General features: G+C 42.9%; 5 protein-coding genes across 7 annotated transcripts; 1 reads left to right on the top strand and 4 right to left on the bottom strand.

Annotated features, from left to right (window-relative positions):
• The first annotated feature begins 1780 nt into the window (after nt 1–1780).
• LOC311353288 (interferon-induced protein 44-like) lies at nt 1781–6415 on the top strand. Its single transcript, XM_084473144.1, has 9 exons — nt 1781–1957; nt 2179–2255; nt 2593–2714; nt 2944–3028; nt 3343–3532; nt 4028–4180; nt 4749–4920; nt 5513–5613; nt 5864–6415. The coding sequence occupies exons 1-9, from the start codon at nt 1937–1939 to the stop codon at nt 6047–6049; spliced, it is 1107 nt and encodes a 368-aa protein (XP_084329270.1). The 5' UTR covers nt 1781–1936; the 3' UTR covers nt 6050–6415.
• A 3923-nt stretch (nt 6416–10338) lies between these two features.
• On the bottom strand, nt 10339–20050 carry LOC311353287 (interleukin-12 receptor subunit beta-2-like). 3 transcript variants are annotated; one of them, XM_084473141.1, is made up of 15 exons: nt 19910–20050; nt 19279–19539; nt 19067–19178; nt 18638–18828; nt 18097–18251; nt 16909–17053; nt 16120–16193; nt 14747–14957; nt 14354–14536; nt 14121–14219; nt 13268–13414; nt 12419–12550; nt 12122–12215; nt 11867–11948; nt 10339–11487 (listed from the first exon to the last, which is right to left on the bottom strand). In XM_084473141.1, the coding sequence occupies exons 1-15, from the start codon at nt 19977–19979 to the stop codon at nt 11023–11025; spliced, it is 2421 nt and encodes an 806-aa protein (XP_084329267.1). In that variant the 5' UTR covers nt 19980–20050; the 3' UTR covers nt 10339–11022. The 3 variants fall into 3 exon arrangements, with proteins under 3 accessions (XP_084329267.1, XP_084329268.1, XP_084329269.1); XM_084473142.1 differs by having other exon boundaries at nt 19279–19536; XM_084473143.1 differs by lacking the exon at nt 14121–14219.
• Nucleotides 20051–24402: 4352 nt separating this feature from the next.
• Nucleotides 24403–34470, bottom strand: LOC311353127 (interleukin-12 receptor subunit beta-2-like). Its single transcript, XM_084472951.1, has 16 exons — nt 34317–34470; nt 34030–34165; nt 33616–33809; nt 33404–33527; nt 33063–33226; nt 31385–31521; nt 31057–31285; nt 30219–30361; nt 29810–30014; nt 28617–28814; nt 27966–28064; nt 27656–27811; nt 26300–26446; nt 25797–25896; nt 25423–25513; nt 24403–25135 (listed from the first exon to the last, which is right to left on the bottom strand). Exons 1-16 carry the CDS (start codon nt 34381–34383, stop codon nt 24593–24595), a joined length of 2733 nt encoding a protein of 910 aa, XP_084329077.1. The 5' UTR covers nt 34384–34470; the 3' UTR covers nt 24403–24592.
• A 1548-nt stretch (nt 34471–36018) lies between these two features.
• On the bottom strand, nt 36019–43616 carry LOC311353307 (cytochrome P450 2J4-like). Its single transcript, XM_084473175.1, has 9 exons — nt 43362–43616; nt 41432–41594; nt 40791–40940; nt 40390–40550; nt 40102–40278; nt 39399–39537; nt 38898–39085; nt 38659–38800; nt 36019–37464 (listed from the first exon to the last, which is right to left on the bottom strand). The coding sequence occupies exons 1-9, from the start codon at nt 43560–43562 to the stop codon at nt 37289–37291; spliced, it is 1497 nt and encodes a 498-aa protein (XP_084329301.1). The 5' UTR covers nt 43563–43616; the 3' UTR covers nt 36019–37288.
• Nucleotides 43617–45248: 1632 nt separating this feature from the next.
• On the bottom strand, nt 45249–51380 carry LOC311353306 (cytochrome P450 2J2-like). The gene is made up of 9 exons (XM_084473174.1): nt 51004–51380; nt 50088–50250; nt 48826–48975; nt 48483–48643; nt 47984–48160; nt 47574–47712; nt 46479–46666; nt 46241–46382; nt 45249–45855 (listed from the first exon to the last, which is right to left on the bottom strand). The coding sequence occupies exons 1-9, from the start codon at nt 51202–51204 to the stop codon at nt 45680–45682; spliced, it is 1497 nt and encodes a 498-aa protein (XP_084329300.1). The 5' UTR covers nt 51205–51380; the 3' UTR covers nt 45249–45679.
• Nucleotides 51381–55000: the final 3620 nt, after the last annotated feature.

Below are 55000 nucleotides of genomic sequence, written 5' to 3'. Positions count from 1 at the left end.
AGCTACTGGTCATAGAGCTCGTAAGTTTCATGCTTCCGTTTCCGGTACATGGGACCTTTAGATCAATTTCTCGTAATGCATTTGACGACCAGATGAAAAAGATTTTCTGGTCCCGTTTGAATTGTGCCATGGATCATTCATGTAACATATGTTGTCTGTGAATTTCTGATATAATTTTTCCTGCAAAGAATGCTACAATTTAGCGGGTAGAAATTTGATACGGTTAGGTTTTGCGTGAGAGCACTTTGTGGACTACAACTCTTCGCTGCTCTCGACGAGTATGATATGCGTCACCCCTCGCACACGGGTCCCGCTCGGAAACACATTCGGGTACAAAACACACAGGCATCTTCATCTGATGTTTCCCATGGATGGCTCCGCAGACCGTGGCAGAAGACGCAGCATCAGCACTGTGGGTCGAGAAGTGGAGGGAATGTGTTATGAGGTGGGTGACATGTAGTCTTTCTCGTTACGTCTTTTCCACAGCCGTTAGGCAAAGGATCATACAATATACTGTCAACACTCTTAACAGGAAAAAAATATTATTTAGACACACACAAAACATATGTGTAATGGAAGGCGTTTAATGACTGGGACCAGAAAATGATCAATTACTTTACATTGACTCCCATTCTAATTTTCCTAGCCTAGAGGTCCGATGGGGGTCTAGTGGAAGTGCCGGGACTTATGAGCTCTATACTAGGTAGGAAGCAGCCACTGGGCGTGCTCAGTAGCTACGGGAAAGACCCTCAGGGCAGCTGACACTTGGCTGACTATAGTGTCTGCCTTCATCTGAGCCTGTCTCAGTCTCTTTCTGTCTCTGGCTCACACACCCCCCCCACCCCCCCACCCTCACCCGCAAATAATCACACACACACCCCACCCACCCGCACACACACACACACACACACACACACACACACCCCACCCCCCCCCCCCCCCCACACACACACACACACACCCCACCCCACCCCCCCCCCCCCCCCCCCCCACACACACACACACACACACACACACACACACACACACACACAGCCCCTTGTAGAGTCCGTCCCGTATGAAGTATGCAGAGTGTTGTCTTCATGCATGATGTATGACACGTGCGTCATGGTTTTCCTCTATCCCCCCCCCCCCCCACCACCCCCAGCAGCAGATCTCCTTACCCTTCCTGGTACACCAGGAGACGGTTCCTGGTGACCATTGGCTCAACGTTGTCCAGCAGCGAGAGAAGCTGGTTCTGACTGGTTCTCACCCTTGCTTCCTGCCAACACCCCGCCCAACCTCCCCACCACTACTCTCCTCTCCTCTCCTCTCCTCTAGAGAGAGAGTAGAGTAAGAGAGTAGAGTAGAGGTCAGTATTTTAACCATCAACAACAACCCATTACCCTCCGTCATTCATATGGCTACATTTAATGTAGACATTTTGGTTGGTTGCACCAAAAAGGTATTAGTTACAATAAAAAATAATGTAGAACCGAATTTAAACTAGAGATAATCAGAGTTGAGTAAATCCACGTTTTTAAAAGACATTTAAGAATTGATCAAAAACGCGATAGCCGAGGTCATTTTATAATTGTAGATAGGCTAAGCTTTTCATTTAATTTATTATAAGATATGAATAAGTCTAAGTAAAATATTATTGATCATGATATTATCATGATATTATTTAGCAGTCGTATTTAATTGTACGCGTCTTACAACGGTTCAAACACACATTCCCACCCCGGCGGCGGGGTCAACCATGGTGGGCGACTGCCAGCTCTTTAGGGAGAAAGTCCGTTTTAAGCCACACGTCGACAGCGAAGAGGAGCAGGGGATCGAACTTGCAACCTTCCAATTTCAAGTCAACCCGCTCCTGAGTTGAGCCGATAATTGTATATTATGTGATGATAGAATATTTTGTAGTGGAGTCGAAGTAGACCTACAAATTCCACCTATGCTCAAGAAACAAAACGAGGTAGGTACAAATGTAGCCTACACCTATTATAACGATGAGTAGGCCTAATTATAAAACAAAAAACTTTTGCTGTCAAAGTAGGCCTACAGTCTATTGATTATTTATTGTAATCGGAACTAACTTATAACGATCTACATTAGTTTCCAAAGATAGCCTACAGTATCGTTTTGTGGCAATTAATGCAACTCAGTGAAACTGAAAAGATCACTTTCATTTCCCAGGAAGTCTGCGAGGATCCACGCAATCGCAGACAGTTATTCAGACCATACGCCTGTGTTGTTAGACGCTCAGACAACAGGTAGGTCAATGAAAAACACAAACTTTTACTGTTCATCAATATGCCTATTGTAGTATTCTCTTGAATGTTTGCGTGTTTTATCCCCGGATGTCATGCTTATGTTAATGTACGCTTAATACAGCATTGTCGGGCAGATGTTTTTTGGAAGACAATTCATTGTGGTTTCTGGATGCGCGGACGCAATAACGCGTCAGCAGGGAATGAAGATGGAGTAGGCCTAGTAGTAGCCTACATTAACATAAATGGAAGAACTAAGAACTTGAAGAACTACCTGAAAGGTTAGATGTAAATCAACGTGTGTCATCCAATCTGGAATAATCGTTTTTATTTTTTTCAGAATGGAATTCAATTTTAGCGGGGAAAAACTGGAAAATGGAATTGCTTTTCCCATAACTTCTAATTTAGCTGGTCTCTCTTTAGCTGGGCCTAGCCTGACTAAATCCACACCAACTAAGAAAGGTTAGTCTTACACGTCTACTATGTTTGTATGGATCATTCCAGATCGGTGTTGTCATTTTAGGAAAAAATGCATTACAATTTGTCACATTCCCTGGTTTACAAGGCTTTGATTTTAGCAAATCTGTCTTTTATACTTGTTGTGTGCCATGGCAGCAAAAAGGATGAGAACCATTCAGGAAATGTTCTGAGGTATTACGTTGAGTTGAGGCTTAGGTTTCCTCCATCTCAGGTTCCTCAGAATCTGGAGATAAACTGAAATCAACCTGGACGGAGAAGTTGGTGAGGTCTTTAAGAGATATTCAGTGGACGGATGAGTAAGTGAAAACATTAATTCATTATTTAGTTCAATCTACATTTTTACATAGGCTTTGGCTCTGCCCATTTATCATTAAGCCATTGAATAATAGTAATAATAATAATAATAACAATAATACATACGATAATTATACTAATAATATTAATAGTAAAAATACCAACAATAATGTTAATGATAATAATACAAATAATAATAATTGCCTATAAAAAATAAATAAAATATTTCTACATCGATACACCACATAAAACATGCTGAGATCTTTGCGGTTGCTTGGACATAGACACATGTTTGTCCTCAAACCTCCGTGTCCAGCCACAAGCAAGAGCTGATGTCGAAGATCAGTTCGTACAAACCGAGCCGCGGGGGGCCGGCCCGCGTGCTGCTCCTCGGGCCCGTGGGTTCTGGGAAGTCCAGCTTCATCAGCTCGGTCCAGTCCGTCTTCTGGGGACGGGTCCTCAACCACGCCATGGTGGGCTCGTCCACGGCCGGCTTCACCAAGAAGGTCGGACAGAACCAGAACAGCAACGTCCAACGTGACTGTAGAGACACTGTAGTACACTTTATGCTTTAGACTTTTTTATAATTGATACTGTTCATACCGTCTGTTTTGTTTGCCCTGTTTGTTGTTATTCGTTGTTGTTTGTTCTGTCTGTCTTGTCTTCTCCTTACTTCAGAATTTCGTTTAGCTTTTTCCCTTAGCGTCTACTTTTGTTTGTATTAGTACTTTGTATTCTTATTGTATTGTATATTATTGGTTATTATCCTGTGTTTTTCTACTGCTGCTGGGCTATTGCTATATAGCCCACGCTATAACAAATTTCTCCTAGAGGGGATTAATAATGTTGTATCGTATCGTATCGTAGTATAGTTTCATCCTATTTTGAGATCTATTGACATATATATCCAATATAAGATATATGTATGTTATATGTATTATTATATGATTGGCTGCCGTTGATGGATTACCGTGACAACAGGACTCTCTTTTCCTTTACAGCTTCAGACCTTCAACATCCAGGGTAAGAAAGGGGAGTGGCCTACTGCACTGACCATGTGTGATGTCATGGGAATGGGGGAGGGCGAAGGCACCGGAATCAGTTTCTACGACATCCTGGCTGTCATCAAAGGCCACGCCCCCGAAGGACACAAGGTGAGAGGGGACGCCTTGGTGGGGGTGAGGGGCTGGTTCAAAACAGAACCTCAACCAGGAACAACACCGAACGCATTGGTACATTTAACATACTAACATGAACCAACATCAAACACACTTAATTAACCAACATCGAACACACTAACATGAACCAACATCAAACACACTAACATGAACCAACATCAAACACACTAACATTAACCAACATCAAGCACACTAACATTAACCAACATCAAACACACTAACATTAACCAACATCAAACACACTAACATGAACCAACATCAAACACACTTAATTAACCAACATCGAACACACTAACATGAACCAACATCGAACACACTTACTTTAACCAACATCAAACACACTAACATTAACCAACATCAAGCACACTAACATTAACCAACATCAAACACACTAACATTAACCAACATCAAACACACTAACATTAACCAACATCAAACACACCAATAGTTGGGGTCCTAAGGTCCTACAGCCCTGAAGATGTCGTCACAGGCCAGTGTGTGACTCTCTGATCTGCACATGGGTGCTTCTGTTGCTGACCTGTAGTTCAGCCCCAGCCGTCCGCTGCACCCGGGCACCGCGGGCGACCTGGAGGGGCCCGGCCTGGCAGACAGGGTGCACTGCGTGGTGTTTGTGTTGGACGCCTCCCGGCTGCCCTCCTATTGCAGGGGCCTCAAGGGAACCTTCCAGCAGCTCCGCGAACACATCAGTGAACTGGGTGAGTTCCACCCACAGCCGACTCTTGGGGGCCGTAGCTTGGGGACCCCAAAACCCCAAACAATCCATATCATCTCCACACACACACACACACACACACACACACACACACACACACACACACACACACACACACACACACACAACTAGCCTGGCTATTGCCAGACCAAGCTCAATCGTAGATTGCACGTTGGTCTGGGGAGGCTGCTGTCATTCTCTTCAGCACAAGAGGCGTGATCAATGGGCGGAGTTAAATTGACTGTGTACGCAATTGGCTGCTTGCCGTCGCTTCCCTGTCGTCATTGTGTTAAACCAGCCAATAGCGCGCCAGGGGGGGAAAAGCCAGCTTGGTGATTGGCTCCCGCTAAAAAACGTATCGAAACTAGAAAGAAACGTGTTGCTCTTCTCCAGACCCTTCTGCAGGGCGAACTCAAAATCGCCGGCAGAACGGGCGGGGCCACCCAGTAGAACACACCACACCACACAACTGAATTCGGCTTCAACTGAATTTCCCTACTTGTAATTTAGATGGTTGCCGTTTCTTCCACCACGAAAAAATAGTCCTGTCTTGACGTGAGCTTGTGCTTCACCAGGGGTGCACCAGGTGACACTGCTAACGCACATCGACAAGGCGTGTGCTATGACGGCACGGGACCTGAAGGATGTATACAAGAGCCCAACCGTCCAGCAAATGGTGAGAGAGAGAGAGAGAGAGAGAGATGGAGAGAGAGAGAGAGAGAGAGAGAGAGAGAGAGAGAGAGAGAGAGAGAGAGAGAGAGAGAGATGGAGTGAGAGAGAGAGAGAGAGAGAGAGAGAGATGGAGTGAGAGAGAGAGAGAGCTTGAGAGAGAGAGAGCTTGAGAGAGAGAGAGAGATTGAGAGCGAGAGAGCGAGAGAGAGAGAATATATAGTGTGTATAATGTGTGTGTGTGTGCGTGTGTGTAGATGTCCAAGGCAGGGGAGATGCTCGGTATGCCCTCCTCCTCCATCATGCCGGTGAAGAACTACTCCAGTGAGCTGACGCTGGACAGCAACACGGACACCCTACTGCTGTCGGCCGTCGACCTAATCCTGGAGTACGCCGACCTGTACTTCCAGGCCCAGGCCGGTGAGGGCGGCAAGAAAATCTAAAATAAATTCAGAGCTCGAATACGGCTCCACTCGTGGATGATAATGATATCTTTATTTTTACAGCACTTATCAAAACAGCAAAACAAGTGCTTTAGAGTGGTGGTTCCAATTCATATATCATACAATTATTGTAAATGCAGACTACTTCCCCCCCGCCCCCTCGCCCTCCCTGAACACATTGTTTTAACCCAGGTATCAATCACTATCTGGCCCTAATATCAACGTCACACTGAAATAGTCCAAATAGTAATCCTCTAGTGGCTACAAAGTATATTAGGCAGGTGTGTTTTATTCCCGCAGTCCAATGTGCATTTCAGGTGATTTGTGGGCTGAACTCTGGGCTGAAAATAAAATGCCTTCCTTTAATCTTCAAGTGTAGAATAATCTTCCTAATCTCTTTAAAAAGGTTTTTGTAACTTTTTTTTTGTAATTTTTATATCAAATACCAGGAATTAATAAAGTGCATCTTATTTTACAAGTATGACAATAGTAAGAATAATGTTCATGCTTGGTGTGTTTTTGGTTTGAGCATTATGTAATAACCCTTAAATAATTCTAACCATACTACTTACATGCTGGTCAGTGGTGGACTTAGCCCTCCAGGCAAAGATGACCAGAATTGTTGAGGGGGGGGGGGGGGGGGGGGGGCGGGGGACAGTGTTGGATTGCGGGAGGACAGGATTGTTGACGGGGGGGGAGTGAGTAATTGGACATCCCGGCGCTGCTATTATGACGGGATTTTTATAAAAACAATATAGATGTGGGGAAGAAATATAAAGACGGCATTTTGGGGGCCCCAAAAGGCCTCTATGGGGCCTGGGGCTCCAGGCAAGTGCCTGGTTTGCCTTACAGTACGGTCCGCCCCTGATGTTGGTTCAGCTTCAACATTGTTTAAAAAAAAGTGTGCATTTTTAGTGTCTAATCAAGTCTAACAGCTAGGCTTGCTGAGATAGCGTGGCCAGCGAACTAGCCTCACCTCTCTTTCTATGTGAACGAACACACATCTACGAACGCTGATGCAGGAACCCTTGCTCAGCGCTCAATGAAAAATAACACTGTGTGGGTGAACTTAAAGGAACGAAAGGTATCGTTGGAAGTCTGTACAGGAATTACATGTTGATCAGGACTCGGTGGTGCTTCCCCCAACGTTCAAAATTCAAAATTCAACCTTGCACCACGCCGACCTTACCTGAATTTGTTACATCATTAATGGAAAAGAACAGAGTAAAACTTGGCAGCCGTCTTCAGTTAACAGAATGATCTCAGAATGATCTAAGAGAGAGTGTGTTTGTGTGTCTGTGTGCGTGTGTATGGCCACTCTCCACTGGCCTCTCTGTGCTTAAAGGTGTGTGTTTGATTTGCATCACTCTACCTACACCACACTTGTTGTGGTGTGTGTGTGTGTGTGTGTGTGTGTGTGTGTGTGTGTGTGTGTGTGTGTGTGTGGGTGTTCAGTGTGTTCGTGTTAATAAGGGCTCCTTGATAAACAAGACTGTATGTCTCACAAACATCAGTTAAGTTCTCCCCATTAACACCCAGCTCCACTTTCTGCCAGACTGGCAGAAAGTGACAGACAGACAGACAGAGGGAAAGACAGACTGGCAGAAAATGACAGACAGACAGACAGAGGGAAAGACAGACTGGCAGAAAGTGACAGACAGACAGACAGACAGACAGACAGACAGGAATGTGAGCGACAGACAGAGGGAAAGACCGAATGGATTTCATGTTCCAGAGATAAACATCTCTAGATAGAATCATGAACTGGCACGTGTGTAATTGCACACAGTCATGTCTGCACTAGACCTTTCCCCGTGCCGTCACAGTCTTTAAACGTCCCTGATGACACTTCCTGCTGGCCTCAAGGCTTTACCTGCAGGACAGAGTGTCGTCGCAGACTGAACACCACCACAACACCAAAACACTACTTCTTGATCCAAATCAATTGAAAACCATGACACAACACAAACACGAATAAATACAAAAACATGACACAACACAAACACGAATAAATAGAAAACCATGACACAACACATTATCAGAACACCACATAAAGCAAAAAAAAACACTACATGAACACAACACAGAACATTACTACATGATGCCACCACATCACAACTTAATGTCGCAATAGCTGGATAATAGTTTAATATACATCTATTGATGCACTTAGACACATCATCAGTGATGGAACCATACTGAACCATATGGAAGCATACAAGGGTCTGACTCTATAGCATCTTCCCTTGACGTCAAAACTGACACACACACACACACACACACACACACACACACACACACACACACACACACACACACACACAACGATCAAACTCACTGAGAAACGTCTTGGCATTAGGACGTACTGGAGTATCAAAAACGCCCCCCTGCGTTGGAATATAGATTCGACTGGAGAATATCGAGTAGCATGTTTTCGTCAGACATTGGGTAAATCAACCCCTGCAGTGGCCGGGAGGGTGAAGTCTATAGCGCCCTCCACTGACCCCAACAGTAATAACATCCATACTGCGGAGTAGGCAGTCCGGGATGGCAGCATTACTAAATCAATATTAAACACCGAAACATTTTTCTAAGGCATTAATTGTAATTTGATGTGTACAAATATAGGCTATAGGGTTATAATAGAGGTTTGTGCTTCTGTGGGATAGTGTACATAAAATAAGACGGTTAGGCACAGAGGTTTTTTTTTAAATTAAAAATATGTATTCATTTAATTGAAAGGTCTTTTGGTTGGTTGTGTAACAATTCTTTTGCGTTGTGTTTTATAAATGACTCGGTATCCATCATCGTCAAGTACAAATAACTGCAAATATTAACTATAGAGCCATCACATTCATAAGATGTTAAGTAGGCCTATAACTTATGTTTGACATGTCATTTAAATGGAACTATATCGATTCTGAACTGGGACAAACATTTGTTCCGCCCATGCACAGTCACCATGTCAGTGAACGCCCAACCCAACTAAAAGTGTACAGCTTAGGCCAACAGAAACATACACAAACAGCAACTATAAAGACAGGGGGAATATTTATAATAATCATTCCCTCCTATAACAAAAGAACAATGGCTGTACTCTCACTTAAACATCACCCCGATCTGAACAGAGAGAGCCATACCATAGCCAAACGGCTGGCGTGTTGGGAGACATGACAGTATTCACCCCCTGCTTTAGTGCTGCTAAGACTGGGCCCACCATAGTCGGACTTGAGAACCGTGGCTCTCTCTTCTAGATACAACTGACAGTCCAGGCAGGGCCAGTATAACTCCTAATGAACATGACTGAGTTGTTCACAGATTGGGTCCTCAACACTGTTGTCCTGTCTCCTCAAACAATCGTCAGAAACATCCATAGCCTTATGAAATATGAGCCAATAGTCTAATTGCTGTTCCCGGCCAAGGGCTAAAAGTCGCATGAAAGTCAATGAGATTTGAAAAAGCATGTTTCAATATGTTTCAAAAGAAATGTTTCAATATGTCCAAAACCACTCCTGGGCCATGAGATAAATCAAGTGAAGGATAGATAGATAAATACTTGATTGATCCCCAGGGGGGAATTTGAAGTCACAGTCGCTTTAACACGTCACACACAGCATACAACATAAGACGCTGACCCATAAGCCTCCCAAATACATCATCTGTCTGGTCCTCCAAAGACCAGACCCCTTTTTTGCATGCATGCATTGACATGTCCTCCAATTCATGCACAGTGCACTTCTCAGAGTCTTCCCCCCCCCCTAAATGTAAATCGCAGATAAATTAACCTGGTCCTTCGACACCACCTCCCTGGGGAAAAAAGGCACAGCAGCGCTTGCTGCGCCAGATGCTGCGCCAGAGTCTCCATCCCTCCTCCCATCCTGATCACCTTCTGCAGAGCCACCGTGGAGTCTGCTGACCAGCTGCATCTCCGTCTTGTTTGGGGCCTGCAAGGCGTCGGACTGGAAGTCTCTGCAGAGAGTGGTCTCCCTCCAGGAACTCCTGGGCGTAAGCGCTGCCTGACCAGAGCCCAACGCATCTCCTCTGACCCCACCATGGACTGTTCTCCATGCTGACCTCTGGCTGTTCTGCAGCATCCGCAGCAGGACGTCCAGATTCAGAGAGCGTTTCTTCCCCTTGGCTATAGTAGACTGTGGAACACCCACACATACAATAAATAACCCCTAGTTTAAGACTAGAGGTGAGAGTTTAGTGTCTCACACACACACACACACACACACACACACACACACACACACACACACACACACACACACACACACACACACACACACACACACACACACACACACACACACACACACACAAAATAATCGACAGCTTAATAATTAATGCATTTAATGAATAATGCATTTCAGTGAAAATAAGTGAACAAATTCATCACTTTAATTTACCAGGATGTCAGCGAGGAGCCACACCTATACCGGTCCTTCGGACAAAAGAAAGCCTACGTTGGTAGACACTCAACAGGTAACCTTAACCCGCAGCAGGTAGGTAAATGGAAAACCGAATTGACCTACTGCTGTACCTCTTTTCTTGTAGTCTGCGCCGTGAAGCAAAGCAACACAGATTTTTTTTTTTGAATTTCCTTCAAATTTGGTGATCCAGCTCCCTCAACCTTTTCACGAGGATAAACCGAGGATAACTACAAACGATTAGTCCAACACATCTACTACGTTTGTACAAACGAAATAGTTCCCTCACAGACCGCTAATGTCCTTAGGCAAACTATCTTTATTTTAAAAAAAATGTAAGGGTTAACTGCATAACTGCATAACCCTTAACAAAATAACCTTAATAATTTCCACAATGCCGGCCAAGAGGGCACTTGTGAGTCCAAACGTGTGTGGTGGTTTCAAGCCCCACCTGGTCTCAAATTACAACCATGCCTACAAGAATCAAGTGTGTTCATCACCTCAAAAAAAAAAAAAAAAAGTTTAGATAGGTTCCACCTTTCAGCAATCATTCTCCCACAAGTTCCTGCAGTCAATTCTCACTGCATCCAGAGTCAGCCCCCTCCCAAACACAATGGGTTCATCAAAGACATTGCTGGGGTAGAAGTCTATGCACTCCTCCTCCTCTTCCTCCTCCTCCTGCCCTTCCTCCAGGACAATCTGCTCCGCCGTCGAGGAGAAGTAGCCGGCGGCGGTGGTGCCCGTGTCCTGTGAGCTCTGTGTGTAGTGGGAGCCGTCTGAGGCCTGGGAAAAACTCTTGAGGTAGGGGGTCTGCGGCGCCGTCCCGGAATCCCAGTCGGACAGACGGACCGATTGGGAGGCGTCGGTGAGGCAGAGGTCTTCGTCGTCGTTCTCCTTCGGGTTCTCCAAGAACGTCACAATGTCTTCCTCCTCTTCTTCTTCTTCTTCTTCTTCTTCTTCTGAGGAGGAGAAGTCGCTGCGGTTCTCGTGGAGATCCATCTTGCTCTTCAAGGAGTCACAGTTTTGACACATCAAAATCCAAAAAAAAAAAAAAAGTATGTGTATTCCGTGTAGGGTTGCAATAATTAAATGTTATCGTCTTTGCATGGAATAAGGATATATACTTTGTGATACCCAGTTGTATTTTCTTAATGAATTATGATGAGAAGATATGCACTTAAAATGATAAAAATAGTTTAGTATAGTAGTTTTTGGATATTTAAGGGAAAGGAAATCTATAAGGTTAATTAGAAACATAGCACATCTGCTTCTATGGAATGACCCTCAATAAGACAATTAGATATTTATCAATATTGTGTACAATTTCATAATATAACAAAAAAAACGGATAAAATGTGATACATTTTTTAATTCAGTGACATACCTTGCTATCTGTAAAGGTCTTGGCACACTTGCTATTGCTGGGATCTGGTACATCTTTCAGTGATATTACAATCATCTTCAGCCTACAGAGGAGGATACAAATTGCACATGAGAGATGAGGCGCACATCATATGGCAACTCATGGTCCCATCAATGTGTTGATCTAAAAACTAGATCTACGAGACACCTGTAGGCTTTTCTTAAGGGCAATAACCAGCTGCTTCTATTGAATTGTCGTCTGGAATGCATTCATCACCTTTGCCATCGCACTAGTAACTTGAAGAGACACAGCAGGAAAGCTATGACGATCATGGTTGTCAATAACAGCCAAGGGATTATGTTGGTATCCTCTGAAAGAGTGAAAATTAGGAAAACACATGTTAACCCATGACAGGTAGACCCAGAGATACAAAGATAATTGGTTAAATGACATGCTCGGTTTACCCTCAGATTACACCAGGGGGGCGCTATGGTCAGTGCGGAACAAATCGAACCGCCAAAAAAAAAAACGAATCGAAAGGAGTTGACTATATAGCAACAGCATGGGTCTTACGTTGGATGATAAACTTGATTGTGTCACCACGGGGTCCTTCGCCTTGTTGTGTCCAGGCTGTCACCCAGACTACGTAGGTGTCTGGAGGCAGATGGGCGATGGTGTACTGACGCTCTGATGCAGGGACGCGGTCTGCAGCACACAACCATATACAACACACAATGTCCTACATTATAGATGGAAGGAGTATTCCCGAAAGTGCTGCAAACAAGGTTCAAGTGACAACGACTCCAGTATCCACTCTTTAAATCGGCCACATGCTGGTTTTTTTTAATACAATGGAGAAAGTCGGGGAAGGTCTCATTTTCTTAGTTAAATTAGAACCTGTTAATTTACATAATGTGAAATCCTATAAGTAGTCCCTTTAAAAGCCTTCTCAGATCTTTCTTGGCGTGTGGAGGGGGGTGGATGCTGGGTCATGGAGTGGGGTGGGGGGGGGGTCATGGCGCCAGTGGTTTGGGGGTGTATTCCACCACCGGTTGCCGAGGGGGTGAAGGTGCAGAGTTTTGGTGGACGGACTGGCATGTGAAGAGTGAAATGGTTGAGTGTAATGTCGCTCTGTGTGAGAGGTCAGGCCACTACCATGCGTGCACTAGGGCTGCAGCTAACCGTTATTTTCATTGTCGATTCATAATGATCATTCTTCGGATGATTGATTTAGTCCATTAAATGTCAATTAATAATTGTCAATGCCATCACACGATTCCAGAGACAAAATGATGCCTTGTATGTGCCGGGTTTTATCTGACACGCAGCCAAGAAGAACTAAACTCTGAACTAAAGTAGAACCAATAGGCTGCGTGCGTCACGTCGTGGCCTCGTCGCTCGGCCCCCGTGCGTTCTACTCACACACGCTTTCGGGGTCCTTGGTGTTGCCGACGTAGACGGTGTAGTTGCGGACACAGCCTCCGCGCTGACGCCGGGGAATCTGTGTCCAGGTCAAGGTCACCTGGCGGCCCTCGCCGTGCTTGGTGACCGACGGCGCGCCTGTTGGCACTGCGACGCATGGGGGAAATCTAACTTATAAAACCTCTGCACACGGAAAGGGTTCTACAAAAGCCAGACGTGTTGCTAGAACACCTGCTTACGATGGAGCATTTATTTATTTATTTTCCATTTGTAACGTGATCACTTCAAAATACGACTGTTTTATTTGTCATAAAAGTCATAAAACCGGAGGTTGGGGCAGGACAAAGCTCTTCAAAACGGGTTTGGGTTTTTGAAAATGGCTAGGGTGGAGCTTAGCGTGGATATTTGAATATGTCCAAAACAAAAGCTAGCCAAATATCACTGTGATATGAGTTACAGAAGATAACAGAGCAATGTAATTGATCAAAATACTAGTCAGTTTAACACCAGTGCCGGCATAAATACATTTAATGGATAAAATGACACATTTAATAAATGTAGTATTCTTTCTGGTCTATATCGGGACATTGAAGTAATTCAACCATAGGTTAAGACTTAAGAAAGCTATTTTTTCATTTTGTTGGAACTTTAACAAATCTGAGGTCTGTACTGTATTAGCAGTTAACAAAATGTATTAATTTATTCAAAGTGACAAGATTTTATACCTTAGGGATGATTTATTTATACAGTTTAATTTATTTAGTTTTACCAATCACAGCCTCAACCTTATGGAGGTGGATGGTGGCCTGCCATAGTGGCTGCAAGAGACTCCCGCTGAGAAGAGCGCTCTTACCTGACACTAGAGTGTTGACACCAGTGAAGCTGGCCTTGCCCAAAGCGTTTTCATAGAAGACATACACAGCTCCGTCATAGCACTCATATGGATCAATCTCTGCCAACAAAAGGAGAATCATTTATTGAATTATTAGGCTGAGAAAGACAAACGAGTCTTCAAACGTAAATTAATGAACAACATTTTTTTTGCAGCGAGCACGTAAGCATCTCCTCCTTGTCACTATGACATACCTGTGATGACTGCCTGGCTCTCTGCGCTGGGCAGTCGCATCCATTGGTGCTTTTCGAACTGCTGGTCTTGCAGATACCACTCCACCAGATAGCCAGTGGATTGCAATGTAGGGTCGGCTTTCCTCCAGTGGAGGGAGACATTGTCCTTGCTTTCAGTGACATGCAACTCTTGAGGGGGCTGTGCTGAAGATCGGAGGAGTTGGTAGTTGAGATGACGGTTCATTGAACATGAGTCTATGACGTAAGAGTTGACACTGACCGATTCATTTTACTCCACACTACCGGTACAGTGATATCGTAGTAATTCCTACATAATAAAAAACGATGAACTAGGAGAGAGGTTGAAGACAGTATAAAGGCTTCATTGCAATTCTTTTCAAATAAGTACCTCACCGGTTTTGAAAAGGGTGGGGACGCTGGCCGGAGGGGAGGAGCCTTTGGAGTTGTACGCGGACACCGTCACCAGGCACGTCACACAGGACAGGATTGAGAAACGTGTGGCGTTGGCACTGACATTGTGGGTGGTGGCTTTTTTCGTGTGACGGTCATTTATATGGACCAGGTATCCCAGCACCCTCCCTCTGGCCTCAGAGTCAGTCAGCGGCTGCAGGGACAGAAGGACGCTCTTTGTTTTTTTTTTGCAGTAGGACCACACTGCAGAAAGCGTTTGCATGCATGCATGCATGCATGCATTATTCTGCACACAGAATACCAGCTTCTACCATCAGGTAGACGCTTCAGAGTCCCCACTTGCAGGCTGAACCGTTTTAGGAATTCATTTGTGCCCACCTCAAATAAACTGTACTATTGATCATGACCCATGGTATAATACAGTGGGCGAGGGAGGGTTTGGGTGTGTGTGTGTATGTGTGCATCGCACTGTTTCTTGTATACTGTGTATATGTTATATGTGGCCTATATGTATGTATTGTCTGTACCTGTACTGTTATTACTGTAAAGCAGCTTTATATGACAGCATTGGAGTCCAAGAAAAAATTCCTTCAAAGGACAATAAAGTGTATCTTATCTTATCTTATGCGTCAATTGATGTTTGCTAAATAAACAAACATAAGCATAAGCAGTGTGGCTGAGTGTTTCTCTTGGCAGTGTTCCCCACTGGCTATGTGCTTCAGTACGAATTGTGTAGAAAGGTAGTGATGGCACTTTTTCCTCAACCACTGCATTTGTATGCATCTGTTTTTTAACATTTGCATATGAGGTGGTCCGTGATAGGTCTAGATGACTTTTTTTATTGGTACATCTGAGGTCAAATTTAAACTCCCACAATGTATTCATAAAAAGGACAAATAGCAGATGCAGATGGACAGTATTGCTCTTAAGGGACTGCTTTTCGTGTAAACTGAAACAGACATTTTGTCAGGTTTTCAGTAGCCTCTTGCTATGACTAATCAGGTGTGTGTGTGTGTGTGTGTGTGTGTGTGTGTGTGTGTGTGTGTGTGTGTGTGTGTGTGTGTGTGTGTGTGTGTGTGTGTGTGTGTGTGTGTGTGTGTGTGTGTGTGTGTGTGTGTATAGGGTGATGTGGCGGGGTGTGTACGCGTGTGTGTGTGAGAGTGTGAAGCCACGAAAGTGGTTAAGGGCTGACCTTTGATTTCTGTGGAAAACGTTAAGTACAACAACCACTACTAATGCATTGGCAACAGCGACGGAAATGTGTGCAAACCAAACCATGTAGTAAGACAGCACATGTGTCAAACCTGTTCTTTAGAGTCAATGTGCACTCGGCCAAGAGGTTAGAAAACACTTACCTTCCAGTAAACAGTCAAGCTGTTCGGTCCAGAATTGGCCCTGGCAAACCAGATGTCCAGTTCCTTGTTGGGAGCTGCCAAACGACAAAGAACTAACTGTCACTGGCTGGTGCTCCACTGTGGAAATCTGAGACTAGCAGATGCGAGAAATGCAGCTCCAATTACTTACTATTGGAGCAGATCATTTTCTTTTTGTGTTCTTTCCCATGGCTCATACAACTTTTAGCTGCTGGTTGATATCTTGTCATTTAACTGACAGGTTATCGTAACAGACAACATGGTTTATTCCTACGTAAACTTTGAGCCTTTAAGACTTGAGAGGAAGGGAATGATGGTTTTCCCGCACACATAATTAAGTAGGTGTGTTTGACTTATCAACATTTTGACATTGAACAGTGGGAGTACAAGGTCATATATTTAGGGAAAAGATTACCTTTGAGCCCTTTTGCTTGTTATAAAGACTACAAAAAAATCATGTCTTATTTATTAGCAACGAGAAATCCCAACAACATGCAATTCACCTTAAGGGAAACTTTTGCAAAATATGAAGCCATAACTGCTCAAACACATTTGGTTAAAATTCAAACAAGCACAAACAACAACCTTCCAGACTGAACAACTACCCTCTTAAATAGAGTGACTCTACTGTGCTGTACTTAACAGGGGAACTACACGGTTGTATAATGAGGTCCGAAAAGTGTGAGACCATGAAAAGAAAGTGAAAATACAAAGAAATACTAAATGTGGGTCTGCAGCCATTATCAAGCCACAACGGCAGATATCACTTGCCTTCCTCCTGAGTCCTGTTTGGGAACGGTCTGCTCCAGTCGCTCCAGAGTCCACTGTTCAGCTTGGCTCTGGCTCTGAAGAAGTAACGCCTGGATGGTTCTAGAGAATGGACGGAGGGCAGCTCAGATGAGCTGTTCTGCCAGTCCTGAAGACAACCACAAGACAAACACAATATTATTCACTGCTGGTCTTAACTGTCTGCCTATTCATGTTTAAAAAAGAATGGTGAAATGATCTCAGCAAGGCTGACAGTGAGTAAACGCTTCGGTCACAATGACAGTACAGTTGACATAACAATACAATTAATCCCTACTGTTATAATGACTTTTAACATGGCCACTTGCAGCAAAAAAATATTAATAGCATTTTCCATGTCATGGTCGAATAAATGTGAATAAGCATGATTTGACGACTCCTATATTAGTCTTGCATTGCTTTAACAGAGAGCCATGGCATATTTAAGCAATAGATCACAACAGGCTGTGGAATGTGCTCATTATACCACAAAAAAGTAGTCCCTCCTGGCTGCCTGCAAAGTGCGTGGCTATGCAACACACTGTAGTGTCCTTCAGAGAGAAGGCTAGAGACGGTAGCTTGGTTCGCCGGCAATTTAGCCTACTATCGAGCAGTTCACTCACCGTGTGCCTATTGCGTTACACAACATTTCCACCCTCTCCATCAATCAACATATTTTGAGGCTTCAGTGAACTATGGTATTGCTTTTATATATAAATAAACAGTTCAAGTTAGGCGCAGAGTGATACGGAACTCTGTAAACTGGGCGTCATAGCTGTGTGCATTCTCATTATACAACAGTTGGGAACCAATCAGATTGCTTGATTTAAGCCACCCGTTTTATAAACATTGAATACATTATGATAAGGAGTCTGATATACATCTCTGCAAGGTCTCTTGCTAATGCGTTCATTCGCGTCCTAACGTTTAGGGCTTTTGCATCAGAGTGTCACATTGCAATGACTACATTTTTGGTCAATGTTTAGTAAGCAATCGTGAAATGATTTTTCATCATGGGGAGAGACAGGTTACAGTCTATTTATATTTATTTAGGATTTGACAGTACTGCAACCCTCTTGAGTCTTCTCAATAAGGCCAAGAATCGCCAACCAAAAGAAACCAATGATGCATTCTTATGTGCTCCCTAGCCCTATAACAAACATCAGATCTTACTGAGTCTGGGTGTGGGATGAAGTCCTCTGCGGGCTTCAGATCCGTAACATCCCTGTACTGGACCTGTAGATGGGGCTTCAGGGAGTGGCTCCAGGTGATTCTACAGGACCTCGAGGAGCACTCCACTAGGTTCAAAACGGGAGGCGAGGGCTTCACTGTAGGAATAAAGGAATAAAGGAATAAATAAAAAAAAAACAGGGACAGACCACTAGTCAATATAGTGAATACCGCAACAGAGAGCAGGTTCTCAAATAAGAGGTGACATCAACCATCAGCTCTAATATCCACCCTGAGGGAGTAAACATGACCGTAATCTTAAGTGATCTTGATTCTTTAGATTACGGTTAGGTGTAGGGATAAGCAATTCACTCGAAAAGTGAAATCCTTTGACCCAATTGCGGTTTCTAAATCCTTCCGTATGTCAGCTACTAGCTTTAATCCAAACTGTCAATGAACATGAAACCCGTTGTAAACGCTGCAGTGCTCAGTCTCTCATATGGTTCAAAGAGGGTGATGAGCGGGTGTCCCACCGCTTCCATACCGATGTCGCTGAGAGTGAAGTTGTAGGTGTCAGACTCTGCCCGCCCCAGCACATTTTCGACCAGGACTTTCACGGAAATCATCTGGATGGAACTGTTTACCGACCAGCCAGCCCTGAAGGACCCAGGGCCCGCACTGGACCCAGGGTGATTCACGGGCACGCCTGTGCGGTTTTTGGACAGAGACGTCACCCTGTGACACATGAGGCATCAGTCAAGTGAATACACTAGGGCATTTGTCCGATGGAATTGTAAATACGAGATGTTAATGCCATTATAATAACCTCATTGAACATTGTTCAGCCAGTTTTCTATATCTGAATCCAGTAATAGTGACAGGTAACTAAATGATTATTGCAACCTGAAAACCACATATTACAAGTGTGTCTGTTTACTGTGAAGCAGCTGATAGGGTTGAGGCATTATCTCACCGTAGAGTAGAATTAGTGGTTATATAGGTTTTCGTCAGACTTTTCCATCTACACTCCACAAAATCAGTATCATTTTTTATGCACGTCGGGGCTCCATGTCTGCCTGGTGGATCTACAGCAAAACCAAAAAAACATGGAGAAATCCAAACCCAGTAAGAATAAAAGGGCAAAACAATTGCCCTGCTAAAGATGTTTTCAAATAGCATACTTACATCCTGAATCAATATCGATGCCACAGAGAACCTGCTTGCGCTTGCACTTGCAGGTAAACGTCACATTGTCTTTTAGGATTACCGCGTCAATGTACACGATGGACGAGTTCAGATGTGTGTGTTGGCGCAAGTGTTCGTCGTAATACACCTCGATTTCACATTTGGATGGAGATGTGCAGAAAATCCGAAAACTGGAGCCTCTTTCCACCACTGCTCCAACGCTGGACCAGCTCTTGCATGAGTTATGTTGAGCTTCACCTGCTGATGTCAATTATCCCATTAGCAACTTCTGTTGGCTTGAGTTATAGCAACAATTGTAGAGATAGCATGTTCATAATAATAAAACGAAGTAATCGTTCACTGGACGAATTGACTTGTCTGGATGTTCTGAAATATGTCTGAATGGAGTAGGCCTAGATAGCTGTATTACAAAGGCGACATATTGCAGGTTTAACAAGGATTCATGGCGAGGCTTACTGTGTTCCAATTCTTTCCATGTGAAAGGTGAAACTGACTCAACGTGGGATTATTTGGATGCAAATTGCAAAAACATTTCAAAGTGAAATGTAGGGCGGCCTATGCATAAATTAATAATCTGTCTATATAAACGCTATGCCGAGTTGAATCTCACCTGTAGACCAATGCACAGCCAGCGCTGTGAATACAGTACGAACGCACCATGTTGGGAATATTGGAGCCATTCGTTGACCGCTTCGTTGTTCCGCTTCAGCGGTTCCCCCGATGACTACATCAGCAAGTTAACAAAAAGTAGGCCTAGCTGAAAAAGTCAAATAAAAAATAATTCATTAGTTAAATAATTTGGGTGCCATGGCAAAAAAAAAGAAGACATAAGGACTGATGCTGAACAAACAACATCACTACAATGATAGAGACCAATAATTGCCAAACACTGTATTATTGTTTGACGCCAACTATTGTGTCTGTCTATAACATATAATTATGTTATCTACAAGTATCTATAATCCTACACTCAAAAGGAAATAAACAGCGTTTTAGAGATCCGTTAAACCAGCCAGAATATACACATAAATACATAGTTAACACTTGCCAAGCCATCCGCTTATCCTCTGGAGCGCTTCATGTCTTGCCTGTTTGGTTCGCGAGAACCATGGATATATGTGATAATAAATCACTTGGAACCAGCGGGAACTTCCTATGGTGGACGCTAGAGCCGTCTCTCAACGAAAGAGAGACACGGGGTGTTGTTTTGGCACGTGGTTTTAACGCTATCGAACCCCGCAGCGGAGGAGGAGTGTGCAAGGGGTGAGCGCAAGATTCGTTTTTGCACCAAGCCTTTCCGTGGTTTGCTGCTAATTAAGCCCTCTTTGAGATTGAATTCATTCAACATTATTTTGCCCTTGATGGGTAGACTTTAAGTTTAGATAAGGCATATATTACATGAGTAAGATGGTTATCAACAATCGCACAGATTTTACATTGTTAAAACGAGTGAATACACTTTACCATATCTATCTATCTATCTATCTATCTATCTATCTATCTATCTTCCTGCCTGCCTGCCTGTCTGTCCCCACCGAGTTCCCCATTAACTAAGCATGCACTTATCCTCCTTCCCTGAGTTCTTAGTATATTACAGTGTAAAGAAGTTACATCCAACATTAGTTACATCATATGTAGGGTAGTAAAATACTCTGTGGTTAAAGTCCACTTGTCACCTTATTAATTAAACTGATCCATACGTCTACTTCATAATATATCATTATTTTACAGTTTTTCTCAGTCGCTTTGGTACATTTCTCGAATCATCCTCGAAATTTGCAAAGCAGTGCATTTCTGAAAACAATTTGTACAAATAGAAAAACAACACCATGGATTACCTGAACAAGCCAGTCTCTTGCTCATAATCCTTAGTTCATCTCTCAAAAGTAAATATCTGTGTCAATGATGTCAGTGTCATCAGAATGACAAGTCCTTGTGTCATTGTGTACAGATAAGACAGTCAAATTGCTTAGTCATGTTGTCAATATATATTAGTGTACTCTGGAGGGATGTTCTGATGTAAACTATGGCTAAAGTTTTGAAAACAATTGTTGTGAATTGTAAGTTACACCTTAGTGTATGTGGGAGATTGATTGCAAGAGACTGGACACGATTCACAATTACGCTTTTACTGTTTGTACTGTAATTTGTTGACAGACCATGTCATTACAATACAGAAAGGAAAAGACAGCACTGCATAGCACGTAGAAAAAAACAAAAGAAATGTGAACACTCTCCTTAGGGAAAACTGTACATGCAGTGCTGTAGGAATTACAGTGCAGTCTTCCCACACCTCCTGACGTTCCTGTCTGTTGGGCCACAAATTCTCATCCACATCACAACGAATATCTTCTAATGGAAATATATAGAAATATGCTTGACATATTATGACAACTTGTTCAACCGTTTTTCATGTAAAGACTTATGCAGTAAACTAATAAATGTTAAATGTTGGGGGTGAGAGTATTCAACAGAGACCCATTACAATACATTTTGGTCAACATGACATAAGAAATTGATATTGTAGGAAAGAGCAGAGAATTGCACATAATCATTTGCATGCATGTACCAAAGCATTTGCAACTTGTTCAAAGAAATGAGAAACTTATTTGATGTGCACAAGTGACGCAATGATGTGAAGACTGAACAAGTAGTTTTGAGAATTTCAATTCTGATATGAGAAATGTACCAAAGCGACTGAGAAAAACTGTAATATTAAGCCGTTTATCATTGTTATCTCCACAAGCACATGGTTGTTCTTGTCAGGGACTCATCCTACCTCCCCTTTAGTCCTATTTGAATAGTAAAGAGCTACAGACGTCCACAGACATACATGGACATTGCATTGAAGGTGACAATAAGAACAATAAGAGGCTCGCTAATAAATACATGAAGGCCATGTAACATAAGTCGTGTCAGTAATGAGAAGCTATATTATTTAACGGGATGGAGAAGGACTAGTTAAAACTGCTCAGAAAATCTGTGGCTGTGAGTTTACACCCATAGCAGACCTGTATCAGGATAGGTTCAAGAACAAGGACCCCAGCCACCCTAACAGCAACCTTTTCCAGCTGCTGCCCTCTGGCAAGCGCTACTGGAGTCTGAAAGTGAAGACCAGCAGACTCAGAGACTCCTTTTTCCACCAAACTATCAGACTTCTTAACAGTAGATAAACTCAAGTATTGTTTGCCCTTATTTATTATGAATATGCAATACACTGCTTTTTATCACTGTGGTTTCAGAGTTACTCTCATAGTTATGTGTGTGTGTGGTTGTGTGAGTGCGCGTGTGTGCAAGTGGTCATATATATATACTTTTATAATATGTATGTATGTTATTTTAAAGAGGTGTTTGCTCAGTTAGAGATATATGTATATGTTCTTATCATTGCTGCTATCCTAATATTCTTAGTTTAATGTAGTCATTCCCATGACACCTTATGGATACATGCATTTTAGGCTGCTGCTGGTCAGGAGGGGGGGTAGAGACCTAAGATTGTTGCATGGTATGTAAATATGATATGAGATGCAACTTCAATAAACTGAACTGACTCAGTGCGATATTTTCGGTGGGGAAGCGAGAAAACGTATCAGGAAGTGGAATGGTGCATAAGGCCTCACTGGGAACCAGAGAATAAACTTAAAGCAAAAAATCCCAAAGTCTCTTTAAGAAAATATTTATAGGGACACGGTGTTAAAATGAACAGAAACATTTGTCCTCTTACAAGGCGATACAACAGGCCAAATCAGCCATCTCCCCCATGATCTGATCTGCAGTCGCCAATCAACAACTTCCTCTGAAACGGTGGGGGAAGGCGTCTGGAAGCGTCTTTCAACCCCTACGAGATCTCAGGAACACAGACTCTGGGCCCCCAGGGGGCCCGTCCAGGGACTGTGGGCCCCGTTTTGGGTCCCTTCCCAGTGCGTGGCCCTCCTTGGGGGGGGGGGGGGGGGGGTCCCTTTTCAGAATCTCGGGACCCAGAGGCCTTTTGGGATCCTCCCTCGGACTGTAGACTCTAAACCCCAACCCTGAAAGCAAACCCTGACCCTAAAATGAAAACCCTGATCACAAAACCAAACACAACCCTAAAGCCTAAATCCAAGAACAATTAACATGGGATAAGGTTTTCCTAGTCTCACTTTCGCCTCATATCTAAAGTCTGATGGCAGATGAGCTCAGATCTGGGTATTACACAGGATATATTCACCTGCATTCACATTTTATTTGTTTAGATCCATCATGTTGCTTGGGGAGGGTATCTGCAAGTGTGTAATTGGCGATCACAAACTTGGCCAGCAGTAGTAAGCTGTAAGTAAGTGTAAAGGCTTCAAATCAACACTGTTTAGACAGGCCACTGTAGCAATACACATTCAAATTCAAATCCACGCACAATTAAAAACCCCTTGGGGAATACTCGTCTAGTAATGACATTGTCAGAAACATTTATCAACTCCGATCGGTCTCTGTAATGTTTGTTACAAATGGTTTACTTATGACCCGTCGTCTACCATTCTAAGGCCAAGCTAGAGCACTACAGGAAGAAGCCAACCAACTAAATACAGAACCAATGTGTGCGTCATGCTATATCATCTGTGGCTAGGCGCTTGGGTCAAAAATAGCATATAAGATGTGTAGAATGATAAATAATAACACATTTGCAAAATAAAAACAGGAAATTCAGTTTATAAAAGTCACACAACAGCGTTTAGACAACAAACATAAGAATCAATGTGTTAAGATTTACCCTAACCCTATTAAATAATGTATACATTAATACCTTACTAAACATAAGCACCTTTATTAAACATAAACAGCATTAGGAAATTATTACTTGTCGTTTTCGTCAACTGTTATTTAACTGTAAACTGATTCATATTACTGAATTGTGTCTTGTTAATTAAATGTGTTAATCAATACAAAATTAATGTTCCCTATTATTATTATTAGAAGTGTTACTATTATAGGAGTGATTAAGGGGCACTAGATAGGCCTACACGGAAGACAAGAAGAAGATCTTGGTGAGTTTAAGAAAGATTTGTGTTATATATATATATATATATATATATATATATATATATATATATATATATAACACAAATAGTTATATATTAACTGTACGTTTGTGTTTTTCTTTTCATTTTTCAGCAATGCAGCGTTGTACTCTTTGACTCGTTCACAGACAGATTGTAACTTCCAAGCAGGTCTATGCTGCCTTGCTCTGTTGTCAGTACGGCCACTTTACGAACACCACAACAAAACCTTGAATGAAACCAAACACCGTCGTCACCGCTCATCAGGGGTCTCCCTCGCCTGCTGCTAAATACCCAGCACACATAGTCCCCTGGCCCTCAGGTTCAGACCCCCCAAAAAAGACCCCGCTGCAGAGGATGCCAGACAGACGAGCACCAGATCCCTCGGTAAACCCCAGAGGTCGTACATTTGTCGAATCCCCGTCCGTGTCGTAGAGTGAGCTCAACTTTGGAAACCCTCGGAGCGTGAGTGAGCATCCGCTGCCACGCTCCTGCGCAGGTGTGTCGGGTACCTCCCTCTGCTCTCGGCACACTCCTCCGTGGCCCTGTTCCTCCTTGTCCTTCTCCGTGCACGGAGCATGAGGCTTGTAGCTGACCGACTCCACGGGCCCCTCGGCGGGATGGCTCCGTTCCGTCTCCGCTGTCAGCCCCGGCCATGACCCCGGAGCCTGGATGGGCCGGGGTGGGGCTGTGAGGAGGACGGTGTCCTCGCGGTCCTCCTCGGGGATCTCCTCGATGGGTGAGAGAGGGGGGTCACTGTGGGAGTTGGGGCGGGACGGCCTGGCGGGGGTTTCGACGTCAACCCGCTAGAAATCAAAACAAAAACATAATCCTGATACTGAATACTGATTGATTCTCTCTGAAGGCTGGGATTATATATATGATATATTTCTGATGGGATGATTGAGAATATAGTTTCATTGTGGGGAAATGTGTCCTCTGCTTTTAGCCACCCGTCTCCGAGAGAAATAGGACACACTTTCCGGTCTATAGAAGTGGATGCATTTGTCAGTACTTGTCAGTACTGTCAGTATGCTTTAACACAAAATAGCAAAATATAGATAATAGTCGGAGTGTATAGCTCAGAGATTACCTTCAAAAGTGCATTGGCTTTACTGTCTTCAGGTTTCGGTACGTTTTCAACAAGCCAAGACGGTCCCCAGGAAATGCATGACTGTTTGATTCTGTAAAGTTGAGAAAGTTGAGTGTGTACAAAGGTTGCAGGGTGCACTGTGTGGAAGGTTTATGGAAAGCTTAGGGTTAAGCAGTGCTTCAACGCTGAGGCCAACATACTCACTACAAGAGTGGCAAAGAGGCAGCAGAATCTCCTTGAAAGTTCCAATAACAGAATGATTCATAATAACCATGTTTGAAAACTGGAGACAACACGTATTCCCCTTACAGAATGTCATGCAAGAGACTCTTGCAGAGATATTACTGTGAAATGCTGTCCCGCCTGTAGCTCACCTTTTCCTCACAGAGCTCCAGCATATAAAGATGAATGCAGCCACTGGCAAGAGGGTTATGGTGAGAACCAGAACAATCACCAATCCGGGGGGAGGGTCCGCTAGGGGAGAGCAAGAGAGATGGAGGCAAAATCAGTGGACAGATTCAGAGCACCATGACGAAATACTAACAAGAGTTTACACAGACGACTGATGAGGTGCAGACTTAGGGGGTAGGTACTGGGTGAGATGTTGCCTTACTAAAGACTTTTTTTACTTTTTAGGTGAATGATTTGTACTCTGAGGTGTGTACATGTGTACTGAATGTGTAGGGTGTGTGTATTTGAGGATGGTGGTGGGCTGGATGTGTACTGTATGTGCAGTGGACGTGTACTGGACGTGTATTGGACGATGGTGTACTGGAGGTGTCCTGGATGGGTACTGGGAAGTTCACTGGATGACGGTAAACTGAATGCGTCAGGATGTGTGCTGCAGGTGTGCTTGAGGTGTACGGCGGGAATGCACCTTTAGGATGTGTGTCCGAGGGCTGACAGGAGACCCCCTCTCCCTTCTGTCCCTCTCCGGCTGAGTTGGTGGCAGAGAGACCCAGTATTACACTGTCTTCAGCACAGTCAAGCCACAACCGCCGAGGGGCCGAGCCAGATGCGCTTACTTGAGAGAAATAACAGGGCAATCCCACCATTCAATGATCAATATTATAAAATGAGTACATTAGTACACAAATGATTAAATTTGATGCATGCAAAATGGAATGATGGGTAGCTTCGTCTATGTAGAATGGCAACAGGTTATCTGGCAATAAGGTTGGAACTATTTAAATAATACCCATGCAACATTATAAACCTTAAATAGTTTCACATTTCCTAATTTTTCAATGTCATTTATGGTTGAACATTTTCTTTAAGTTAAGCTCTTAGTCCAGCATGCTAACCTATTCATGCTAGAGATATTCTGTTATTAAGGTTAACAGAAACCGATGAATGGGTTTTATCTACGTATGTTTTATTCTAACATGAAGGATGCCACGCAAAACAACTGAAAAGCAGTTAAAACATGTTTTTAACCGGTTTGTGAGGTAACACTTTTCAAGAACCAAGCAGAGAAAACTCAAAAGTGTGTGAAACAAGTGGTGACCTACACATAAGAAAATGACTTCTTCTTTGTGCAGCATGTGGCCACGGACTGCGAGAACATTCAGTTGTAGCCACATGGCTTCTCATGCAAAGAACTTCCTGTTTGTGGTCAGAGAGCTCTAGAATAGTCTATGATAGAGAATGAGCACTGAACATGTAAATAAGAAAAGAACGTTTAGGGTTGAGTTCCTTCTGTTTGCTCATAACCGCCTGTTTGGCTTTTCATTTTTCAACATAAGAACTAAAACGTAAAAAATAAATAATAATGGTGCTTTATTTGGTCCTTTTCCTTTTCTGTTACTTTAAGTCTTCCATGAGCACTGATGATGCTTTGTGGAAAGCAATACTGAGAAGCGTGATGACTGAGTATGTGGCGTTTACCAAAACAGTAATATGCCCCATGCTGTAACGGTAAGCACCTACACTAGTGCATGTAAATGAGCTTTCTGCACAGCAAAACTCCCATGCAGGTAAATCCCATACAAGAGCAGACAAAATTTTTCTGTGTACGTGTGTAAGGACATGGAAATTCTGCTTATAATAATACCACTCACACACACACACACACACACACACACTCTGCAAGCTAGCAGCAAGCTCTGGCTTGGAACTCCCTCCACTCTTAGTTGGTCTGTACCACTCTGGGCTTCTACTGCAAGTAGCTGTACGCACGCTCACGCTCACACTCACACTCACCACAAAGCCACCAGTCAGTCTAGAAGCTTACTATTGTGTTCCCTGCGGCTGGAGGAATGCGTGCGGACATAGACGGTGTAACTTGTGATGAAACCTTGCTGCTGGGGTACGGGAAGTTCGTCCCACTGAATGAGGACACGGCCGGCCTTGTGGTCCACCACTGACGCCTTGGGCCCTGACTGAGGCTCTGGAGCAACACACACAAGTATCATTGTGTATAATTGATGATAAGGTTGATATTGGTAGACACACAATAACTGAATATGGTCCAAGAGAGGTGTTATTCAAGTAAAGATATTTGCAGATAGTGAGGCGGAAGAGTGTCGTGTTTTAAAGCTTACTCATTTCTTTGGAGTACACCAAAACTGAAGATGGCTTACTGATGCCCATAGTGGTCAGAGCATACACAGAGACGTTGTAGCGCACACCGGCCGTCAGACCTGGAACAGGACAGAAGGAGAGGCCCAGAGGCAGTGGTCTGTTACTCATTTCATTCATTTTTACATATATTTATAATGTTCTTCATTTCAGTTCAAACTTAAATATTGTATTTTATTTTATTCTATTTTAATTATATTGTATTTTATTCTTTCTATGGCACGGAATGTCACGCAAACATTTCGCTGCATATCCTGTATGTGTATGTGACAAATAAAAACCTTTGAATCTCCGATTTCTCACTATGTTGTTGTTATGGGGGCGAAGGCGGCAATGAGTTTATATGGCATGTGTCATGCACCAAATGTCCACTAGAGTGCACTGTTTAATCAGGCATAATATTCTCCAATAACCATATACCCAACTATGGAATCCCAAGTTCCACTTGTTTACGTGAACCACTACACGGCCATTATTAACGACTTGGTGCTTTGTAAAATTGAATTCCACTTCATTAGTTTAATCAAATATGCCATACTAAATGTAGTGCAAATATATGTGACGTTATTATACACAATTTATAACCTTTTTTTTTTTTAACCAAAGCTCTTCACCTTCGATCAAGGTCGTGTTTCGACCTCTGGACTCTATGTTCCAGCGCAGCTCTGCTCCGCTCCCACTCGTCCATTCAGTCACGTAGCCGACCGGTTCCTCCGTGGTGCCGGAGCCTCCCGGGCCAGAGGGAGTCCCGGACCAGGAGAGAACCACTCCTGCAGGGAGCGTCGTTGTCGTCACAGCAGGCCCAGGGACCCCTGCAGCGAAGCACACACTAAATATAAGAAACCTTCCAGAAACAAAATCCTACATACTTACATCCTACATACATTATAAATCATTCATTATCCCTTTTAAATACCCCCCCCCCTGCGTACTATCTAATCCTGCATATTATATATTATTCATATTATCGTGTCGATCAACATCATCATTTTGTCATTTTGCATAGTGTAATATTATGTAATGTATGTAGTGTTACATCACATAACAATGCATTTAAATGTAATGTATGTGATGTTATGTTTCACAAGGAAATTTGATGTACTGTTATAAAAGGTAATCCAATTTCAGAAACTCGTTTCAGAAGGTAATGTCTGATGCATGTTACATTCACATGATAATCATTCACAATGGTAATGCGCATTCAATAACAGTTATATTTTTTGTTATTTGCGTTTAAAAACAGTGTTTTAACATGCATTCAGTGGAAAGCAAATTGCTTGCTACATACATGCTTCTGTATGGAATCAAACTCGGCTCTCACAGAAGAAATTATGTTCTATCACTCACAGTACAATGATTGCTAAACTTGGGCACACCATTCAGCTCAGATTTAGCGTTTTGAAGACGCATTCACCTCATAAATCCTGACACGCTGCTCTCCCCTGCATGACCATACACGTGCTGCTCTGAATAACAAAAAGGTATCGGTAACGGCGATTCTGGTACCGTATAACTTGGTATCGGATGTAAACCAAATTTTGCAGCCCATCGCCCACCCCTAAATCTGATGTCATGTTATCAAAGGTAATGTAACGTCATGGGATGTTATGGTTCACAAGGTAATGTGACGTCATATTATCAAAGGGAATGCGACGGCACGTTATCAACGGGAATACGACGGCACATTATCAACGGGAATGCAACGGCATGAAATCAAAGCAAACCGTGTGTCACGTCACGTTATGCGTCACCAGGTCATTGCGTCACGTCATGTCATAAAAGGCGCCGTCATATTACGGCACAGTACCCGAGGGCCTGAGGTGGACGGCGGCAGGCGGGGAGCGGCCGTAGGAGGTGACCGCACTGACCCACAGCGTCTGAACGTCCGGAGACACCTGGACTACGCACAGGCTCCAAGCAGGCGGGCAGAGGACAGCCTCATGGCTCCCCGCGCCGCCCGGGAGCACCTCGTAGTGCTGCAGTGCGCCGCTGTAGTCCTCTGGACGAGGCGGCTGGCGGGGGGGAAAGGGAACCTAGATTACTGAGGAGGATGGGTTTGACACATCCCGGTCGTTCCAGCAGCAACAAGCCAAGGAGTTTGCCACGTACGGTTGGTATGTAGTACACGTGCACAGTATCCTGGTTACTGAAAGGAAACCCGCTTTGTCTTTTGTCTTTCCTCGTTTAATGTTTGAACAATGACACATGATCAATACCTTCCACAAAACAGTCACGTTCTGCAGTTCACTGTCGTCGCGGGGACCGAGCATCCTCCATACTTGGAGCTCCAGGGAAGGACCTGAGGCACCGCAACAAGCACAAGACAGGTTCAACCTCTTCGCCACACTGCGCCGTGTTCCTGATTCACATAAACCTGCACTATTTAACCGTTAACTGTTTCCTCTATAAATCATCTTAATTGGTCCAGGTAACTGATGTCCGAAAATGAGTCATACACTGCCTATCAGCTGACGACGCAGTCCAGTCATCGCAAGTACACTTTATCACTTTACACTTTGTCAATTTATCACCTTCCATCTCAAACACAGACTCTGAGAAGTGTACTGTGCAGAATTCACCCACCACCACCACAGCCTCCACCTGCATTGGTTCTGCTCTGTATTGTATGCAACCTATACAATGGGTCGAGATATCTGATGTACCCCATGGGAGATTGTATAGTGCTCCCTGTATGCTGTGTTCTGTACCTGGCATCTGCATGTCATGCTTTAAATCTTACAGCAGGGAGCATAAGGAAGGGACCATACCGCCAAAATAAATTGCATTACCGTTTCATGAAATAAATGTTTAGATCTATGACATGAGTGATTCCTGACAGAAAGTATATAGCTCTGGGTATTGCTACAACTCAAGCACTTAGAGTGGCAAATGGGGAAACTTACATGGCGCAGGATTAACTACTGCTATCAATATTATCATGATTAATATTATTAGCATTGCTATAGTGTTATGAGTATACTATTCATAATCTTATAGCTATTACTATACTCTATAATTTAATGCCATCAATCAAGTAGTTAGTAGCTAGCTTGCCTTTGCCGGGGCTCACCCTCCTGACAGATGGGCTCCACTTGCTGCAGCGAGGCCTTTGGGAGGAGACGGGCGGAGAGGTGGGACTGGACCTGGATGTGCCGGTGGGCCCCGAGGTCAGACCACCTGCATGTGCGGCGTAGCAAGCTCTGGCTTGGAACTCGTACTCACTCAGGGCATTCAATCCCTCCACTCTTAGTTGGTCTGTACCACTCTGGGCTTCTGCAAGTAGCTGCACGACACACACAACCACCCAGCCTTTCAATTCTAAAGAGATCAACGGTCACATGCCATGGATGGGAAATCATTTGAAGGTCGTTGCGACGTTTACCCAGGAGGAGCCGTTTCCTGTCCGGAGTCTGGCTCGGTACTGCAGCGGCTCGGAGGACTCTGTGCTGTTACAGCGCACCGAGGCACTACAGTCCTTGCCAAACGTTATGTTCACAATGCGTGGGGTCGCTGGTACAACTGAAACAATAGAACAGCACACACGCAGGTAAAACATGTTTTTTTCCCTGTTACAAATACTATCTAAAAGAGCAAGCCCGGGGGAGTGACCCTCCCTACAAAGCATAGAACTGACAAATCGCTAAATCCTTACTCTCAGGTAAAACAATCCTACCACCAAAAATACAAACCTTAAAGCCAAATCAAAATAAGAAAGCCTGACTCTAAAACCAAACCCTAGAACCAAAAATCATGCACTGAATCAGTATTTTCAGGTGAAACTATCTAACGATTTCATTTCTTAATAAACCCCTGACCCAAATAGGAGGCAAACCCCTGAAAACAAACATTAGAACCCTATCCAAACCCCAAAACTGAATTCAAATAGGAAATCCTTACCCCAAAAGCAAACCCAAGAAGATTGAAGCCAACCCGGAAACCTCATCCAAATCAGTAACCCTAACCCCAAAACCAAACAATTAAAACCAGAAACCAGACCCTGAAACCTCACCTACATATGAAACCCCTAATACCAAACCCTAGAACCGAAAAACAAATCCATAGCAAACCCTACCCCTAATACCAAACCCTAGAACCAAAAACCAAACCAGTTGTTAATATTCATTTTTTATGATGTTGCCTCTGAGAGCTCACTAGGTTTTCAAATGAAGCTAGAGGCAACTAAACAGGTCAGGTTAGTCATAATGTTGTCTCGGATCCATCCTTCCTTTGTTATAGCAAAACCTCTTGGGGGAGACCACACAGAGCCTGGGCCCCACACCAGAAACTACAAGTTGAGGAGCTACACCTCGTTCTTTTTTGGTTACAGAGATATTCTACCGAAGAAAATTAAGTGGTGTGAAGTGAAGAACTTTTCGGATTTAAGTGTCTTTCTAAAGTGGTCAGTCCACAATGGATCTGGCTAAAGGTTGAAGTCGCTCTCATAGTGATTTTTTTCTTAATAATTATCCACTTATTTTTATCCACATACAGATTAAAAATCTGCCTGAAGCTATTGTGTGGTATTAAACACACCAGTGTTGTCTGAGATCATTCTTATCTTTGTTTGAGAACTTTAAAGTAAAAGAAAAATTCACAATGCACTACTGCTTGCCGATTTTGTGTTCACCCATTCACACTTACAGATCCCTGCCTCCAGCAACATGATTGGTTGAATTATATATGAAGCGAAAGGAAGTGAACCACCCTTATCCACTCAGTTTTGTGCTCGCCTGGCAGACTTTAGATATGAATCAAAAGATATGAGTCTGATGTCTGTTTTGTGAAACTAGTCATAATGCAATTAAAATGATCTTTGTTTGCATTCTTATATAAAGAGATCAATATCAGTCATAATAGAGATAAGATGCTTAAAATATCTTTATTGTCTAGATATATATTTATGTGTGCATGTGTGACACACACACACACACACACACACACACACACACACACACACACACACACACACACACACACACACACACACACACACACACACACACACACACACACACACACACACACACACACACACACACACACACACACACACAGCTTACCAACATCCTTGACACAGAAGTTGAAGGGTTCTGACTTTGATGCCCCCATGGTGTTGTAAGCGGTGATGGTCAACTGGTAATTTTCATTCTCATCCAGCAATGGTTTTGGCACCGTGCAATTCGCTCTCTGTACATGAACATTATGTATTTGGGTTCCATTTGCACTGTGTATAAGGCATACAAAGATGTGATGGTCAACATGATATACAGAGTGAGAGTACATAGTGAGACAGTTTATAAAAAATTATAATGTTTAAGATAAAAACATCAGAAGGCTAAATGCCCAGCCATACATTCTGTATAGAACTAAAGAGTCGACAGAATAAAGTGTAACCCAGTACCTGCTTAGAGAAATATTGTAGCTAGTGGATAGGTATGTATTCTGTCCTTGGTCCCACCAGCAGTCTAACACTCCAGAGTCCCGTGATGTCTCACAGTAAACATTGCTAGGCTTATCGGGAGGCACTAAAATACAAAAACAGGTTATCCCATGTCCATTGTGCAATATGAAACACTTATTATATTTAAGTTGTTTGTTATACTTCGTACATACATCCGCCACGGAGAACGAGTCCACACACTGTATGGGTCAGGGGTGCCTTAAGCATTATGCAGCTCACAAGAAGTTTAGGTTTGTGCAGGTTAGTCAGTCGAAATCTGGCTGTTGTACAGTTGATGCGTTTCTCTGGCTTCAGAGAAACAGCTTTTCCTCTTTCGGGATCCTTTAGCAGCAGTGTTAAGGGGAAGCTAACAGGGAATTAAGAGTATGTTTTAACATGGAAATAGGAGTCATAGTGCAGATGAGCAGTACAAGCATGAGCAACACACACACACACACACACACACACACACACACACACACACACACACACACACACACACACACACACACACACACACACACACACACACACACACACACACACACACACACACACACACACACACACACACACACAGGCTTTACCTCGTTGAACACACACCCTCTGTGAGGCGACAGAACACGGTCAGGTTTGAACCCAGCATAAATTCCTGAGCTGGCACTACGGTCAGAATGCCCAGGCACTGAACTTTTGTCCCCATGGTATATATCAGGTGCGAGCCTGTAACAAAATCACACCTCAAATGAACGCTTGTTATTATAGGATATGATGGTGGGTGGCGGATATTCGTGTACTGTATTTAAGGCGGTTTGTCCCGATGCAATTTTCTTTCACGGAAACTAAATAATAAACTAAACTAAATCCAACTTACCCATGAGGTGGAAAATTAGAAGAACCCGAATTCGTAATCTCCAAGTCGATGTGAGAATATTCATCATAGTTCATCTTCTCTGCTGAATTCAGTGGGACACTTGTCTTAGAATGTAGCTGATATGTTGATGTCAAACATTCCAGAAAGAAAATCCACAAAAGTATGCTCGGCTGCACTGAATGTCTGTTTAGCCTAACGTAAGGACTAACGTAACGGACTGTCTACCCAATCATGTTTAAAAAAACAAAACAAAAACCGTGTAGGCTTTTTTGTGCGTCAGTAGATCTTCAATTTCTTCAGCAAATGAGTCACTCTTCTGATCTTCATATTCGCAACTGTTTTTCCATGAAATAGTCCTGCTCGATGAAAGCAGGCTGGAGGAAGCCTTTTTCACATGTGACCAACGAACGACCCGACATCAAACGCAGATACTTGGTAACGATTTAGTTTCTTAAATGACAAATGACCTAGTTTGGTGGTATTTTAGCAGATGCAGAATCTTTCGCTCAACGCTCCAGTTTGAGCATTGCAGTTGGCCTACTTCGGTAACCCCTTTTATTCTTTACCACGAAAATGTTATTTAGCCTAGATTACTTGGGTCGTGGGTGGCGATGCAGAAAAAGTTGCAAATGATCTATCCTTTACATGTGCAGGAACAAAATAGCAAAGTGCTGCAAGTGGAAGTCCTACATCTTAGGTAGCCTACAATAAAGGTTGTGTAGTAAACAATTAAGCCTAACCAAGTATACAAAGGAGATTCCGTTTGGTTTACACTGTTAAATGATCCCACCATTGATTGCCATTGTTTTTTGGTGGGCGTAGTTTCAGTAATAGTATACCCTCTACACCTGGGCTCATGTTTTGAAGACAGGCAAGAGTGACATTCCCCCCCGCTCCCCGGTCGTGTGTGCGTGCGTGCGTGTGAAGAGAGATTATGACTGGTGTTTTTGATGTATGTGTTGGTTTCCTTTTTGGACTCCTTTATCGTTTTTGGTGTAGGCTCCCACTTAAAACAGTTTGGTTCTAGCCCAGCCATTTTAAGGGTCATAATGGAGGACAATGTCCCATTTAAAGCCAAGCTGTTGCGTGTAGCGGTTTTGTTTTAGCCCGACCATTGAAAACACTTGTAGCAGAATCACGCGAACAAGCTTTTTTCATTGCTTGTTGCGTTACATCTTACCCAGATACACTACAATGCTATTTTCTGATTGGCTATTGTGTAGCCCCTTCTCTCGGCTGGTAAGTGGCGGGCTGCGATTATAGAAAGCCAGGGGAGACGCGCCTGTTCCATGGTGAGAGCTAGAGAAATCATGTTGGGTGCTGCGGCAGCGGCATACAAGTTATTTTTCAGCGTGAGAAATGCCATGTGTGGCGGGAGGGAGTGACAAAAGACCGAAATGAGTGACTGTCACGCTCAATACGTGACACTTGAGAGCCCTGCTCTACACAAGTCAACAATCTTAGAAAAAGTTCAGAAGGGGATTTCCAACCGTAAGAACTGGAGCACAATAAGACAAAGACAAAAACAAGTTTGAATGCATACGTGTGCATACAAACAAAGCGCCATCATCAAAGTGTAAAGCCTGTAATGTAAAATACCTATATTTTGTATATTTAACACAAAAGTGATCACAGTTGTAGCCGCGAGTATGGCTATAGCCTACAACAAGGATGTAATCACGAAAACACGCAGACGGCAGCATCTGATCAAAGGTTTTATTTGTTTTGTCTGTTCAAGTTCTCAGAGGTCACAAATCCTACGACATATGTCACTTACGGTTAACAATATTGTGTTTAAGATTGTATAATTTTTCTAATAACAATCGACACAATAGCAAACAAAAGTATCATCCTATACGGTGTGATAGAATTTGTCATCTTTAACAATGTTCCCACAATGTGTTCCCACAAAATCAAACAAGTCTTGTTAAACTGGTTAATCATCACAAAGGATGTGCACAGAATCGTAATTATGGAAACGTTCATCCAAAAGTATCATCACGTAATCACACAATTATTAAAAGTTCCTCAAACACATTGTAGAATCCCAAAATGGGAGAATGATTTTTATTATAACGTGTATCACTGATGCAACAGTTTTAATTGTCATGTATTGCCACAAGGATTTTAAGGACCCAGGTGCACAACAAGATTATATCTTCAAAAAAGGCTTTTACTTACTCAAAAGACAAGAACAGGCAGCAACGTGACCAATACATACAATGACAGAGCAGTGAAGTGAACAAAGGGAAGGACTTTAATACACAGGACTAAACAAGACACAGGTGGGCAGGGAACAACGAGAGGCAGGCTAACATTGGACAAGACAACAATCAAACTCATAACTAGACTCAGGTGAGGGGCTGAGACACATAATCACAAGACAAACCAAACTGAAGCACATGACTGGGACAACAAGGAACAGGAAGTGAATCACATGACACAAACCCAGAACCCTGACAGTACTCATAAGCCGTTTCTCAATACCAAGTACGCGGACTACGTACTCGCAGACTTGGAAGTACGTACTTGGCAAGTCCAGACTTTCAAGTACAGACTTCCGAGAACGCGAGTACGCACCTGCAATTGGAACAGCAGCGGATGATGATGCATCCTGGGATATTTAACGGTCCCAAGTCCACACGAGTCACCTCCAATGCATCCTCGGTAGAACGGCCTCATCGAGAACGCATCGAGAACACTTCCGGGTTTTACGACAGTACTCGCATACTTGGAATTGGAACAGTACTTGGGCTACCACTGATGACGTTTCACGAGAACGCAAGTACACGAGTACACACGAGAACGCAAATTGAGAAACGGCTATAGACTCAGGTGAGGGGCGGAGACACATAATCACAAGACAAACCAAACTGAAGCACATGACTGGGACAACAAGGAACTGGAAGTGAGTCGCATGACACAAACCCAGAACCCTGACATTAATTATGGAAAGGCTTGGGATAATGGATTCATCGTGGTGTGGCGCACAGGCGGAAGGGCTTGGGAGCGTTAGTGGTAGCAAACACGGCGTCCAGACTGAGCTTTTCTCCAGGGGGGGCAGAGAAAGAAAACCTTTGAAGGAGGGAGGTGAAGAAAAGATACAGCTCCATCCTGGCCAGCTGTTCCCCAAGACACACACGCTTCCCTACGAGGACACACACACACACACACACAGACGGTGTTGTTTTGGGACTGTGGTGCTGACACACGCATACAAACTTAAGTAATAAATAAGTCTGTACATGCTTTTTTGAGTGAGATATGCATTTCTGAAAGTACCCCGTCTACAGTTTCCAGATGAGTCAGTTTCGGCGCCTACTCTGACGTAGGAATAAGGCACATTTGAATATTACCACCCACTTCCACATCCCCCTCCATCAGAGCATAAATAAGATACGCCCTTTAGTGGACCAGCGGACGAGCGCTGGGCGGAGATGTTTGTGCATTTCAGAAGCAGGGAGATTCCGTACAAAAATAGATGTCTAATTAGTAATCTGTCAGTTTGCCATGTGTCTGCCTGGCTGAGAGTCCGGCGGACTCCAGCCAGAGCTGAGCTCCCTGGCAGACTCCCGCCGGAGTCAGGGAGCTCATCTTCGGGGGACGGCGGGAGTCTGCATACGGCAACAATCCCTTTCTCCTCCCCGTCATGGTTCAATCTGGACTTCAGGGAGTCAAAGCCAAAGTTCCTTTCCCCCCAATTCCTTCTCAACCATGGCCGAGATAACCCCCCACTACGAGTCTTTACTTGTTGTGGAATAAGTACCAGAGAGCCGGAGAACCAGACGCAGTCTTTATGATTCATAATATCATCTGGAGGCGCACATAGCTTTTGGCCGTGATATTAGATATAATATTACATAGATACCTGTATATTATATCATATTATATATGATAGAATAGAATATTATGTAAATATAAATCTCTGGGTGTTCGCAAACGGCAACAATCACTTTCTCCTCCATGCTGCGGTTCACTCTGACAGCTCATTTGTATGTAATGGGAAGCAGCTCATTTGCATTTAAAGCTACAGACACCAGAAACAGCACATTCTGAAAGGGACTGAGACGGAGGGGAATAGCGGTAGGCGAGAATATTTTTCTTAAAAGCTATTTCCAACAAACAGCTTCAAAAACATGTTTTCTGGAACTGTTAACTTGTTGGAAAAACATCATAATATGTCACCTTTAAGATCTACCACAATGCCACTAACAGCTACCCGTTGCCTCTCTTTCACTACATCCTGGGGACACTTTACCACGTTTGTTTCACATCAAATGAATCATGCAATCATCAAAAGATAAATCGTGAATTCAATGGTTCAAGTTGCATGGATACACACCAGCTGAAAAGGGCAGGAAGGCCTCTCTCTTTCTAGCCTTGCCGTCTTGGTCAATGAAGTGTTGAGGGTTGAAGGAGTCGGGCGTTTCCCACATAGTCTCATCACGTAGAACAGAGTTCAGGGTGGCCATCACCACGGTGCCCTGTGGGAGGAATTATGGCAATAAGGTGATCAGATGGGGGGACCTTTTCAAAATAAAGGTTGATCAGACTAATAATGACTTTGGAATGGGTTTATACCTTTGGGATGGTGTACTTTCCAAGGGGGGTGTCCCTGTTAGCCATACGAGCAACATTTATAGGTAAGATGTTACCCATTCTTTGGGTCTCTTGTATGACAGCGTAGGTATAGGGAGTGCTGTCTCTATCCGACATGGAGGGCTGCCTGGATGAGCCAACTACGGTATCTAGTTCAGCCTGGACCTTCTCTACATGATAAAATAAAAGTAGCTCAATATTCATGTACAATATGAATAAGGTATTGCACAAAATGCAATTAACAAAACCAGTGCAGTCAGCAAAAAAAAAGAGTATTTAACAGGCTATGTATATAATTGTGTTTTTTTTTGTAATATTTCAAAACAAAAATTTGACAATATATATTAGCTAAAAGTATTAAAATATTATAAGTAAAAGTAAAAAAATATACATTCATAGGCTGGACGGATGGAGGGATGTCGCCTCTAGCATTCGCCTTTACCACCTATCCCACGGACGGGCAGGACTAACATTCCCACTTACTTTGTATGTCAGGGTAGTAGGCCATGAACAGCAGTCCCCAGTGCAGAGTGGTGGTGGTGGTTTCAGTCCCAGCGAAAAATAGGTCCAGTGAACAAATACTCAGGTTCTCTAGGTCAAATCTTGATTCAGAAGCCTCATTCTACCAAGAATCCGGCAACAAAACATACAAACACCAAAATAACATGAATTCTAGCATTAGATTAGGGTTTTAGCATTAGGGTTATACACAGGTACATACTTTATAAGGATTGATAGCATCCAATTATGTATGTAAAAAAAAAGCAGCTTGCGGATTTCACCGTCTATCCTATTAGAACTACTCATGTTGATATCGCTGCGTTGTCTCTGCCCAAGTCGCCTCTACTCAAGTCCCACCCCTGAAACTGCAAAGCTGTCTAATTGCATTTACACGAAAATGAAACCCCAAATATGTGTAGTGTCCGAGAGGGTAAATTGGGGTGCGAAATCAAGCTGGTATATTACCTCAGTCAGTGTAAACGTGGGGACCATACGGGGGAAAAGGCGGTAGCGTAAAAACGTTTATTGTCTAAATACAGAAAATGGCCAGACCTTTAGACAGCAACCTAGCAACAGCACTGTAATAGAAAGCCCTGGGGAAAAACCACTGAGCTGAGTTGAGCTGTCCCTTTTAACAATATGTGGAGCAAGGTCATACCCACTGCAAGTAAACACATACACATACCTTGAGCATTTCTGTGAGGAAGCAGTCGATGTAGTCTCTGGGCAATGAGGGGTCATGATCCACTCTGTGCTCTTTGACCCGCTCGTCAATAAAAGATACAAGTCTGGCAGACAGAGTTAACACCCTCCTGTGAGGTCCAGGTAAATGCTTCACCAGCCATGGAAACATGTTGTACATCTACAGAGAGCACACAGAGGTTTTAGACACTCAACGTCTGCCATTCAGCAAGAAGAATGAATCAAGACCTTGCAATTCATCACATTGGAGCTGTATAAGTAAAAGCTTTACCATTGCCCCTACGCTTCCTTGTAGGATCAGTATTTCATTGAAGTCATCAATGATAGACTGATGCTGCTTCTCAGTGTACTCAAAACGCTTCCCAAACACCAAACAGCAGATGACGTTGGAGACCGCCTTGGTCACCCCCATTTTAGGATTGAATGGTGCTCCTAACAATATTTGGAATCAAGCTATTCAGATGAGATATGCATGCAGAATTAGAGTAAAACGTTTTTGGCTGGGTGCCTCAATAGCAGCAATATTCAGAATGCCTAGCCTGATACATTGAGGTTACCCCACTTGGCTTTCCATGTTGGCAAGGTCCCAGTTACATACATTAACTTGTAAAATGTACAGCTGGCCAACATTGCTGCCTTTATCAGTCAAAATAACTCATTCAGTAGGCCTACCTTGTTGCTGAGCGAAGGCCTCAGTCAGGTACTGGCACTCCTGTTGGATGGACGGTTCCAGACTCTTTTTACCCAAACCAAAGTCTCTGAGTGTGTGCAGGGCAAATCTCCTCTGCTGCCTCCATTGGTAACCATTTGACATCACCAGACCTGTTGGAAACGCAACATTCAGAGATGAGTCGGAATGTGTGAAATTTCATCTAGCTCAAATCTTAAAATCATACATTTTGTCAAGGCTGATCGATTGTGATTCCAATGATCTGAACAATAAAATCCCATCCTGATAGATAAAAAAAAAAAAAAATGCCAGCCCGTACCGCTCTCTTTGTTCACAAGAATCCTACCTTCAACTCTGAATTACGTTTTTTGAATACTGAAAGTCTCTGAACTAATAACTGGGAGGGGCTCATCTTAAACATTGCGACTCAGCTTAGTAGCTGAAGTGATTTATTTGTTTTCGTTTTAGTGTCAATTGGTACAATGTTTTCTTTGCAAACGTAACCACAGAATGAACCTCATCCCAGAGATGTCTCGCAGATCTTGTTGGGCACGTATGAAATAAAGTTTAGCCAGGCAGACTCCAGACATTCGCAATGAGTGTGTGGGCAGAGTGCACGGGCCGAGCAGGTGGGTGGAAATACCTTTGGATCCAACCGCTTCGTACAGCAATGGTAGATATGGGCGATCCACATAGTCTTCCCCTCTCTCGACCAAGGCTTCTCTCACAAGCTTGTATCCGTTGATAACCACAACCCATCCAACCATGATTCGAAGACTAAATATTGGTCCATAATTCTCAGCAAACTGAAAGAAAATGTTATAAAGATGTCATCAAGTGTCAAACTGTACAGAGACAACAATAGAGACGAGGGACATTGAGGGGCCGTTGATTGATTGATTTTATTTGACCATTTTGATATAAAATATGAACAGCACTCTGTGTCACACATTAAAATACATAAATAGTCAGGGATGACACAATAAATCCCGAAGGCTTATTTCCATTGTGGTCCCTATGTGGCAGGAGAAGAACAATGATCATAATTAAGACATGCCTAAGATTGGCCTCTAAGCCATTGTTTCAAAACTTCCAATGTTTCTTAAGTGTATCAGGTAATCTGTTCCCAAGTGTAGTTCCAGCATGAAGAAAATCACTTTATGAGGTTTTCTAACATTAATATGAGTTCCCCTAGAACTTCTAACATCTAGAAGTTCTGTGCAAATTGTTCTTTCAATAATGTTTTCATCCTTACCAGCGCAGAATTACAAGAACAAACAGACGTTAGGTCATTTATATATATATAAAAAAGAAAAGTGGTCCCAAAACACTCCCTTGAGGAACCCCACAGTCGTGCCTTGTGGTTGAGCCATTGTACCCCCAATGTCCACCACTTGCATTCTATTCTCCAAATAGGTCTAACATGACCATGCCACAGAAATTACCATTATCCACCTCATTTTTAATGAAATAAGTTAGAAACAGTAAACATTAATCTGTAGAGTGAGATCTACGGAAGCCAGACTGGAACTCATAAAGTAGGTTTGTGAAGATAAGTATTTGTCAATCTGTTAAAAAATTATATTTTCGATTATCTTTAACAGACTACTCAGAATCGAGACAGGTCTATAATTGCAGAATAACTCTGGCAATCTTGAGATCATTGGGAAAGTGCCCTTGTTCTATAGACCTTTTTACAATATGAGTGATGCAGGAGTTAATGATCTCAGCAGCATCCCTTAAGAACCGCAATGGAATAGAGTCTAATCCTGTGGCTTAGCACGCCATCCGTACGCTAATGAGCCGACACGCGAACACGCACGGATACGCAGCCTATAGCCTATGTACAAGAGGCTGCCGTAGGCCTACTCGGGCCCAGTTGAGATTGCCTAGTGAGAGCACAGGCCAGCGGCACAGTGGGGGGGAGGGCAATCGTACTTGAGTAGGCCTACGGTACAGGGCAACTTTGCCTAGTGTGAGTGCGCCCTCAAGACACCTTTTCAAAGAGGAAACCACCCGTCTGAATCCCTGAGAGAAATAGTCTCGCACATGTCTTTCGCCTTATTGCAGTCAGGCCAGGTAGCTTTTCCACCAGCTTCCTGGCAACAGATGAAAAATATTTATTAAAGCCATCTGCTACTTTCTCCTTCTCTGATGAAATATTATTGCCACGATCTAGAGTGATGCTAGTGTTTTTGGTTTCATCCTTTTACTGTAGCCAAGCTGCTTGAGGGATTTCAGTTTAAAAAAATGCCTTTTTAGTATTAACCACTAATCTGTTAACTTAATTGCTCGCCTTTTTATAATCAGCCCGACGCTGCACATTGTTTACCCTGAATTGACCATACTTCCTATTTCTTGCTGTAATTGCCTCAAGGCTGTGATGATTTACCCAGGGTTCTGTTGTTTTATTCTAATTTCTTTACATGGGGCTACTTTATCAACCGCTTCTAAAAACATAGGCCTACCTTTAAATGAACACCATGCTCTATCCACATCTATGCATTGGATAGTGCATTAGACTTGCATTAGACTTATAAAATACAAATAATCGTGGTCTAAAACCAACCTACCTGGTCGAAATTCAGATGAAGCTTGGAGGGCTCGACCCGGTGCGTGTCCCCAATAATAGGGAGAGCCCAGGGTCCCGGAGGAAAGTTCCTCGGTTTTCTATGCTTAAAATAGTCAGCAAGAATCAAGAAAACGAAGAGAAATAATAAAACACCTCTCGCGTCCATCCAATCCAGGGCTAATATTTCAGAAAACACCGCCATTACTACAGTGTTTGGTCGTATCGTTGTATTTGAGAATGGAAGCCTTGGGTCCAATGTACACCTGTCCGCCGACCGGTGCTGCTCCGAACCGGATTCAATGTACACCGCGCCGTGGTTTTGCGTCATGCACGGGGGTTCACATTTTACTCCCTTCTGGTAAATGTAGGCTAATTATATTTACTAGATTAACTGAAATGTGGTAGGCTGATCGTCTTCATGTTCTGTTAAATAGCCTATTCTTCTGCATTTACCGCGATTTAAAACTTTTGTGGGTTTTAATTCAATCCTATCTAAATAAGCGTGTCATCGTTCAGCATTGGACTGGCAAAAAGTAAACATATTTGGCCTGAATTAGGCTACATTAATTTATAATAGTTATCTATTTTTCTTATATATAGGCCTATATAATCCGATTGAGTTATGTAAGCTATCACAAGCATGGGGATGGCTGGCTATGAGGTCACCGAGGTCCGGAAAATAATAAATAATATAAAAAATAATCTTATATATAAGATAGGCTAATAAGAATATATAAGATTATATTATACTCAGTATCCCCTGCTCCCCCTTAATTCGCACACTGATTATACTATTTATATACCTACTATTAAATACTGCCGAGCAGCACGGGAAGGATGAGACGGGAGCCCAGGTTTAGCAGTTGACTGCAGTTCCATGCCCACGACAAGGCCAGGCTATGGAGCTATTACTGTTGCAATATTATTTGCAAATGCGTATCTCAATCTGTGTGTGTGTATTCAGATCTGTGTGTGTGTATTCAGATCTGTGTGTGCGTATTCAGATCTGTGTGTGTGTAATATGATCTGTGTGTGTGTATTCAGATCTGTGTGTGCGTATTCAGATCTGTGTGTGTGTATTCAGACCTGCGTGTGTGTAAAAAAAATCTGTGTCTGTATTCAGATTTGCAAGTGAAGACAAATCTGCAAGTGCATGCAAAGATCTGTGAATGTGAACACAGATCTGTAAGTGTACATAGATCTGTAAATGTGTAAACCGATCTGTAAATGCGTACATAGATCTGTAAATCAGTGTAAATCAGTGTTCCTTTGCAGGCTCACGCTGCCTGGCTGCAGTGTGAGCCTGTGAGCCTGAGCTCAGGGCAAAGGAACACTGAGGTCACAGACAAATCTCATTTCTACACATTTGCAGATCACAGATCTGCCGCGGCAGAAGTGTTGCAAAATTCACGTGTAAAAACACAGCCAATGGAGAGCTCCTGCCTGAGTTGTAAGTGATGACATTTACAGATCTATGTACGCATTTACAGATCGGTTTACACATTTACAGATCTATGTACACTTACAGATCTGTGTTCACATTCACAGATCTTTGCATGCACTTGCAGATTTGTCTTCACTTGCAAATCTGAATACAGACACAGATTTTTTTTACACACACACAGGTCTGAATACACACACACAGATCTGAATACGCACACACAGATCTGAATACACACACACAGATCATATTACACACACACAGATCTGAATACGCACACACAGATCTGAATACACACACACAGATTGAGATACGCATTTGCAAATAATATTGCAACAGTAATAGCTCCATACCAGGCCCGCTGGTAAGCTTTTCAAGTGTGAATGTTTTGTGTGTCTACTTTTTTGTTTTAGGCCTACATCATTCGCAACAAACATTCAATCATTAAAAATTATGTTTTTATTTATTTATGGAATATATAGTCTTTTTGGAGAGAAAAAAATAATTGATAAAAGTAGGCCTAAGGTAATTTTACTAAAAAAGGTCAACATGTTAACAGATTTCTACAATCACTCTTCAGGTTAAATGTAATTATGAGCATCTTCCTAGTCAATTCCGTTACCTTATTTGGCTTATTTAATAATGTTACACTGCAAAAAACACAAATAACTATTGAAAATAAATGTGATCATATCATCAATGCGCGTAAACATTATGGAAATTATCATCATTCAATCATTAGACTTTAACAACACAATAAGTAAAAGTCTCTCAGGCGCACATCGTGTTACATTCTCAAAATGGCAGAATGCAATTGATTATAACATATTGGCTATGATGCTAGAGGTTTAATCATGGGGAAGCTTTGGATATTGTCTTCAACGTGGTGTGGCACAAAGGCGGTAGGGCTTGGGACAGTGAGTGGAGCCTAAAATGTAGTCCAGACTGAGCTTTTCTCCAGGGGGGGCAGAGAAAGAAAACCTTTGAAGGAGGGAGGTGAAGAAAAGATACAGCTCCATCCTGGCCAGCTGTTCCCCAAGACACACACGCTTCCCTATGAGGACACACACACACACACTGTAAAGGTTTCGAATCAACACTGTGTAGATTGTCCACTGTAGAAATGACATCAAATTATTTTCTGAACCCAATCCACTCGTAGGCCTACGAGTGGATTATTTGCTGAGACTGTGAGGGATTACGTGGATTAATATGACAATACAAGCAGGGACTACAATGAAACCACCCACACATAACAGTGACTATATAGCACCCTGTCAAAATTGTCTTATCAGCCGATGTGGTGTAACTTTACTGCAAATCACTCCCAACTCCTTTCCTTGTAAGTATATTGGAGGCTTAATTTCGGATGAATTTCCCCACCTCTTCTGCTGGCCCATTCCCCACCCATCAACGCTACAACAGGAGTAGATACACACCAGCTGAAAAGGGCAGGAAGGCCTCTCTCTTTCTAGCCTGGCCGTCTTGGTCAATGAAGTGTTGAGGGTTGAAGGAGTCGGGCGTTTCCCACATAGTCTCATCATGAAGAACAGAGTTTAGGGTGGCCATCACCATGGTACCCTATTGGAGGAATTAGGGCAATAAGGGCAATAAGGAAACATTTTCAAAATAAAAGTGCGTTCGGACTAATAATGACTTGGAGGAATGGGTTTCTACCTTTGGGATGGTGTACTTTCCAAGGTGGGTGTCCCTGTTAGCCATACGGACAACATTGAGAGGTAAGATGTTTCCCATCCTTTGAGTCTCTTGTATGACGGCATTAATATAGGGAGTGCTCTCTCTGTCAGACCAGCTGGGCTGCCTGGATGTGCCAATTACAGAATCTAGTTCAGCCTGGACCTTCTCTGCATGATAAAAGAATAGTACATATCACTGCCAGTTGAAGTGTTATTTAATTGGAACATTTAGAACAGGGGTGGCCATCCAGTCGGAGACTAAGAGCCACATTTTCTACTGTGTTACTGCAGAGAGCCACATCACACACACACACACACACACACACACACACACACACACACACACACACACACACACACACCACACACACACACACACACACACACACACACACCTCTGCTCAGACCTCTGCTCAGACAGATTTACTGCAATTTGCTTTCGCAAATGCAGCCATTGTTATTTCTTTCACATCTATGCCGCAGGTTGTCTTTTCATGGTGTAATATCAAGGAGTTCTTCTTTGATCACACAATCGTTTGACACAGATCGTGCACATCAGAATGTGCACGAATCAGCTTTAATGGCCAAGTATGTTCACATACATGGAATTTGACTCGGTAGGTGTTCACTCTCTCAGACAGGTAGACATATACAATGTAGACACTAAGCAAACATAAGTACACTTATTGCCAACTGAGGCTTGTCTTGTATGTCACAAGACTCATCCAATGCGACTGTAAAATACTTGCATGCTTGAATATCACAGTGGAACTGCGATTCAATAGCCATGTTAATGTCCGATATTCTGTGTTCAACAGTGTGGCAGTACACAAGGGATGGCAGGAGTAACTATTGAGACCTCCGGAGATTTTTGAAGGCAGCGTCCCATCCGACGACCCCAAAGAGATTCCCCCTACCCCAATCAAAACCTCATTACATGTTTTCATCTGGAGCTGTAATATTGTGTGGGTCGTAAAACAACAGTTCCAACATGCATAAATAAAGATTTTAAATTCAACCCAATCTGGTCACCTAATGGTCACACAATGAATGCAACACAAAGATTCCCCCTTACTTTGTATGTCGGGGTAGTAGGACATGAACAGCAGTCCCCAGTGCAGAGTGGTGGTGGTGGTTTCAGTCCCAGCACCAAATAGGTCCAGGGTACACACACTCAGGTTCTCTATGTCAAATCCAGATATGGAATCCTCATTCTACCAAGAAGAACACAGCAATACACAACAGAGAAACACCAAAATGATTTCAATAATATTTGATGTAACATTATAGAGGGAAATCAAACTTTATTTATTTATTTTTATTTTATTTTATTGCTTGTTTGCACCGTGGAACCAAGAGAGAGGATTGCAATTTCATCTGTGTTGTATGTCATGCATATAACACACTTGACAATAAAGTGACTTTGACTTTGACTGTCTGGAGGGCGGCTGTGGGAATAAATAACCGCCACAGGTGCAGACATACCTTGTCCATTTCTGTGAGGAAGCAGTCGATATAGTCTCTGGGTGATGAGGGGTCATGATCCACTCTGTGCTCTTTGATCTGCTCTTCAGTAAAGGACAAAATCGAACGCGTCAGAGAAAATATCTTCCTGTGAGGTCCGGGGATACGTCTCATCAGCCATGGAACCATGTTGTACAGCTACAGAGAACACAAAGGTCTACTTAGACAGGAAAACTTCAACTCAAACCTGCATCCAATCCATCTGTGTATCAATCTTAATCGACAACATGCTGGTAATTCCGATGACAGATCATGACAACTGAAAGATGATCACAAGATACAATAACACAGCATACAAACATCTCCAGCATCACATATACACCTCATTGACTGGTACTGTTGGAAAGATATATTCTGTAGGCCGAGGGGAAGGTTAATATAGGCTAAAATGCATTCCAAATGTAAATCAATTCAATACCTTCAAATCATAATACTGGACTTGTATTGGTAAAGGTCTCACCTGTGCCCATGTTTGTCCATCAAGGTAAAACAGCTCGCTGAGGTTCTCAATCAAAGACTGATGCTGCTTCTCAGTGTACTCAAAGCGTTTCCCAAACACCAAACAGCAGATGATATTGGACACTGCCTTGTTCAATGCCATTTTAGGATCAAAGGGGGCTCCTAAGACGGTGACAATCTTATTAGAAGAGCTTTGGGTGTTGGCTAGTGTCCTAGGTTGCTTTTTAAGCCAACAATGAAACATTTAATCAATCGACACTTCTATGACCTAGAACCACCTACACACCTAAAACATATTGAGCTAATATTGAATCCTCTATAGGATGAAAGCACTGTAGGCCTACCTTTCTGTTGAGCAAAGACCTCAGTCATGTACTGGCACTCCTGCTGGATGGATGGTTCCAGACTCATCTTACCCAAACCAAAGTCTCTGAGTGTGTGCAGGGCAAATCTCCTCTGCTTCCTCCATTGGTAACCATTTGACATCACCAGACCTGTTGGAAATACAAAACATCAGAGACCTGGTTAAGTGATTTATTAGTGTGATAGTTTAAGCTCTAGGGTTAGGGCTAGAGTTAGTTATTGTACTGTTATTATTATGAACAGCAGGGAGCAGCCACAAAGCTTTGATGGTTGATGGTTATAAAATATATACATTTCCGTACATATATTTGCTACTCGGTTTCTTAGAATGTAGAGATATAGAAATTTGGTATCTTCACTTGAAAACCCATACAGATAGAAGAGTAGATAGAATAGTAAAGCCCTTCTCAATCTCCAATCTCCAAATCCCCAAAAAACAATAATCTCTTCTGAAGACATCTTATCAACTGACTTGTGTTCTTTGACGTAGCACTTTAATTAGAACTGTTCTAATTAAAGTGCTATTTATTATTGACTATTGATTAGAGCCCGACTGATATTTCGATTGGCCGATTTTATTGGCAGATATTGGCCTATCACAGATATATCGTATCTGTGTATGTGTTTGCCGATATGAAAACTTTGGAAATGGTGTTGATTAATTAATGTAATCATCTCTTTATAAATCCTCTACTATGGTGGTTGAACCTCTAGGGAGCACATCCGTGTAACCACTCCCAAAACTAACAGTTGTACATCATGGTCTGTGAAGGTCAGTAGCTCCTCCCATACTACAGGTAATTGATAATAATAATCCTCTAGCTCACGGTTTTAATACGATGTTACTGTGGCCCGAAGCATTGCTGGAGGGTAAGCAGTCAATCCCAAGGAGCTGCTCCATCCCCAGGATACCATGATATATATATATATATATATATATATATGTATATTTTGAATATCAGCCGATGTAACAATATCGGTAATATTTTACTCCCTAATATCAGTATTGGCCCCTAAAATCCAGTATGGATCGGGCTCTACTATTTATCTCTCTTTGTTGCAATGCACCACCACCATGCACTGTGTTTCTGATTCCAATAGACACCTTATTACATGAGCACTTACATTGCTTACATTTTTGATTGTATGCATTGATTGTTGCCAGTCTCTCCCTCTGGATAAAAAAAGTGTCTACTGAATAAGTGTAATTCGGGGATGTTTTTAAGACATGCAAGCACAATACCTTTATTTCCAACCATCTCTTCAAACAATGGTACATTTGGCCGATCCACATAGTCTTCCCCTCTCTCGACCAAGGCTTCCCTCACAAGCTTGTATCCGTTGACAACCACAACCCTTCCACCCATCATTCGAAGACTAAAAATGGGTCCATATTTCTCAGCAAACTAAAATAGAAAATGGAGATGTCATTAAAGTACAGGGATAGGATCCCTGTTCAACATTATTATATGCGTGTTCAAATCCGTATGCCACTGCTTGTTTAGTAGTTTGTTGTACTACTTCAAAGTAAACGTATTTAGAGGCCTACATTAATCCAAACATAATCTTAACTTCCAGGCCCTCCTGACGGAGAAAATCCCGGACGTTGGCGAGAGAAAGAGAGGGCTGGACTTTCAGTAACATGGACTTCTTGATAGAGGGATATCTGTTTGCACAACATGATTACGATATTACTTTGTCAAATTCTTCTTCAACAGTCCATATTTGTAATCCTTGTGGTTGTAGTAGGCCTAGTTGTTCTTTTCTATTATAATGATAATGAATCTCTGCGGGGACTGTGATCCTATGCTGTTAACTGGCGTGCAGAGGAAGTAAAGGGACCGGAGTTCGCGTGGTGGCGTTTAGGAATAGCCTACCATGACTAACTAACGTTACTGACTACCAAACTGTAAACATCGATTTCACTTGCCAAGCTCGGTTGATGTTTAAGCACCGCTACGAACACACTACGTGTAACAGATTTACCTCAGATTGGTGTGTGCACGCACACGCACACGCACACGCACACGCACACGCACACGCACACGCACACGCACACGCACACGCACACGCACACGCACACGCACACGCACACGCACACGCACACGCACACGCACACGCACACGCACACGCACACGCACACGCACGTACAGGCCTACCTTGTCGAACTGCAAATGTATTTGGCTGGGCTTGATTCGGTGGACGTCCCCGATGAAAGGGATAGCCCAGGGTCCCGGAGGAAAATCTCCCGGGACTCTATGCTTTAAATAATCAGCAAGGAGCAGGAAAACCAAGACGAATATAACTACACATCTGGTGTCCATCCACTCCAGGGCTAATATTTCAGAGAACAACGCCATTGCCTATGCACCTAAGCGACACGTTGGTAGAGAATGTTGTAACCCGACCGCTTGACAGAAGAACAAAGGTGAACAAAGGTGAAAATAGGTGTGTTCTGAGTTTGCTGTATGAAGTTGTACAGTGCAGGAAAATCCACGGCATGTGCATGGTAGTAACATTTCAATAATGTGATGTCATGAATCCTACTTAGTGGTTATGATTAACTCAGGGACTCATGCTGTAGAGTTGACTGTTTAATATTTCTCGAAGTCATACATGGACATTGCACACTAAGCTCGACATAACATGTGACTTCAGCACATAGGTCAATAACCTTTTAACTACACATCCCAGAGGCTGTAGCGCTCTCTAGTGGCTAACGTAGAAATAGCCATATCAACTCACATCACACTCACCTTTTTAGGTTTGTGTGTCGTCACAAAATCGATCACGTATTGGTGCCTCTGGGTGTGGACTGACTGTGAAGAGGGGCTTCATGATCGGCTCTTAATTTGTTTTGCTGGCTCGTCTGGTATCGTCACGTCAGCAACGTGTCGCACAATCCCGGGTCAAATCAATTAAACAACCCAGGGTCAAACCGATTTAACTCAAACCAATGTAACCAGTCCGCCCACTTTGGCGCATACGCATGCCGACAGTCTGCAGTGGGAGCATCGTCTGATAGATAAGAGGCAATTGCTCTACAGATCAAATACGCAACAAACACATAAATTGCATTTTTTGATAGGGTAACACGATTCGATGGACTCTGTTCTGCCAATGTATGCTCCCTTGTCAGTCTTTAAGCCCATATTTGATATTGTTTTAAGTAGTGCACAATTATAGCAATTTACAACTTAATCTACATCAGCCTTCTGGAAACGTATATTTGATTGTGTATATTTATTAATTTTGTGTCATAGCAGTATCATAGCAATGTCAAAGCAACCATTAGGCAGTTGCCATGGTGAGTGATAAATAAAACTGGTGCAGCAAGAGACTTTTTTTATTCATTATTTCCAGGCAACCAGGTAGCCATTTAGACAGCTCTGTTCATAAAATGAGAGAAGACATATATATATTTATGGTACATCAGATATAATACACAGTATGGTTTAAAAAATAAATCTTGATAAATTACCAATTTATTTGCTTTCACTAGCTCTACTGTCACTCTGTGTACAGTTTTTGATTGAACAATCAGCTGGAGAACTAAAATGCACAGAAAGTAATCATTTTTGCCCATGTCAAAAAATATATTACCATTCGCGATAAATATCATTTCAGCAAAACCTTCTTAAGAGAACTAATTGCCGAATGATGCTACATGAGGAAATAAACAGAACCTATTGCTAAAAAAGAAGACTCTTTGATTTCTCGTTAACTCATTAAGTTAGACCATACGACTCATAGGAGAAAACCGCAACAGCTATTTTTGGTGTCTTAAGTTTCCAAAGAAATACTAATCCTTTTAAGAAGCCATAATATTATCCTTATTCATATTTTTGCCAATCAATGTTTTTCTCCTAATTTTCATCCATCTACACTCAACCAGTCAAAATGGAAGAGACATTAAACATGTCACTGGGTTCTGTCCAATGTCCACAGGGCTAGGATGGGGTGGTGGGGGGGGGGTGGTGGTGGTGGTGGTTTAGTGGTTTAGGACAGGTGGATCATTCCAGAGCCCCGGTGGTGAGGCACTGGGCCGTGGAGTAGGGGCTCTGGCCGAGGGCGTTCTTGGCCGACAGGACGACGCAGTAGTGGGTGAGGGGCTGCAGCCCGGCGGCCTCGTAGAACTCGGTGTCCACGGTGGCGATCAGCGTGGGGCGGCGGGCGGCGGGCTCCTTCACGATGACCGTGTACAGGGTGGCGCCCTGCACCGCCGTCCACTCCACGTAGAGCGAGGCTCCGGGGCGCGCCTCCAGCCGCACCACCGCCGGCGTGCTGAGCTCTGGGCCGGGCCGGGCCGGGGGGGGGGGGGGGGGAGGGGGTCGGGGGGATGGTTTAGGAGTTTGAAATGAAATACGTTTGTCTTGAAAGGTCCCATGACATGCACACCCCAGGTGCGAGTGTGATCAGCCGTCGCAAGCCGTTTTGGAAATCTGCCCCTTATGACATCACAAGTGGGCGTTTCCACCGGGATGTGTTGCTGGATAGATCAGTCTACCGGCCTACCCAGTGGACCGGAGCAAACGTTGCTCGTCTGTCCGTCACACGTCTAGGTGGACACGCCCACCTGTGATGTCATAAGGGGCAGATTTCCAAAACGGCTTGTGACGGCTGATCACACTCACACCTGGTGGCATGTCATGGGACCTTTAATACCCAGCCTAACATCTTGCCAAAGGACTACAGTTGAAAATTAGCCTGATGGCCAACACCTGCACATTAACAGAAATGTAGATTAATGTGCACTGTCCTTTAAATTAATAAATGAAATGAAAATGAAAATATAATGCATTCGTTTCATCGTATGATCTGACCTTTGAGGACCCCAATTGGAGGCACGGTCGCTTATGAATGCATCTTAACCGTCTATATATTTGTATGTTTGACACAGGAGAAAAGCCTGTCAGCCTTCTGATGCACGTGTGTGTTTCACGGTGTTGATGAAGAGTTGATTCAGCGCATGCTCACCGCTCTGACTGCCGGCTGCCACCTTATCACTCCGCAGGTCCCGTCTCCCACGAACGAACACGGGCCCTGAGGAACCGGGGAGAGGAGTCATTCAGCGGAACGTCAGACTCTTTGGGAAACCATGCAAAGGAATGTGTCTACGATTCAAAACATACGTTTCGTAAGTGTTACTATATATATATATTATCTATAAATATATTAGGGATGTTAGTGATGAACTATGAATCGATTAATCACTCAGTCAGTGAAGAATTTAACCGATTTCAAAAGTATTGACCGACAATTTATGATTTATGTACCATTTCTTAAAACAAAGAAATGTATTATATATATATGTATATATATATATATATACATATATATAATACATTTACATTTCTTTGTATATATATATGTGTATATATATATATATATATATATATATATATATATATTTATATTATCATTATTTATTTTTTTCCTGATAATATAAATATATATATATGTATATATATATATAATTATTTATTTTTCCCTGATAATATAAATATATATATATATATGTATATATATATATATATATATATAAAAAATAAATAATGATAATATAAATATATATATATATATATATGTATATATATATATTTATATGATCATTATTATTATTTTTTTTTCCTGATACAAACCAGTGGTGTTACTTTAAATCCTTAGTGTGTACCTGTGATGTTGGTGCTGGGGCAGCTCTCTCCCACTGCGTTGCTCGCCGTCACCACCAGGCTGTCGGGATCTCCGACGAGGACCGGGCAGGACAGGGCGGTGGTGTTGCACAACATCACGTGGTCCACCTCCGAACTGTTATAGACAGTGTACCACGTGGCAAACACTGACTCCTCCCACATCACGGTAACCCAGTTGTTCGACATAGATGTGTGGTACGTCACATTAGCAGGAGGGCAAGGCGCTGGTGGGGGAGGAGGTGCAGGTTTCTATTAGTAAAGGCATCGGATCCTGTCCACGGCAATCAGAAACAACATGCATTACTGAATGACTTTATATGAATAAGACAATGGGATTCATCCTATCATATGATTATGATGATGGTGTAGTGTAGGGGTTGTGTAGTGTAGGGGAAGTGTAGGGGTTGTGTAGTGTAGGGGTTGTGTAGTGTAGGGGTAGTGTAGGGGTTGTGTAGTGTAGGGG

Source organism: Micromesistius poutassou (genome assembly GCF_964030765.1).
Source record: "Micromesistius poutassou genome assembly, chromosome: 9".
NCBI lineage: Eukaryota > Metazoa > Chordata > Actinopteri > Gadiformes > Gadidae > Micromesistius > Micromesistius poutassou.
This window is presented reverse-complemented; position numbering and strand designations above follow the sequence as displayed.

Coding starts and splice junctions, on each gene's coding strand:
- LOC311353288 (XM_084473144.1), top strand. CDS start 1,937: ATGCTCAAGAAACAAAACGAG. Junction 3,533..4,027: donor CGGCCGGCTTCACCAAGAAG/GTCGGACAGAAC, acceptor TTTCCTTTACAG/CTTCAGACCTTCAACATCCA. Junction 4,921..5,512: donor CGAACACATCAGTGAACTGG/GTGAGTTCCACC, acceptor GTGCTTCACCAG/GGGTGCACCAGGTGACACTG.
- LOC311353287 (XM_084473141.1), bottom strand. CDS start 19,979: ATGGCTCCAATATTCCCAACATGGTGCGTTCGTACTGTATTCACAGCG. Junction 19,179..19,278: donor CATCGATATTGATTCAGGAT/GTAAGTATGCTA, acceptor GTTTTGCTGTAG/ATCCACCAGGCAGACATGGA. Junction 18,829..19,066: donor ACCACTAATTCTACTCTACG/GTGAGATAATGC, acceptor CATGTGTCACAG/GGTGACGTCTCTGTCCAAAA.
- LOC311353127 (XM_084472951.1), bottom strand. CDS start 34,383: ATGATGAATATTCTCACATCGACTTGGAGATTACGAATTCGGGTTCTT. Junction 28,065..28,616: donor AAACACGACCTTGATCGAAG/GTGAAGAGCTTT, acceptor GTCCTGTTCCAG/GTCTGACGGCCGGTGTGCGC. Junction 26,447..27,655: donor CAGCCGCAGGGAACACAATA/GTAAGCTTCTAG, acceptor ATTTCTCTCAAG/TAAGCGCATCTGGCTCGGCC.
- LOC311353307 (XM_084473175.1), bottom strand. CDS start 43,562: ATGGCGGTGTTTTCTGAAATATTAGCCCTGGATTGGATGGACGCGAGA. Junction 41,595..43,361: donor TTCATCTGAATTTCGACCAG/GTAGGTTGGTTT, acceptor ATTTTCTTTCAG/TTTGCTGAGAATTATGGACC. Junction 40,551..40,790: donor GGCCTTCGCTCAGCAACAAG/GTAGGCCTACTG, acceptor AAATATTGTTAG/GAGCACCATTCAATCCTAAA.
- LOC311353306 (XM_084473174.1), bottom strand. CDS start 51,204: ATGGCGTTGTTCTCTGAAATATTAGCCCTGGAGTGGATGGACACCAGA. Junction 48,976..50,087: donor AGAGATGGTTGGAAATAAAG/GTATTGTGCTTG, acceptor TATTTCCAACAG/GTCTGGTGATGTCAAATGGT. Junction 46,383..46,478: donor GAAAGTACACCATCCCAAAG/GTAGAAACCCAT, acceptor TTCCTCCAATAG/GGTACCATGGTGATGGCCAC.